The 72,089-nt window shown below is 39.2% G+C and overlaps 1 protein-coding gene and 2 pseudogenes across 1 annotated transcript; 2 read left to right on the top strand and 1 right to left on the bottom strand.

Moving 5' to 3' along the window:
• Nucleotides 1-12,582: 12,582 nt before the first annotated feature.
• Nucleotides 12,583-14,433, top strand: LOC130459196 (uncharacterized). The gene is made up of 3 exons (XM_056826404.1): nt 12,583-13,048; nt 13,152-13,499; nt 13,623-14,433. The coding sequence occupies exons 2-3, from the start codon at nt 13,316-13,318 to the stop codon at nt 14,279-14,281; spliced, it is 843 nt and encodes a 280-aa protein (XP_056682382.1). The 5' UTR covers nt 12,583-13,048; nt 13,152-13,315; the 3' UTR covers nt 14,282-14,433.
• Nucleotides 14,434-22,328: 7,895 nt separating this feature from the next.
• Nucleotides 22,329-38,674, top strand: LOC130471685 (uncharacterized; annotated as a pseudogene).
• On the bottom strand, nt 32,530-38,373 carry LOC130472434 (photosynthetic NDH subunit of subcomplex B 1, chloroplastic-like; annotated as a pseudogene).
• Nucleotides 38,675-72,089: the final 33,415 nt, after the last annotated feature.

Raw genomic sequence — 72,089 nt, 5'->3', positions numbered from 1 at the left:
CTGACAAATGTTTCTTCGTTGGGTATCCAAAAGAAACTATGGGGTATTATTTCTACAACAAGTCAGACAACAAGGTTTTCGTTGCTCGTGATGGTGTCTTTTTGGAAAGAAATCATATTTCCAAATTGACAAGTGGGAGAATAATAGACCTCGAAGAGATTCGAGACGAACAACGAACTCAGAACTCTTTAGAAGCAGTTCAGGTTGATGAACCTCCAAGGTCTTTAGAAGAGCCAGTGGGAGTAGTTCCTCAAAACGTTGTTGCCCCTCGTAGGTCAAATAGAACTATTTTTCAGCCGGACAGATGGACAGGCGTCCTCTTGACTGAAAACTTAGACGTTCTCATATTTGATAGTGATAAACCTATGACTTACAAGCAAGATATGACGAGCCCAAGCTCCACTAAATGGTTAGAGGCCATGCAATCTGAAATAGACTCCATGTCTGAAAATCAAGTCTGGGATTTGGTTGATTTGCCGGATGAGTTCACACCTATCGGATGAAAATGGGTCTTCAAGTTGAAGAAAGACAAAGATGGAATTGTATACATATACAAGGCTAGATTGGTAGCAAAAAGTTACAGGCAAGTTCACGACGTTGACTACGATGAAACCTTTTCTCCAGTCGCGATGCTTAAGTCTATTAGGATAATCCTTGCGATTGCCGCTTTTCATGACTATGAAATATGGAAAATGAATGTCAAAACTGCCTTCTTGAACGATGTTCTTGAAGAGACTGTGTTCATGACACAGCCGGAGGGTTTTCTCGATCAAAAGAACCAAGGAAAGGTGTGCAAGCTTAAGAAGTCCATCTACGGACTAAAGCAGGCATCAAGGAGTTGGAATAAATGATTTGATGAAGCAGTCAATAAGTTTGGCGTCATCAAGAATCAGGACGAATGGAAACGACATTCCTATGTTGGAGTCTGTAAAGACTTGGCTCGGGAAGTGTTTCTCAATGAAGGACTTAGGAGAGGCACAATACATATTGGGCATCAAGATCTATAGGGATAGATCTAAGAGGATGATTGGACTAAGCCAAAGCACTTACATTGACCAAGAGCTAGCTAGGTTCAATATGATGGAATCCAAGAGAGGCCATCTACCCATGTCACATGGCATATATCTAAGAAAGAGTCAGTGTCCCAAAACATCTGATGAGCGTAGAAAGATGAGTGGAATTCCATACGCTTCGGCTATTGGATCCATCATGTATGCTATGATTTGTACAAGGCCGGATGTTTCGTTCGCACTCAGTGCAACGAGCAGGTACCAGTCAGAACCAGGTGAGGCGCATTGGACTGCTGCCAAGAACATCCTAAAGTACCTGAAAAGGACTAAGGATCAGTTTCTGGTTTATGGTGGTACAGATGAGTTGATTGTTAAGGGCTATACGGACGCAAGCTTTCAAACCGACAGAGATGATTTCAGATCACAGTCTGGGTTTGTGTTCTGCCTCAACGGCGGAGCAGTAAGCTGGAAAAGTGCTAAGCAAAGCACTATTGCGGATTCTACAACTGAAGCCGAGTACATTGCTGCTTCAGAAGCAGCAAAGGAAGCTGTTTGGATTCGAAAGTTCATCGAAGAACTTGGTGTTGTCCCCTCCATTAAAGGACCAGTGGCTTTGTATTGCGACAATAGCGGAGCCATTGCCCAGGCAAAGGAGCCTAGGAGCCACCAGAAGTCCAAGCATGTACTGCGGCACCCATGCCTGGGCGTTAAAGATTTCGGCGCCCAGCGCTGGGCGCTGAAAATAATTTGTGGTGAGGTTTCTTGATGACACATTTGGCCTCTTGTTCGTTCGTTTTCTTTTTTTTCTTTTGAACGCGTTCGTAAATTTTCGATACTTAGAAAAGATGATATGTATGTGCGAACGAGCGTTCATAGAATGGCCGTTGTGTGCGGTCCATTAATCAGTTTGTTTGAATCATTTTTTTTTGAGCAATGACTGATTTTGAATAGTTTGCTTAGAAGCTTGATAGGGTTCAGGCCCATTCATGAAGTGGGCTAAAACATCGTACCCTTTCGATTGTTCAAACATTTGCTTCGAGATTTTTTATTTTGCTATGGTTGTTTCGTAGCTTGGAGCCCCCAAGTATGCATGTTGGGATGCTTCCTTTTGGCGTATGATTTTTGTAGGTTCTTTCGAGACAGATGCCCTGGGGTTCCGCTCGTGTAGGTGCGAGCTATCCCTTTCGTGGTAGGTAATATTTTGCTACTTTCAATCCTTAATGTAGAAGTCGTGTGGCTTGCATTTTGAATTTGGGCGATAAGTAGTCTTTGCCTCTTTTACACATGTCCTTGGTCGTGCCCGTATTAGCGCAATATGCCTTATTCTCTTTTTTAGACTTGTACCGTGGGCCGGTTGAACTTATGGTGCGACGTAGGCTTGTGTGGCCTAACGGCGTGTCTTAGAACATTCCTCCAGGTGTTGGGATATCGTCATTATTTTTTGCATTGGAGTACTTCACCGCGCCTCGTTTAGGTGTTTGAGCAAGTGTAGCACCTTCCGCGTGGGTATGCACGGCTTATTACTTCGTTCGATGCGAGGATTCATAGGTGTTTCTTTCTTATTTTTATATCTGGGCAAAACTTGGCTAGCAGAAAGAATCAGCGCCCAGGCTGGGGCGTTAAAGATATCGGCGCCCAGCTCTGGGTGTTGAAAATGATTTCTGGGTATATTTTGACAGTTCTTATCCTTGATTTTTTTTCTTTCGCTTTTGCCTTGGAACGAGGTAGACTGTGTAACGGGCGCTTGTAGGGCGAGCGTTATGTGCAGTAGTTTGATCGGAGTGTTGGTGACTCGCGATTTTCAGTTAACCTTGTTAGTGGGGTGACTTTATATACTCTAAGTAGTGCTTTAGAATTCGGGAGGGGTTGTAGCCATTCTAAGGTTCGTTTTACATGATCAAATCTTAGGATTGTGCCCCTATGACGTATGTATAGCATTAGCATCGAGAATTTGCGATAAAATCTTCATTTCGAGCATTTTTAGAGTGTTTTTCTCAAGCCCCCAATTGTAGCTACGGGATTGGCTTGGTGCTATAATGCTTGGCATACGTTTTTATGCATTCATGGTGACATGGATCATGAATAGTTTGAACCAGACTCGTTTAGTGCGAGGTACGTTCGAGTAGTGATTTTGCTACTTCTCTTGTAAATGTCGTATTGTGCGACATTGCCATGGTCAAGGTAGTCACATGTTTTGAGTATGCCTTGGCCAAAAGCTAGGTGCCTTTCTTTACCCATAATCATATTTAGAAATCTTTTTGACTCACTTGCAACATCGAGATAAACGCATACTTAGCTTGAACCAACGACACTTTATTATGTTCGAAGAAGTCTTTGAAAATTATTTGAAAATTATTTAAAATCCGAGTCCTACTGTGTACAATCCGAGGTGTCCTAAGTAGGTTGACTTATAGAAGGGTTCGTACAGGATTACATGAGTGAATCAAAATACTGTTACGATTTTTGGAATGCTGTCTAAGGATTTGCTGGAAGCCAGGGTGCAGGCGTCAAGATATACTTGTGCCCGTTTGGCTTATGCTTTAGGCTTTTAGGGCCATCTTTTCCAGAATTGCGGGAATATAAACCATTTTCAAATTGACTTAGATTTACTTGGTGTGTGTCCGTACAAAAGGTCAAGGTATATTTAGTTCTTTCCCTAGCTCTTTCATTTCAATTTTTAGCCCCCAGTTGCTGTTATGTCTTCCCATTAATGATGCTTTCAGATTTTGATTTTAGATGCCCATGTCATATGTCTGAGTAGGGTGAGCCTTGGTTAAGTGCCAAGTCCTATTGACAATGTCTGAATTTTTTTTCCAAAGGGGATTAGCAAGCATTTGAATTACCATGAACGGGTGCCCTGAGTTCGAAGGAACGATGGGGCGATGACGTAGAACAATCCTCTTTTTTGCAAGCTTACTGCCTTTACTACTTGTTGGCGATTATGACTGTGCCTAGTGGTGAAAGAAGGTATTTAAGCGAACGACTATGTCTAGTGGTGAAAGAAGGTCTTTAAGTGAGTTAGTTCGCTTTAGGGAGGGTCAAGTTGAGTACTTTAGAGGTCATGGACGCTTGCGCTAGCCCCCATTCAATTGAGGCAAAGCGATCTTTTGAGTCTTGGCTAAGTGCCTAGGAGTGTGAGTGCTCCTTCTGGCAAGGGTGCGTGCCCTTTATTATTTTTCGATGTGTGCTCATTTTGGCATCTTGACGACTTGGATTCTTTCTTTGACTTAAACTTTTCTTTCGACTTGGATTGCATGTAATTAAATTTCAATAAGGGACTCTATTTCTTATTCTTGTTATTCTATAGGCTCTAACATTTTTGCAAATTGGTTGGACCGAATGGATTGCCTACGTATCCGCCTTAAATAGATTTAATTTGGAATCAGGTCTTGCGTAGTTCTTAGCCTAGAAAATGGTTTCTTAGAATGCCGAATTCGATAAGTATGTTCTGAGATGGAAACATATTATTTGAAACGGTAGAATAAGTGAAGTTTATTATTATTTTAATCTGTTGCTTTGCCGTAAGCCAAAAATTTGTTTTATATTTTTTTTGAGTACATGTATTTTTCGGTGGTACGTATATCTGAATACGTGCTGTACCCCTCCAAGTGTTCGTTATTTTTCTGTGCATGTGCGGATAAAATGACGAGCACTTTTGGACAAATTTTTAGCAAGCAGAGAGATTCAGCGCCCGGGCTGGGGCGCTAAAGATTTCGGCGCCCAGATGTGGGCGCTGAAATTGGTTTCTGGGCGGATCTTTTTTGGTGCGCTAAATGCTTCTTTTTCTTTTTAGACTAACTTTAGAGGCGCTTTGCAAAGTTTCTTTTTTTATTATTTATTTTATACTTTTCATTTGTCTTCATTTTTATTATTCGTGACTCAAGACAGCTTGAAAGATGGGTTGAATGAGTTGTATTAGTCAAGCACGAGGATTACATCAACCAAGGCCAATGAATAGCATGGGGACGGCTCAAGGGTATATCAACAGGATGTATTCAAACAAGTTATATGGTCATTATACTAGTGGTGATGTAAGAGCAGGTTTTGGAAATAACGGGTATGACGCACGTGTCAATGGCCGTACGTGGTTTGCAGTTGACAACAAGTTCAAGAACAAGAGTCGAGTTAATGGTTTCTTGGGTTATGGCGATGAGAACATGGATGGGTTAAATGAGCTGAGCAGGGACCCCAGAGCGAAGGCGTCTAAGAACATAAGGATTGGAAAGGGTAGACATCGTAGAATCTTATGTAGTTTTTGTGGCATGATTTGGTTGACTCAATTCTTTTCTTCGTTTTACTTGTGTAAAGTTTGCGCTTTGGGAGGTACGGGCTAAGTATTTCATGGCTCGTTCTTTTCGCTCTCCCTTTTCTCTTTCTCTTTAAGTATTTCATGGCTCTTTTCGCTCTCCCTTTTCTCTTTCTCTTTTTTCTTTTTGCTTGGGATTTTCTCCCCAACATAAATCCTTCAATCAATTTTTTATTTATTTGGGCTAAAAGGTAGATGGTTGTGGTCTTTGAGTCACGAGGCGAGACTGAGTGAGCCTCGTCTGGTAGGCCTATAGTGGACCTTTAATTCTAGCAGGCCTAGGGTGGACCTTTAAATCGTCTTACTTTGCAAGCGTATTTAGTCGTTTCTTAAAATGTGCAAATAGCGTAGATTCGATATCTTGTTTTTACCTTATTGAAATTTAACGAAAGAATTGCATCGAAAATAACATTTTTTTTTGCTTCTTTTCAGATTCCAGTTTCTGGGATTTAATTGGAAGTTGTGATTTAGACTCGAACTTTCATTAATCTTTCTGATTATAACCCATGTATGAATACAAGGAGGTGGCCTAGACTCAAAATAATGACGTGGCGTAAGCCTATAATACTTGACCAAGCGACTCTCAGACTTAGGCTAATTGGACCATAACTTTCGTTGGTTGACACTTTAGATTTTAACCCTTGGGTGTTCATTTGTCATGCGCCATTTTGCTTAATGTTGGCAAGGTAGTTAATTGGGGATATCGAATTTCCATTTTTACAAGGCTAGAATCGTTAGTGCGGCTTCTCTCTTAGTGTGTATTGCTTTACCCCAATGGTAGCCTTATGGTATGCCGATTTGGGTATTTTCATGGTTGGTCATGTTGCATTCATGGAAAATCTTTTAGTCTGTACTTAGGAGTATTTCAAGGAGCGAGTGGCTCGAGAGGACTATGATGGTCGTGACCCAATGTGATCATAAGCCTTGAGGCCATTAATTTTTCTTGCCAATGGTATTGACACCTTAGGTTCACTTTGGGGGTTGTGCGACTATGGGGGCATGATTTTCAGAATGTGACTGTTTCCATTTTGCAAATACTATAATATATTATTTTTATTGGTGAGAGAGAGTATTGAGACCGTAGATTCTTAGCAAGGGATGACAATTACATATGGGTGCTTATTGATTTAAATGTTAGGAAGGGAGACTCAATATGGTTTAACCTTTTAACTTGCAGAACGACACTAAGCATTAGGACCGATTCTATGGATAAGACAACTAAGACTTTAGGATTTACATTGTACTTTGGCATAGCCTAGTCTAGACTCTGATTTACTTTTTATTCGAACATTATTTTTCCTTAAAAACTTCATTTGAACATTATTTTTGAATACTTTGCCCATGTGACATTCATAATTATTAGCATGTTCGGTTTTGATGCCGAGCATTGTCGTCGTAGGAGGCCTAACAACGACGCAAAGAGTTATTCTTTTTTATGAGTCGCTTTTAGAACCGAGTGCTTTTCTTACGCCCTCGCAGCAATTTTTTTTTTTTTTCGAACGGTTTTTTTGCTACGTGTTTTCTTTTTCGCGGGCGCCGAGGTTGCTGCGCCTGACCAGAAGGCCAAGCAGCAACTTCAGCGCCCAACGTCGGGCGTGAGAAATTCTGGCGCCCAGCCAGGGGCGTTGAAAATGCGTCCCTGAGTGGTTCTCGTTTTCTGTTTGCGTCTACTTTTGTTTATGCGACTTCGATTTTGCGTGCTTACCTAATAACGTCCTTTACGCGTTGTGCAGCGTTTGTGGGATTCGTTACAGGCCATCCCGAGCGTCGCTTATTTTTGTGGCGATCGTTCGGGTTTGCTGAACACGTATTTCGGTATAACTCTTTGGCCAATTGATTTATGAATGTTTGGGCAATTTTTTTAAGGTCGTTGGTTTTCTAACATTGTTTGTCACACACAATCATATATTTCGCTACACATAACTAACATTCCATCATGAGGCAATAATAATATGTCATGTAGTTTATGATAGGCTTCTACGGGTAGTTATTTTGCGCCTAGCTTGGTACCGCTTCTATCGCAGATCCAACACATGCCCCGGTCGAGGTAGTGTCTTTAACAGAGGAATTTCGCCCAAGAAGGCCAACCCGCAAGTGCAAGCCAAGGGGGCATGCAGGCGAGAGGGACCTAGTGGGCGAGTGATTGGGTTTGGGACGGGTGTACTACTAGCGAAAGTGCCGAGTGGACAACATTCGAAGCGTATGCACCCCCCGGTTGGCGATGGGTATCCTTAGTCCCAACTCCCGAGATGAAACACCAAGGGAGCCAAGATTCGTTATGCGGTTCTGTCCGTTCACATTAATATGCTGATTTTCAGGTCGTCCCAACTTGATGGGGAAATAAACGCGGGGTAGGATCGTTTCACCCTTCGACTATTTTGATTACCTACAAGCACGAGTATTTCCTTCACTATCCCCAGTGGAGTCGCCACTGTGAGGGGGTCTAAAAAGCACGAGGCTAATGCGTGACCTCGTCCCTCGTGGGTGTGAAGCTTCTTTTTGTCAAATCAAGTGTAATTGGATTTCCTGTGAGTTTACACCCAATTGACTAGTAATATAGGAGTCGCCATTTAGTTTTTAACGACAATGAGAAAAACTGACAAAACCCGGTTATCGTGACATAAAGGGAGTGCAATTATGTTTGACCACGACGGCCGTAGGTTCCCTTGTGATCCCATGTGGTGGGGATCGCTCAACGTACACCCGTAGGGTAGAGATTGAGGGTTCGGGGGACTGTAACTACCGAGAGGAGTACTCGCTCTTCGATAACTCCAGAGGCAGGATATCCTTACTAGCTCAGCATAAATAATTGAAGGGACATGCGTTAACTATTAAACTAATCTGAGTTGATTTTAATAGTATGCAACATATAGTACTAGATCGAGCGCGATTATCTGATTTAGATTGTTTTAAGGGACCTAGCATGATAATCCAATTTCCCAAAAATATCATATTTATTAAGCGTGATCGAACAATCAGATTTTAGTTAGTTTAACAGTTCATAAAAGGGCGAGGAAAGCAATTAAATCATATAAAAGGGACACATTACGACGCACCCTTGAGAGGTACGTCACGGTTCTCAGAAAACTAACCACTTTGACTTTGCTATTTCTCCTTTTATTTAAAGAATCTCAAATTATGGGACGGGATACGTTCTGTTCGATTTATGGATCGATTGCGACAGAACGCGTGATCAGTTTTGCAGCGTGAGGCTTAGGCTTAGGGGTTTAGAGTCAATACTCAGAAATATAATTGTGTGTTGTTGTGTACTTTTCACGTCGAACTTAAGGCCCTATTTATAGAAAAGAGTTCGTGGAAAGATAGAATTGCAGAACTCTAATCCACAAGGAATTAGGAAAAAACACGTACCAGGTATTTTCAGCGCCCAGGCCTGGGCGCCGAAGAATTCGGCGCCCAGAACCAGGCGTTGAAAATAGGGTCTGGGCTGTTTTCTTAGTCAGATGCGGATTCCTAGAATCCAGAGTATTTGAGATTTAATTGAGTCTTTTAGTGCGTATTAACCTTGTGACGGGATGCGTCTGGGCCCGTTACGAACTCTAGGCTCGTTAGGATTTTAATTAATACGTGACTCTTACTTTCGAATCATATTAGGAATAGGATTCTCTCGCAATTTCTATCTCATTCAGGATTTATGTTGGAGTGCAACACCTAGTTCTGACAGGTTTCTATCTTTTATGACTTGCCACTTTTAACAACTACCCATTACGGCAGTTACTATTTTTAGCAGGTTTCCATAAATAGCAGGTTTCTATAAATAGCAGGTTTCGGGTGAAATGAAAAGGGGAATTGAGATTCGTTATTTTATAGGAGATGCGTTGTCAAGTGGAGATTTACGTTTTCATCATCGAACCTTCCCTTTCGGGAATGGGGACAAAAGTAGGTGTCTACAGTGGCAATGGGGTTGACGAATTGGCTAATTCGATGGGCGATCTCAAGCTCATAACCCCACGCAAGTCGTGCCGAGAAATCAAACTTCTGGAGGCACAAAGGCGCATTTACTCTGTCAAGATGGACAAAAACACATCAATTCGGTCTCATGTGGTTATGATGTCTGGATTATTTTTCACAATTGAGAGACTTGGTGGTTCCATCAAAGAGTCAATAGCTATTGCACTAGTGCTGAATTCTCTTCATAAGGATTATGAGGGTTTTAAGATGCACTATCTCTTTCATCAGAAAGAGAGCACATTCTGTGAACTTGTGGAATTACTCGTGAAATGCGAGAAAATCCTTAAGTTCAATCAAGACCCTTTGATTGTGAGGTGCACTAAATTCAAGAAAGTAGGCAAGGGGAAGAAAAGCAAGGCTGCATCTTCGTCCACTCCCGGAAGGCATCTGGCGCCTTCCAAGAGCAAGATGAAGAGGAATGCTTCTCCTTCTACATCGCAATGCTTCAATTGTAATGAAATTGGTCATTACAAGCGAGATTGCCCCAAACTAAAGGAAGAGAAGAAGGACGGAAACGTTGCTTCTCCTTCAGGTATGTATGTTATACATTGTAATCTTGTTAATTCTACTTCTTGGGTATTAGATACTGGTTGTGGCTCACACTTATGTTCCAATACGCAGGGACTAAGGAGAAGTAGAAAGCTTGATAAAGGCGAGATGGATCTACGCGTGGGAAATGGAGCACGGATTGCTGCATTAGCCGTAGGATCTTATTTTATTTCTTTGCCTAGTGGGTTTGTTTTGGAACTAGAAAAGTGTTACTATGTTCCTAGTATCACCAGAAACATTATTTATGTTTCAAGTTTCTATTCTAAAGGTTTTAGTTTTCAATTTAAAGACAATAGTTGTTCTTTTGCTTTGAATGGAATGTTTTATGGTTCAGCACAACAAGAAAACGGTCTTTATGTGCTCGGTTTTTTCATGAAATGCCCCCGAGGTTTTAAAAAACGCACCAAATACCCTCGCCTGTTTCGATTCACATAATATACCCCTATTTATCCGTACTGTTCATGACATGCACCTGTCAGCTAACGCCGTTAGTCTGCCGTTAGTGGTGTTTTATTTATTTGCCCTTAATTTTGGTTTAGCGCCATTGACTTCCTTCACTTTCACAGAAAGACCAAAAAAAAAAAAAAACCGTTCAAATTTTTCTCTTTCTCTCTCCTCTCCCCTGTTCTTCTTCAAGCTCTAATCCTACTCAAACCCTAGAAATTCTGGGTAGATCTTCAATATTTTTGTGAATTTTGCTGCGCACCTTAAAGGCGAGTTCGTGGGTTGTGATTTTGCTTCAATCGCGACAAAAAAGGGAGAAACTTGAGGCGATTTCCAGCTGAGTTAGTGTTGAAGAGGAAACGGGAATTTTAAAGTTGGTTAGTCTACTTCCAGGTAATAATCTCTTCTCCTCTGTTTAATTTTGCTGGTAAACTTGTTTTTTTTTCACGAAATCGATTAGGGTTAGGGTTTGTGAAATTGTCAGTTTTTTTTTTTAAATTGCGCAAATTTCTTGTTGGTTATTGGTCAATTGTGGTTGTTGGAATGAAAATTGATGTTAGTTTCATTATTTTTTCCCTTTAGGATGAGTGCTATTTGGTTGTTACTACGTTATGGGTCACATAGTTTTGATATTAGAGTGGGAGACATGGAAAAATATCGTTTGTTGAAGTTGTTTCTTGATATCTTTGAGGAATCAGTTAAGCAAGATGTTTTTTTGCCTAGTACCTTTAGCTTGTATGTTGAGGGTCCTTGTGGTAAGGTTGAATTGAATGATGATAAGACTTTAAGGCTTCTGTGGGGATGGAATTGGGGTAAAGACACTGCTGAAATTTGGGTTGAGCGAACAGATAAACCAGGATTGGTGTTTAGGAATGCTGTTGCAACAATTGAGAATCATAGAAAGGAAAAAGAGAGACAACTTAAGGAGAGACAAGAGGAACTGTTGAGGGCTCAAAGAGAGGAGGAAGAGGCAATGAGGAAACAACAGGAAAGGGAGGACATTTTGAGGGAAATACAGGAACAAATGGAGTACACTGTGGCTATGGAGGTCCCTGTTGTTGATTGTGAGGACATGAAGGTTGAGTATGTGAGAGTCATTAGCAAAGATGATGCTGATGAGGTGTTTCCAGGTTTCTCTCAACCACAACAAACACAAGAATCCCCAAAGAAACAACCCACCCCACCCAAACACACAAATCATGTTGCTTCTAAGTCAAAAGGCAAGGATAAGCCTTCTTCTAAGAAACTAACCCCCAAAAGGAGGGCATCAGCTAAACAACCCACCCCACAGAAACAACCCACCCCACCTAAACAACCCACCAAACAACCTACACCACCACCCCCACCACCCCCACCACAGAAAGAACCCACCCAACCAAAACAACAACAACACACACCACCACCAGAACATCCCACCTCTCCACCACAACAACAACAACACACACCACCACCAGAACATCCCACCTCTCCACCACAACATCACACCCCTCCACCACCACCACCACAAAATCCCACTCCACCACAGAACAACCAAACTGATGAGCCTAACAATCAAGCACCACCTGATCAAGCTCAGCCAGTGAAAAAGAAGGGGGGCAGAGCTAGACCTGAGGGGTTTAGGGTTAACAAAGTCACTGCTAAGAAGGCTGGAACTTGGGTTTCCAAGGGAAAGGGAAAAGGGAGAAAGGGTACAGGAAGGTCTAAGACACCAGGGGTTTTTGCTGATGTTGGTGAGATATGTTCAGAAGAGGAGAGTGAGGATTCTGATTATGAGGAATCAGATTCTGAACAAGAGGATGTTCTGAATGATTGGATTGATTCTGATGTTGATGATGAGGTGATTCCTGATGATATTCCTGATTTGGGGTTTGAGGATTGTCTAAATGGTTCCTCAAAGATGGATAAGGCCTATAAAAATGGCAAAATATGGACTGATCAACCATATGGGTCCATTAAGTTAGAACCCTGGTTGATCTTTCATGATAAGGCCACATTTCTTGAAGTGTTGAGAAGTTACTGCATACAGGAGGGGTTTGGGCTTAGTGTTGAGAGGGCTGACAATAGGAGGTACACAGCAGTGTGTGCAGTGGAGTCATGTGACTGGAGGATACATGCCAGTAGGTTGTTTGACAATGTTAGCTGGGCCATTAAGGTGATCAGTGGGTCCCACAGAACTTGTGAGAGGCTTGAGGAGAATCCAGTGGTGACCTCTGAGTGGTTGTGTAAGCATATGTTGGGGGAAATAGAGGCAAATCCAGAGATTCCAGTGGAGACATTGAGGAGGTATGCACATGAGAAGTTTCAGTTGAGGGTGAAAAAGAGGCTATTGTACAAGGTCAGGAGTATGGCAAAGGAAAAGCTGCATGGTGGTTGGGCTGAAGCATATGAGCTGTTGCCTAGATATGCTGAGATGATTAAGCAAACAAACCCAGGGAGTCATGCACTTATAACATGGGGGGCCAGTAGTGGGGATGTGAACCCAAAATTCAGAGCTTGCTTCTTCTCATTTGCTGCACAAGTCAGGGGGTTTCTAAGGGGTTGTAGGCCCATAATTGGAATAGATGGGGCTCATTTAAGTGGTTTCTACAAGGGCATTCTACTGACAGCAGTTGGCATAGATGGGAACAATGAAATTTTTGTTCTTGCCTATGGGATAGTAGACACTGAGAGTTGTGACAGTTGGACCTACTTCATGAGATGTTTGAGGCAAATGTTTGAGCAGGAGGGTTGCAACAGAGATGATTGGACCTTCATCAGTGATAGGATGAAGGTATGTGTACTGATCTGATATTTACTCTTTTCTGATCTTTACTTTTTCTTATGTTTATGTTTCTATATTAATGAACCTGTTTTTGTTGTTTGCTGATGTGTAGGGTGTTGAGTTGGCAGTTAGAGAAACTTTTCCTAGAGCAACTAGGAGAGTTTGCTGCCAACACCTATACATGAATTGTAAGAACAATGGCTCAGTGGATCTGCATTCCACAAGCTCTTTTGGATAGCTGCTAATGCATACAATGAGTATGTGTTTGGTAAGGCCATGGAAAAGATCAGTGAGTACAATGCAAATGCCACTGCATACTTGAACAGCTGCATTGAGCAGTGGTCTAGGCATAAGTTTGACTCTACTGTTTGTTGTGATCACAACACAACAAACTTTGTGGAGTCATTCAATGCATGCACAAAGCCCTTCAGAGACATGCCTGTCTTCTCATTATTGGAAGGTATAACTCTTCTAATCATATTCATGCATAATATACCCCTGAACTTGTTGTTTGTTGTTTAATCATATTCATGCATAATATACCCCTGAACTTGTTGTTTGTTGTTTAATGTCTGGTGTACAGCAATCAGAAGTTGGTGTATGCAGAGGGTGGGGGCTAGATTTGACAAGGCAGTTGACATGGAGGAAGGTCAGCTCACTGCATATGCATTGAAAGAGTTAGAGGAGAGGACAGCTGAGTCCAGGTTATGTTATGCCACAGCATGTGGAGGGGGTGAATTTGAGGTTAGGGATGGACATGTCAACTTCCCAATTAGGCTTGCAACAAGAATTTGTGCCTGTGGGAAGTGGCAGATCTGTGGAATCCCCTGCAAGCATGCACTGAGGGTCATATATGACCAAAGGATGAACCCCCATGATTTCATATCCCCATGGTTCAAGGCTGCTGCATACAAGCTAACCTATGCAGAACATATTCATCCTATGGCAGATCCATCTCAGTGGCCTGACTTTGGCCTTCCTTCCATTCAGCCTCCAACCATCAAAAGACCATCTGGCAGACCTGCTAAGAAGAGAAAGAGAGGGGCAAATGAACCAAAGAAAGGGAAGAGGAACACAAATCTGAAATGTGGAAAGTGTAGAGAGTTTGGTCACAACTCAAGAACATGCAAGAGTGGAGGAACAAGTGCCACTGGACCAAGCACTTCAAAGAGTGGTGCAGCAGGAGCAAGTACATCAAATGGGGGACCAAACACAAGGAAGAGGTCAAAGGCAGCTGCATAGTCACCTCAGTTGGCTATATTTTGTGAATTGTAGTGCACAAAGCTAAACTAACTTAGTCAAATCAGTTTAGTCAGAATCAGTTTAGTTAGAATCAGTTTTTGGAAACAGTTGTGCAGAGATCATTTTTTGGAAACAGTGAAATGCTTAGAACACCTCTTTTTGTGCAGTTCAGTGGTGTTTGTCCACTTAAAGTTCAGTTTATGTAAAGCTTATTTGCTTGAACAAGTATTTATGGAACAAAGTGTCTTTATTTCATGAAATTTGTTACAACTTTACTTCATTGATATCCAAATCAGAAATGCAAACATTAATACACCAATTTTTATTGCAAAATTGATTTGCTGTTTCTGTTGTTTGATCTTCTTCTTCAATAGCTTCAACTCTTCATGCATTCCCCTGCTCTGTTATTGCATTCCCCAGCTTTGTTCTTGCATTCCCCTGTTTTCATCATCTCTGTTTCCCTTGCTCTGAACTTCATCACTTGTGTGCTCAAGAAAACCTTTGCACCATTTGAAATTATCACAAGGATCACACTTGTAGTAAAGCTTTTGCGGATTTTTTGCCGTTTCCGAGCTCCTAATTGCAAATCTTCTCCCGCAATAGCAATTTTTATTAGGAACTCTAATGTATGCTAAATTTGGGATGGAAGAAGATTCGGTTTTTGAATGAGAGCTCATGGCTAATTTGGAGAGGGGAAAGTATGCAAGTGAGGTGAACACTAGTAGCATTTATAGGCAGCAAGAACATAACGGCTATATTTTGCTTCCTAGGTTTAAAAACTAGCCGTTAAATTCAAATTCCTGCAATTTGGGTATCTAGTGCAACTTAATTTTAAAATAGGTGTATATTATGCATTAAGTTTATAAAAAGGGGTATACTGTGAATTATAAACACGACTTAACGGAGGACTAACGGAAGGTCAGTTAAGGGGTATTTGGTGCAAACTTGGAAAAAAATAGGGGTATATTATGTGAATCGAAACAGGCGAGGGTATTTGGTGCGTTTTTTAAAACCTCAGGGGCATTTCATGAAAAAACCGTTATGTGCTAGATACGAGCAAACACATTTATAACATAAATATCAAAAAGGCTAAAATTGGTGATTCGGATCTCACATTTCGGTGGCATTGTCTATTAGGCCATATAAACATAAAGCGCATGGAATTACTTCAACGGAAAGGAATTCTAGAATCATTCGACTTAGAGAAGATTGATCAATGCGAATCTTGTTTACTTGGCAAAATGACAAAGCAACCTTTCTCAAAGGTGGGAGAAAGAGCAAGCGAACTACTAGGGCTAATACATACGGACGTATGTGGGCCTATGAGTACGAAAGCTAGAGGTGAGTTCAGCTATTTCATAACGTTTACGGACGACTTCAGTAGATATGGCTATATTTACTTAATGAAGCACAAGTCTGAATCTTTTGAGAAATTCAAAGAATTTCAAAATGAAGTAGAGAATCAACATGGCAAGAAAATCAAAGCTCTAAGATCGGATCGAGGAGGTGAATATCTTAGCCACGAGTTTGATGACCATCTAAAAGAATGCGGTATTCTTTCTGAATTGACTGCTCCGGGGACACCTCAATGGAATGGAGTGTCAGAACGGAGAAACAGGACCTTACTCGATATGGTCAGGTCAATGATGGGTCAGGCCAAACTTCCTTTACAGTTCTGGGGACATGCGTTGCAAACTGCAGCACTCACACTGAATCGTGCTCCGTCAAAAGCTGTTGAAAAGACTCCATACGAATTATGGACTGGGAAACTTCCAAAGTTGTCTTTTCTGAAGATTTGGGGTTGCGAAGCATATGTCAAGCGATTAATTTCGGACAAGCTACAACCTAAATCTGACAAATGTTTCTTCGTTGGGTATCCAAAAGAAACTATGGGGTATTATTTCTACAACAAGTCAGACAACAAGGTTTTCGTTGCTCGTGATGGTGTCTTTTTGGAAAGAAATCATATTTCCAAATTGACAAGTGGGAGAATAATAGACCTCGAAGAGATTCGAGACGAACAACAAACTCAGAACTCTTTAGAAGCAGTTCAGGTTGATGAAACTCCAAGGTCTTTAGAAGAGCCAGTGGGAGTAGTTCCTCAAAACGTTGTTGCCCCTCGTAGGTCAAATAGAACTATTTTTCAGCCGGACAGATGGACAGGCGTCCTCTTGACTGAAAACTTAGACGTTCTCATATTGGATAGTGATGAACCTATGACTTACAAGCAAGATATGACGAGCCCAAGCTCCACTAAATGGTTAGAGGCCATGCAATCTGAAATAGACTCCATGTCTGAAAATCAAGTCTGGGATTTGGTTGATTTGCCGGATGAGTTCACACCTATCGGATGAAAATGGGTCTTCAAGTTGAAGAAAGACAAAGATGGAATTGTATACATATACAAGGCTAGATTGGTAGCAAAAAGTTACAGGCAAGTTCACGACGTTGACTACGATGAAACCTTTTCTCCAGTCGCGATGCTTAAGTCTATTAGGATAATCCTTGCGATTGCCGCTTTTCATGACTATGAAATATGGAAAATGAATGTCAAAACTGCCTTCTTGAACGATGTTCTTGAAGAGACTGTGTTCATGACACAGCCGAAGGGTTTTCTCGATCAAAAGAACCAAGGAAAGGTATGCAAGATTAAGAAGTCCATATACGGACTAAAGCAGGCATCAAGGAGTTGGAATAAACGATTTGATGAAGCAGTCAATAAGTTTGGCTTCATCAAGAATCAGGACGAATCTTGTGTATACAAGAAGGTCAGTGGGGGTAAAATTGCATTCCTAGTCTTGTATGTTGACGACATACTACTTAATGGAAACGACATTCCTATGTTGGAGTCTGTAAAGACTTGGCTCGGGAAGTGTTTCTCAATGAAGGACTTAGGAGAGGCACAGTACATATTGGGCATCAAGATCTATAGGGATAGATCTAAGAGGATGATTTGACTAAGCCAAAGCACTTACATTGACAAAGTGCTAGCTAGGTTCAATATGATGGAAGCCAAGAGAGGCCATCTACCCATGTCACATGGCATATATCTAAGCAAGAGTCAGTGTCCCAAAACATCTGATGAACGTAGAAAGATGAGTGGAATTCCATACGCTTCGGCTATTGGATCCATCATGTATGCTATAATTTGTACAAGGTCGGATGTTTCGTTCGCACTCAGTGAAACGAGCAGGTACCAGTCAGAAGGAGGCGCATTGGACTGCTGCCAAGAACATCCTAAAGTACCTGAAAAGGACTAAGGATCAGTTTCTGGTTTATGGTGGTACAGATGAGTTGATTGTTAAGGGCTATACGGACGCAAGCTTTCAAACCAACAGAGATGATTTCAGATCACAGTCTGGGTTTGTGTTCTGCCTCAACGGCGGAGCAGTAAGCTGGAAAAGTGCTAAGCAAAGCACTATTGCGGATTCTACAACTGAAGCCGAGTACATTGCTGCCTCAGAAGCAGCAAAGGAAGCTGTTTGGATTCGGAAGTTCATCGAAGAACTTGGTGTTGTCCCCTCCATTAAAGGACCAGTGGCTTTGTATTGCGACAATAGCGGAGCCATTGCCCAGGCAAAGGAGCCTAGGAGCCACCAGAAGTCCAAGCACGTAGTGCGGCGATTTCATATACTTCGAGAGATCATTGAAAGAAAGGAAATCGAGATTCGCAAGGTTGGAACTGACGACAACGTCGCGGATCCATTGACTAAACCGTTGCCACAAGTGAAACACAACGCACATGTAGCAACCATGGGAATCAAGCATGTTGGAGAATGGCTTTGATTTTCTAAGTATTGTTTTAGAACATCTGTTAGATCTATGTTTAAAACAATTGGTTTAACCATTTCATATTTATGAAATTTATTTATTTCATATTCATTTAATTGTGGTTTAGAATTAAATGATAAGTCCATGTGATTCAAATCATTCAAATGGGATGTCAAGATCGATTCTTCGACAAAGAAACACCCATAAGTGAACTTGAATATTGAAGTCACAAAGGATCCCTAATCCAGGTCATTGAAAGGTGGACGACCAATGACTAATGAAGATTAGATTGCAAGTAGATTACTTAATTCTGTTTCTTGAACTAGAGTGACTGGATGTCAGAATCTTTTGCATAGATACTTATTGGATCTTGTATCGGATTGACCATGAGAACACTTTAAGAGATTAAAGTCATGTCATAGGTAGTTCTCATTAATGGTGATTAGAAACCGTTCCTCAGAACATGACCGATTATGTCTGCTCGTTTGAGAATTAGTTCGCTTTGATACTAGCTAAACGTCGCACCGTAAAAGGAGGCTATAAAAGCAGTTATTGGGCGTACTATGAATCAAAGTGAGTGTTCATAGATTGCAAGAATGGATTGTCCTCCTATCTTTGATAGGATATGGTGTTGTTGTGTAACAAGGCCTCTCGGAGAGTTAGATACTGTAAAATGCATGGCCGTGCTCAGAATGGTTAGGCTTAACCTTCTGCAAAAGTTTGATAGTTGAACTCTGTAATCCGAGAAACACTTCTGGACCTAATAAGGATGGCTTGGATCTTACCTTATGTTCAGTAAGTAACACTAAGTGACAAAGGAATGTGGATGCACACTTGTCTGAATGACAAGTGGGAGATTGAAGGAAATATGTCCTTCACCCAAGGTGCATTGAGTCTAATACCAAGGTTCAGATTAATTGCGAACAATTAATTCAGTGAGATCAAGTGATCGGAACAGCTAGCTGGAGCAATGCTTCCGATCAGTGAGTTCTAATGGATATTGAACTCACAGCTTACTCTTGACTGAACCTAGAAGGTCACACCAATGACACGTAACAGATCAACGGATTAAATGAATCAAAAATTCATTTAATAGCTTTTCGGGAATTAGTTGGAAACGTATTATACGATACGACCTTCATCGGAATCGTATATCGTATCGCGAATATTTGTAAGCTGGGCGACACGCATAAATCGTATCGTACGACGGTGATTCGTCATATACGAAACGATAAATAATATATCGGAAATATATTAATTCGCGAATACGAAGGGCATCGGAGTTGCCGGCCCGTCGAGCCAAGCACGTAAGCGTGCAAGGCCCAACGAGCCAGCAAGCTCGCGAGCAAAGGCGAGCAAGGCCAGCCCATTGGGAGAGCACGCAACAACACGCACAACAAGCAACGCAGCGCGAGCGAGCAGGCCCACGGCCCAGCTGCTCGGGGCGCGCGCTGTGGGCTTCGGCCTGCAGTGTGTCGTTGGGCGCGGGCTGTGGTCCGTGTGCTTGCGTGATGTGGCCGGTCAAGGCCTTTGGTTCTTGGCCGGTTACATCATTTAATACAATAGGTCAATTTTATTATTCCAACATACAATTCATACTACTCAAACCCTAGACACAGAGAACCCTAATTCTCTTTGTGCCTCCAAAGTGAGTTCTTCCCAAAAGCAAAGTATCTTGATCGATTGTCTAAGCTACGATAATCAAGGCGGATCTGAACGTGTTGGTGAACCAAGTAGAGGAACGACAAGTGAAGTTCTTTGCTCGTGTTCCTTGACATATTATTGTGGAAAACACGCTTCGAATGTAAGTTTGCTTAATCTGTGCTTTATACATGTTTCCTGGCTTTGGGGATTGTTCCGCACATGTTATTATGTTTAACTATATTCCCCTACAAATAGTGGTTCTACGCATTTTGCAATGAAGAACCATTAAGTCAAAAGACATGTGATCTACCCAAGTTCAATGAAGAACTCTTAACGTAAACAACTCTGTTTTATTGCTTTTTAGGCAATAAGTACTTTTACTTCAACTGTTTAGGTTGCTAATGATGCTTTGTTTGGATTTACTTATCCAAGCAGTTCAAAGATATGTGGAAGACTTTCCAACTGTATCTTAGAACATTAATATTTAATTTCCCACGTAATAACTCATGGTCTTTACTCCATGTTGCCATTTCAAAACACGATGCTCTATAGCTCGTCCTTGCCAATGGTTAACTCCGATCCAAAGGGATCTTGCTTGATCCTTTGTCAGTGTTTATGCGTGTGGCATCAATTATTTAGCATATCTTTAATCCCTTGAATCAAGAACTATTCTTATGTACCTTTTCAAGTACCATAAGTTTTTCTTGATCTCAATCTAGTTGATCTTTACTTAGATCAATAGAGATTGGTATATGTTCGTCATGCCTAAAGTCATACGATACGTTTTCCTTATATTATATCATACATGATAAATTCTTTTGCAGAATAATTCCCAATTGAATTCTATTCATGTAACTTTTAGCTCGTCTAGTTTCAGTAGATACTAAATCCAGCTAAATTCTTTGACATATAATATAGGTTAAGAACCTCATTTAGACTCTTTGATGTTTAACTTAGTAAATGCTTATACATAGTTCAAACATTCTTTACTTAAATTTATTCATATGGGCCGAATATCTCCAATGGAGTCTTTCGTGTTTGATTTAGTAAATGCCATTACTTAATCTAAAATAATATTATAACATCTTTGTAATTAGATCATAATACCCAGTATGTACTAAGTTTCGCCTTGGTCCATCATTGATGAATAATTTCAAATCTAAGTCATTAGCATTTGAATGTTGTTTCACAATAGAGAGATATGTGTGTGATACACATAGGACCAATTAAGTTTTACGTACTCCCACTAAACTTCTTATATATCTATAAGAATCATGTATATTTTATGAAACTAAAATACTTATTAGCTTCACTAAAATACAGTTCCAATTCTCAATTGCTTGCTTAAATCTGTACTTAGATTCATAAGCTAGCATTCATTTCAAGCATTATTTGGATCCACAAATCCTATGACATACCATGTACATAGTTTCTTCCAACATTTGATTGAGGAAGATGTCTTGTCATCCAATTGCCATATGTACCAATATGCAATCATTGCTTGATTTATAGACTTGAGCATTATTATTTTGCATGAGGTTTCAACACAATCCACGCCGTGAATTTGCTTGTAACCTTTAGCAACTAATCTAGCTTTGTGTGTGAACACAATTCCATGTTTGATGGTTTTTATCCTTAAAACCTATTTGCAACCAATAGGTGTAAACCATTCTTGCAAATCAACAAAATTTCAATTTGTTATCAAAACTTTGATTATGTTTTATGGCCTTTAACCATTTAAAACATTTGAGTCTATATATGGCCTCTAACCATTTTAGGGAATCTGAGTTTCGTCATAGCTTTCTTACAAGTCACAAACTCATTAATCTACATGATAATAGTTTGACTGCAAGGTGTAGGTTTCTTCATTATCTAATAGAAGAATCTCATAGTTTCATTGACCTGAACTCTATGTTTCTTCACTATCTAATAGATGAATCTCATAGTTCCAGTAACTTGAACTCTATGCCTACATGGGTATAGAACATCAAACAATAGAATATCTATAGCCACTTGAAAGTCCTTTGAATATTCTGTTTTCCTTGAAGCACTTGTAAAATCTTCTAAGAGATGTCTATTCTTTAAAGCTACTTCTAAAGTCCTTAAAGAATAAGTGTTCGGATTTTCTGAAGAACTTCTAAAAGCCTCCGGAATGTCCGTTTATGTTTGTTGTTCGCCTCGAAGACTTTCAAGGTCTATTTTCTCCCACTTGTCATTTTGGAAACGAATCTCCAAAAGGACATTATTTCGAGCAAACAAACATTATGTTCTCAAAAATTCGTGGTAGAAACAATACCCGTGTGTCTCATTTGAATAAATCACAATGAAACATATATCTATACTTGGGCCTTAGTTTGTCGAATAACAAACGCTAAGCTCCCACTGAGTTTAGCAACTCTTTATATATATATATATATATATATATATATATATATATATATATATATATATATATATATATATATATATATATATATATATATATATATATATATATATAGAATCAGGATCCGGTGAGAACCACCCCTTAAGATGACAACTGAGAACCAATATGAGCCGTCTATCTCGTCTAATCTGACGGATGAGATTTTACCCGACCATTTAAGGGTATTTTGGTAAAATTAACGCATGAATGACCTCCTCATTTCGTGATTCACTCTCACAACCCTTTCTCTCTCTTCCTTCGATTTTCTCTCACCTCTTCAAATCCTCTGCGGCTTCTCTCATCTTTGCCCAGATTTTCACGGTCTTTCGCATATCAACCTTGAATCTTCTCCCTTCATCAAGTAAGTATCTGATTTAGTTTATCTATTATTTTTTTGATTCAATTATTTTCAATTTCGATTGTTGTAAACTAGGGTTTCATAAAATATTTGTTCCATAAATTTTCGATCTTAGGTTGCTAAAATTAGAGCTTTTAAAATTGCGATTTTGTTTTGCAATTCTGATTTTCTTTAATTAGATTTTTAATGGTAACTGTTTGAACTTTTCACTACAAGAACAATAAAACTTCAATAACATACCTGATTATCCAAATGCTTCTTGTTATAATTAGACAAAAAAACAACCAATTCAAGACAAAACGGTTAAATTTGGTATTGGAGGATTTAGTACGAGTGTTGTTGTTGGGCTCACTCAGCATCCTGTTTCGCTGTTGGGAAATACGCTAATGGAAACTTCTACCCGATTAATTTGAGGGAAATAGTTGGACTTAGTGGTTGGCTTCCAAGTGCAAATTATTAATGATTTCCTAGTTATAAAATATGCAGTAAATTACATTCTCATGTACATTATAGAACATGTCATTAGGATGAATTTTTTCTTCTTAATGCTAATAATACTTTATGTTCATTGTTGCAGGAACTTGAGGAACAAGATGGGAGGTTCATATGGTGCTGCAAGGAGGGCCGCGTCCTTGCCTATTTTCATCTGTCATGGAAAATGTAACTCCTTCTGTATCTTTTTGTTAGGTTATGATACATATGACAATTCATAAGTCATGCGGAAAAACCATAAAGCCAGGAAAGCATATTATTTACACATAATCATTTAGCATAGTTTAGATGCATACACTTTGTTGCGTGCCTTCCCTAGCTGCGCCCGAACCGAACAAGAATAAGTCTTTAGGACTCCAAGTGTCGTCCCTCCGTAGATAGTCCACAGCACGTCCGGATCCGCCTTAAGCTTGACCAACTAGGATCGCCCTTAAGGTACTTAGAATTTTCGGCTAGTGTAGGCAATTGTATGACTGAATTTTTGCTCTCAAAAATCACTTTGAATACTTGAAATCTCTATGCAAAATAATGACCCTAGGCCTTTATTTATAGAGGTATGGAAAGGGAATTATAATCCTATTAGGATACGAATTAATTAAACTAGAATCCTAATAGAATTCTTATTTTAATTAATTCATCCTTTTAGGTTTAGGAATTTAATCATCTGTCGAAACCTGATAGCTTTAGGATTCGTATAGCACACAAACACACACACACACGCACAGCAGCCCACGGAGGGCACCATTGCCCCCGTGAGCTCGCAGCCCATTGCCACGAGGCCCACACGCTGCCGCAGCCTTGGCGCGCTGGGCCTGCCTTGCGGTGGGCCTGGCGCAGCCTTGGCTGGTGCGTTGTGGCGCGCTGGCTTGCTGGGCGATGGCCCGGCTTCGTGCTGGGCCTTCGTCTGGCAGGCCTCGTCCGATGCTAATTCGTACGATACGCTTCCGATTAATTTTCCGATTCCGGAATTCATTTCCGATACGAACAATATTTAATATTTCCGATTCCGGAATTAATTTCCGTTTCGAACAAATATTTAATATTTCCGTTTCCGGAATTATTTTCCGATTCCGATAAAATTTCCGATTCTGACAATATTTCTGTTTCCGGCAATATTTCCGATTTCGGCAATATTTCCATTTCCGATAATATTTTCCGATACGTACCATGTTTCCGTTTCCGGCAACATCTACGACTTGGATAATATTTATATTTCCGATACGATCCATATTTCCGTTTCCGGCAATATCATCGTTTCCGGAGCATTCATTTCTTGCCTGTGACGATCTCAGCTCCCACTGAAACCCAGATCCGTCGATTCCGAATATCCATAGATGGAGTATTTAATGCCATTAAATACTTGATCCGTTTACGTACTATTTGTGTGACCGTACGGGTTCAGTCAAGAGTAAGCTGTGGATTAATATCATTAATTCCACTTGAACTGAAGCGGCCTCTAGCTAGGCATTCAGCTCACTTGGTCTCACTGAATTATTAACTTGTTAATTAATACTGAACCGCACTTATTAGACTTAACATAGAATGCATACTTGGACCAAGGGCATTATTTCCTTCAGTCTCCCACTTGGTGTGCATTTCCTAATTCCTTTGTCGCTCGATGCTTGCTCTTGAACATAAGGTAAGAGTTGTCATCCTTATTATGTCCAGAGGTGTTCCTCGGTTTCAGAGTTCAACTGATCAAATAAACAGATAATCATAGCCTATGATTCATCCGAGCACGACCATGCATTTGACAGTCTCTAGCTCTCCGAGTGGCCTTGTACAACTTTTAATCATCTCATCCCGATTTATGGGAGGACAATCCCAATCTTGCGATCTTGAGATTAGACTTCGTTTGATAGGTGATTACCTGAGCGTTGCCTTTATAGCCTCCTTTTACGGTGCGACGGTTGGTCAACGTCAAAGCAACCAGTTCTCAAACAAGTAATCTCAAATCACTCAGGTATTGAGGATTTAGTGTCTAATAATTTTAATGAAATTTACTTATGACAGATTTTCATCTCTTACAGTAAAGTTTCATAGGTCTTGTCCGATACTAGTCTTCCCAAAGTAAGTATCTATGCAAATGATTATGACATTGCCATGTCCACATAGTTCAAGAAACAGAACTACTAGTCATCTTGCATTCTAATCGTCTCACGTTTTCTATGCGTCCAATTTTATAGAAAACTCCGACTAGGGACCATTTTCAACCTTTGACATTCAAGTTCACTTGATAGACATTTCTTAGTCACAGGACTGGTCCTGACAGTCTATCTTGAATATATCGTCAAATTGAAGGGACTCATCATTTAATAAACCACAAATTAAATGGAAAAATGAATTCTTTTCATTTGTTGTGAATGATTAACCAATAACGTTTTACAAAGATTTAAACTCTAAAACTTTAAAACATTAAACAGGGATATCAAAGCCATTCTCCAATATGCTTGATTCCCATAGCTGCAGTGTGCGAGTTGTGCTTCGCCTGCGGCAGAGGTTTAGTCAATGGATCTGATATGTTGTCATCAGTTCCAATCTTGTTTATCTCGACTTCTTTTCTTTCAACGAACTCTCGTAGAAGGTGAAATCTATGAAGTACATGCTTGACTCTCTGGTGGTGTCTAGGATCCTTTGCCTGTGCAATAGCTCCGTTATTATCACAATACAGGGCTATTGGTCCTTTAATGGAGGGGACTACACCAAGTTCACCTATGAACTTCCTTAGCCATATAGCTTCCTTTGCTGCTTCATGTGCAGCAATGTACTCCGCTTCAGTTGTAGAATCCGCAATGGTGCTTTGCTTAGCACTTTTCCAGCTTACTGCACCTCCGTTGAGGCAGAAGACAAACCCAGACTATGATCTGAAATCATCTTTGTCGGTTTGGAAACTTGCGTCCGTATAGCCTTTAACAATTAATTCATCATCTCCACCATAGACCAGGAAGTCATCTTTGTGCCTTTTCAGGTACTTCATAATATTCTTGGCAGCAGTCCAATGCACCTCTCCTGGGTCTGACTGGTATCTTCTCGTAGCACTGAGTGCGTACGCAACATCCGGGCGTGTACATATCATAGCATACATTATTGAACCAATCAATGATGCATATGGAATCCCATTCATTCGTCTACGCTCATCAAGTGTTTTTGGGCACTGAGTCTTGCTTAGAGTTATTCCATGAGACATGGGTAGGTAGCCTCGCTTGGAGTCTGCCATCTTGAACCTATCAAGCACCTTATTGATATAAGTGCTTTGACTAAGTCCAATCATCCTTTTAGATCTATCTCTGTAAATCTTGATGCCCAATATGTACTGTGCTTCTCCTAGATCTTTCATCGAAAAACATTTCCCAAGCCAAATCTTGACAGAGTTCAACATAGGAATGTCATTTCCGATAAGTAATATGTCGTCGACATATAATACCAGGAAAGCAATTTTGCTCCCACTCACCTTCTTGTATACACAAGATTTGTCTGCGTTCTTGATGAAACCAAAGTCACTGACTGCTTCATCAAAACGTATATTCCAGCTCCTGGATGCCTGCTTCAATCCGTAGATTGACTTCTTTAGCTTGCATACCTTTTTAGCATTCTTTGGATCCTGAAAACCTTCAGGCTGTGTCATAAACACAGTTTCTGTTAAAACGCCGTTTAAGAAAGCAGTTTTGACATCCATCTGCCATGTTTCGTAATCGTAATATGCAGCGATTGCTAACATTATCCGAATAGACTTTAGCATTGCAACTGGTGAAAAGGTTTCATCGTAATCCACACCGTGGACTTGCCTGTAACCTTTTGCAACCAATCTAGCTTTGAAAACTTCAAGTTTCCCATCCTTGTCCTTTTTCAGTTTGAAAACCCATTTGCTTCCAATGGCTTGGTAGCCATCTGGCAAATCGACCAAATCCCATACTTGGTTTTCAGACATGGAGTCTAATTCAGATTGCATGGCTTCTTGCCATTGCTTGGAGCTAGGGCTCGTCATAACTTGTTTGTAAGTCGCAAGTTCATCACTTTCAAGTAATAGAACGTCATAGCTCTCGTTCGTCAAAATACCTAAGTACCTTTCCGGTTGAGATCTATATCTTTGCGATCTACCCGGGGTAACATTTCTAGATTGACCATGATTCTCACCAGATTCTTCTAAAGATCTCTGAGTTTCATCCTGAATGTCATCTTGAGCATTCTCTAGAGTTTGTTGTTCGACTCGAATTTCTTCGAGGTCTACTTTTCTCCCACTTGTCATTTTGGAAATGTGATCTTTCTCCAAAAAGACACCATCTCGAGCAACAAACACCTTGTTCTCAGATGTATTGTAGAAGTAATACCCCTTTGTTTCCTTTGGATAGCCCACAAGGATACATTTGTCAGATTTTGGATGAAGTTTGTCTGAAATTAATCGTTTGACGTATACTTCACATCCCCAAATCTTAAGAAAAGACACATTTGGAGGCTTTCCAAACTATAACTCATATGGAGTCTTTTCGACAGCTTTAGACGGAGCTCTATTTATAGTGAGTGCAGCTGTATTTAGTGCATGTCCCCAAAATTCTAATGGAAGTTTGGCCTGACCCATCATTGACCTGACCATGTCTAGCAAGGTTCTGTTCCTCCGTTCCGACACACCATTCCATTGTGGTGTTCCAGGAGGAGTCAATTCTGATAGAATTCCACATTCTTTCAGATGGTCATCAAATTCATAGCTCAGATATTCACCGCCTCTGTCAGACCGCAATGCCTTAATCTTCTTGCCTAATTGATTCTCTACTTCACTCTGAAATTCCTTGAATTTGTCAAAGGGTTCAGACTTATGCTTCATTAGGTAGACATAACCATATCTACTGAAGTCATCAGTGAAAGTGATAAAGTAGCTGAAACCACCTCTAGCATTTGTACTCATTGGTCCACATACATCTGTATGGATTAAACCCAATAGTTCATTTTCTCTTTCTCCAACTTTAGAGAAAGGTTGCTTTGTCATTTTGCCAAGTAAACATGATTCGCATTTACCATAATCCTCTAAGTCAAATGGTTCTAGAATTCCTTCCTTTTGAAGTCTTTCTAAGCGTTTCAAGTTTATATGGCCTAATCGACAATGCCACAGATAGGTGAGATCTGAATCATCCTTTTTGGCCTTTTTGGTATTTATGTTATATACTTGTTTGTCGTGATCTAATAAATAAAGTCCATTGACTAATCTAGCAGATCCATAAAACATCTCTTTAAAATAAAACGAACAACTATTGTCTTTTATTAAAAAGGAAAATCCCTTAGCATCTAAGCAAGAAACTGAAATGATGTTTTTAGTAAGACTTGGAACATGGAAACACTCTTCCAGTTCCAAAACTAGCCCGGAGGGCAACGACAAATAATAAGTTCCTACAGCTAATGCAGCAATCCGTGCTCCATTTCCCACTCGTAGGTCGACTTCACCCTTGCTTAACTTTCTACTTCTTCTTAGTCCCTGTGGATTGGAACATAAGTGTGAGCCACAACCTGTATCTAATACCCAAGAAGTTGAATTAGCAAGTATACAGTCTATAACGAAAATACCTGAAGATGGAACGACTGTTCCGTTCTTCTGATCTTCCTTTAGCTTCAAGCAATCTCTCTTCCAATGCCCCTTCTTCTTGCAGTAGAAGCATTCGGATTCAGAAGTGGGTTGACTGACCTTCCTCTTTACAGATTTGGCGCCAGTTTGCTTAGTTGGGCTGGCCTTGTTGCCACCTTTCTTAGCATTCCTCTTCTTTCCAGATTTCTTGAACTTGCCCTCACGCACCATAAGCACATCCTGCTTATCACTTTTGAGCGTCTTTTCAGCGGTCTTCAGCATACCGTGAAGCTCAGTGAGCGTTTTGTCCAGACTATTCATACTGTAGTTCAGTTTGAACTGATCATACCCGCTATGAAGAGAATGGAGGATGGTGTCTATAGCCAATTCCTGAGAAAATTGCTGATCCAGCCGACTCATATTCTCAATGAGTCCAATCATTTTGAGAACATGTGGACTTACGGGCTCGCCTTTCTTAAGCTTGGTCTCAAGAATTTTCCTATGAGTCTCGAATCTTTCGACTCGAGCCAGATCTTGGAACATGTTCTTCAACTCACTGATGATTGTGAAAGCATCTGAGTTGATGAACGTTTTCTGCAGATCTGCACTCATGGTGGCGAGCATTAGACATTTCACATCCTTGTTGGCATCAATCCAACGATTGAGGGCTGCCTGAGTGACCCTGCCGCCTGCGGCTTCGGGCATCGCCTCTTCTAGGACATACTCCTTTTCTTCCTGCATAAGAACTATTTGCAAGTTCCTTTGCCAGTCAAGGAAGTTTTTCCCGTTCAACTTCTCCTTTTCGAGAATTGATCGTATGTTGAATGAATTGTTGTTTGCCATATTTAAAACTACAATTGAAAAGAATAAACAAATAAATAACCATTCACAGTTTCTCTTAATAAACTTAAATTCTAGCATACATGCATAATTCAACGTTCATTAAGAATTTTATTCAAGTTATGTGTTCCGGCAGGTGTGAATAAAATGATTCCAAGATCCTAAAATCATTGAAGAACTAAGCACAGTTTGTCGACTTAGTCCTAAAACATCTTAAGTAAGCAAAACCTTTTGCTAATAGTCTAGAAACTATTCTTGGTTGATAGGTACGTCTAAGAACTTATTAGGTAAACCTATCAATTTTGCCACGACATAAAAGGACTCCTTACTTATATCGTTGAGTTTCACCAAAACTAACATGTACTCACAATTATTTGTGTACCTTGCCCCTTTAGGACCAATAAGTAACACCTCGCTGAGCGAAAACTATTACTAGATTGATGTAAAGGATATCAAAGCAAGTGTATATTTTGGCATGGCATCTTTTAACTCAATTTTTAAGTTTGGAACTTAAGGCTCTTACTATGTTGGTTAGATTTTAAGTGAACTAAAATCCTTAATCATGCAACATAATCAAGCTTTTGTTCTCATGCATTTTAAGACATATTTAAAAGCAATAAATAACTTAAAACATGCATAAGATAAATGTGATCTATTATGGCCCCACTTCATCTTGAAGCTTTAACTTCAAAGTCCGTCTTGAAAATCTCCGTGGGAGGCACCATTTTCTTCAAATAGGATAAGCTATAATTAAAACTAATTACAACTATTTGATGGTACGCAGACCATATTTGAATTGAAAAACAACTTTGGTACTTTAGACCAATTACATTCAAATTAATGGTACGCAGACCATATTTTCTATCCTATTTGGGCCATACTAGTCACTTCATAACCTGCAAAATAGTACATATACAATATATACCATTCACCCATTTATTATCATGAATGGCCCACATAGCTGGTTAGTAAAACACATTATGCATCACATAAACATTTGCAGCAATTAATCAAGGGCACCAATAATCTACAAATTATTCAGTCCTTATTAATTCTAATCAAGTTGTTTTAACCTTAAGGATTTGTAGACCTAATCAAGAGTTTATGACTAAAAAGGGCTCCCACTTAAACCAATAAATTCATATGCTTTACTAATTTTAAACATAAAAATGTATTTCTAGTCTAACCGGAAACATACAAATTTAATTAAAATTTAAAGCTCATATAAATTTATTATTGAATCCAAAAAGTTTAATTTAATTTCAGTCGTATTTAAATTAATTCATGATTTTAATTTTAGTAAAATAATTAGAATAAATAAAATTTATTATAATTACAATATTCAAAATTAAAATCCAAGAAAATAATTTAAATTATTAATTTTAAAATTAATTAAAATTACGTAAACTGAAAATTTCAAATTAAAATTTCAAAACGATCTAATCGCAACGCAACAACCCCACGCAACGCACACCCATGGGCCACACGCACACAACCATCGCTGGCCATGTGCGCGCAGCCCATGCGCTGCCTCGCATCGCTGCTGCTCACCATCGCAAGGCATCACGCGAGCTGGTGCTCGTTGCGCGCGCCAGCGCTCGACGCAACAAGCATGCTGCCGCAGCCCATCGCTGGGCGCAGCGCTCGTCGCACGTCGCAACAAGCAAGCTGCTCGCCATCGCTGGGCGCAGCGCTCGTCGCACGTCGCAACAAGCACGCTGCACGCCATCGCTGGGCGCAGCGCTCGTTGCACGCACACTAGCGCTCGCTGCGCGCGAGGCTCCGCCTACTTGCGCGAGGCAGTGCGCGCTGTGGCGCAGCTCGCTTGCTGCCCACACGCGACTGCTCGTGCCTTGCTCTCGCCCTCGCCCATTCGCCCATCGCACACAGCCCACGACACAAGGCAGGGCTGCTGCCTTGTGCTCGTGCACCATGGCGTTGCTCATTGCATTCGTACCGCATGGGCGACGAGCTCCCTTGCTCGTCTTCACATGCCCGCACTATACAACACCCCTTAAGGGTAACACGCACTAGTGGAAAAAACCCCTATTGTAGCCCCCTTGTTGAGGGGGGCATACATAAGCGCGCCTCAATAACCACTTAATCAACGCGGGTCAAACCTTTTACTAACAGGTTGAAGGGGGCTTTTTGGGTGTTCGCTTCTATAGAGGTTGTTGAAGGGGGCTTTTAATAGCCCCCCTCAATAAACACTATCTAAAAGGGCGGGCTTATGTTTGTTCGCTTCAACAGGGATTCACAACATTTAATTTAATTAAAACTTCTCAACGCCAAACCTTCTCACCCTAAACCTTCTATCCAACGCAACGCATCTGAAGGCGATCGACTTCTCAGCTCTCCTCACCCCGCGATTCCACCACCACCATCACCACCACCACCTTCCTCACCGCGCGGCTCCACCACCACCATCTGAAGGCGAGTTACCCCCGACCGTCGTGTTTCCTACCTCCGTGCGACTCTGTTTCACACAATCTGTCAAGGTTAGTTTCTATTCGATTCAGTTTCTAAGACCATGAATTCCAGTATTTACTGCTTGAGTGCGACCTACAAATTGGGGTTTTGGCCGAGTCTAATGGAATGAATTGAAGTTGAAGATGAAATGATGATGAGTACATAAATCTTAGGTCTATGTTGTTTTTTCAATCTTCTTTTTGTAGATTTGGATTGTGGGGTTCGTTTGCCCCTTAGATACCCTTAAGTTGAATGTGTGTGCAGATGTGCTAGATCTAGTTCACCTTCGAATTGGTTCTCCTAAAAAGGCAGAATGTTGTAGTCTTGTTAGTAACCTAGTGGTCATGTGTGTGGTCAAAATTTGTTGTATACATGTGTGTGGTCAGAATATATACACTTAGACTGCATTCTTACAGTGTTATCTTTCAAAACAACTGCTCAGATGCAACTGTGACGAAGATTCAATGTTTCGGAATTGCTAGATTTGCATAGTTTTTACACGGAAGTGTGCTATAAGTTAACTTTTGCTTGTACTGGGATTCTGAGAATGAAGGTTCACTATCTGTGGCTTTGTATGAGTAAAAAGGGGGGGGGGGTGATTGAAGTGATAGTGATAGTGAGAATCGGTCTTGATTGCTTTCTGATTTCTAAGAACTAAAACTAGAGGTTGATGTCTGTTGTTTTCTGATTTCTAACAACTAATAAGAATCAAATGATTCCTGACCAGGTGTTGTTATAAACACGATGCTTGTTTCTTCCCCAACAATTTCCTCCACATCTTCCCTTAGTTTCTCATGTGGCTTTAGTTTAAGTAAAAACAAACTTACATTGTCTGAGCTAGTAAAAATTGCTTCCAAAAAACTACATATTTTCCCTTTTCTGCTCCTGCTTCTTTATATTTAGCTTCCACAGCTTCTTTCAGCTTCCTTGAAATTGAAACCTTTAAGGGGGAAGCTAGATGTTGTGGTATGTCCTTAACTGGCCGGCCTAACCATTCAATCATCTGATGGTACCTAGTGTAACATTAAAATCCCATAAGAAAAATAAGGAATTGAGTTTTGCTTATGTATTAGTTGTATTCTGTCAAACTAAAATCTCTCACATGTTATATCCTCCTCCTGAAAGGTTCATACTGTCTGGTGTAAATGTTTCAGACAGAAGGAGTCCAGCTCCTGCTGCATTTACATTGGGATAAACATAGCTAACTCCATCTCTGGCTGTTGTCATGAACAAAAATGCTGCATGCCCTAATCCTGCTAGTTTTGTAGACAGTACCATGTCATAATATCTATTCTGCAAGAAAATCCAAAAAGAAATAAGCTATTTCAGTTTGTATAATGTCTACTCTCTTTCTATGAGTATGTAGTTCTGATTTTCAAGATTTTCTATTGCTTGATCTTTTGAATCCTGTTCTGTGATCCATTTTAACTGTGATGGTAATCCCAATATGCTACAAGATATTAACAGTTGGAAGGTATGATGCTTAAGGGAAAAAAATGGGTGACCAACCTTAAGAAGTCCAAGCATGTCAGTGTACTCAGGATCAGGAAAGTTATCATCAAGATCATAAACAGTTGCCCACCTCACATTTTTATTCATTTATAAGTCTGTTTACTCCTAGCTGATGTAATTATATCAATCTGAACACCAGGGTACCTATCCTTGATCAACTGAATTGCTGGGAAGAAAAGCAAGTTATCATAAACACCACCAGAAACTACACAGCACCATCTCCTGACATCTCCTCTCACCTTTGATCCCAATGATGCAACCTCAACTACATATCCCTGTGGGAACTTGAGGAACCCGTATGGGTTTTCGGGATTATCCCGTGGATACGAGTCCTCATCTTTCTGGCAGTCTCATTGGCTTTCTGGCATTTGTTTTCATGATCCTGCTTAACTTTCTAACATGGAAGATAATTTATTTTTTATAGATGGTTGCTTTTATAGAGATGTTAACCTGTCTCCCTTAGAGGAATACACTACCTATTTTGTGTTTGCACTTTGCAAGGATCTTCTGCCTCGAGGTGGTAGATTTCACTTGATAACTACTAAAGAATTTTCATATGAGAAATGTACAGTTGTGTTCTTGTTTTGGGATTATTAGAAAATTGTCTCTTACTATAGAAAAATATTATCTGAATTATTGTGTGATTTTGACCTACTAGTCTATTACCATTTTATCCTCAACTTGGATCAAGGCAACCTAATTATCATACATCTAGACTTTGTGCATTTGTTTCTTAATATGCTGTGAAATATAAATTAAAGCCGGAAAATGTCAGCATGATTTCCAGAGCTTTTTATATTGTCCTGGTAATTAGAGGGGGAGTTTTATAGTATGTTTGGAAACTCGAAGGTAATGGGGTAAACTATATTACAAAGAAAACAACTATAGATGTCTGAATTAATTTGCTTATTTTCTTGGAGGGAAACTTTGCAGAAAAATATGTGCATATCTTCTACCCTAATATGGTCAAATTAGTTTTTCACGGTTTGCTTTCAATATTTATGGAAAAATTGAGTATTTTACCAATCAAATAATGGAAAAATTATTGATTTTGACAGCCTTACTTTTCTAGTGTAATCCCCAATGTCACACTTCCATATATTTCAACATTGCTGGTTCCCAAATACAGTGTTGGTGAAAACTGAAAAGAGCATGAAATCACCATACTTTTGCAGGTTTGTGAAGTTGATCCAGGTTTATATCGATAATGCAATTGGTTGGTGAGAGACTTACAGGGGACGCTGGAACTGGTAGCACCTTCTGTTCATGCAGGGGAAGCTGCTTGTATATGAACCATCCATTCTTGTGAATAGCACTTTTCAGGTATTGAATTGTATGTGCTATTAGTGTTATTAGTTTATTACCATTTCTTATAGTAACCTGGTTAAAACCAACAAAAAAAAATATGTTGGGACCTCTGCAGAATAAGGTAACCTAGTGACCAATAATCTGTGCTTATTTTAATTAGTAAGCAGTGAAGACAACCAAACTCCAAGAAGATATAACTTGCCTGTGGTCCTGTGATTTTTAAGAGATCAAGGTTAATGTAATACGAGGAACTTGGTGATTCTGTGAATCTGAATTTTTTTTCAAGATTCAATTACCCCAGAAAACGAGGAAATAAAACCATTTAATGATACTCCGTACTAATATTTTGGCAACTTTAAGATTATCGTATGTTTCTACTGGTAGTTATGCTTTCGAGGTGAATATATTTTCACACAGTGGGTTGCAAACTTGCAATCAATAGTATAGCTTGTACTGTCTCATAACAATTTATTTTAAGTAGCTTTGTTAGGAACTTCTATGAACAAAACTTACCTTTAGAGAAGTGAAAATAACAAACCCTCATAAGTTATGAACATTAACACCCGTGCAAGAGTTTAAACTCATAACTTACTTGGAAGAATCAAAGCATTACATAAACGATACAGTGAACTGTGATTTATAACACCTAATTAGGACGGTAGTAAGCCACATAAAGATTATCTTTTTATGCTTCAATGGAATGTAAAGATAATATCGTGAGTGTGAACTTTGGTACTCTATAGCTCATATATTTTCCTTCCATCTTGCAGGGATCGAGTCGATTGGAATTAGAAAGTCAACACGGACGTAATTAAGGTTTGTAATGCATGATCTAAAGGGAGCTAAGTGGCCGGATTAGAGAAATTTGTTAGACTAGCTCTCTAGACTTTTGTCTTTATTTGTTAATATTAGTTTTAATTTGTTAGACTAGCTAGCTAGGTGTTTAAAAATTGTAAACGTACGTACTATACGCTTTTCTCTATTGGGTTAATATAAATGAAGTTAATTTAATGATTTATTAATAAAAAATAAGCAGATTCATACCTTTGCTATTCTGGTGTTGATTGGTGCGTGTACAGGTTTCAATGCTCAATGGTGTATATATATATATTTGGTTATTGCCACCTATTTTATATTTTAAAAGAATTTGGAAAAAAAAAATAATGTTGTTGAAGGGGGCTTTTAATGTACCCCTCGACAACATATGAATTTATGGCGCCAATGTACAGGTATTGGCGCAAAAATAAAGGTCTGTTGAGGGGGGCATTTAAGAAGTGAGCCTCAACAGAGGTGTCTGTTGAGGCGGGCTTTTGTAAAGCCCCCCACAACAGGTCCTTATTTTTCGCTTTGGTTTTGGCCTGTTGAGGCGGGCTTTTGAAAGCCCCCCACAACAGACTACCTGTTGAGGCGAACAAAGCCCGCCTCAACAGCTATGTGAGCTGTTGAAGCCACGTCTGTCGAAGCGGGCCTTGTTCGCCTCAATAAGCCCAAAATGCCCCCCTCAACAGGTATTTTTTCCACTAGTGACGTAGCGTCCATTGCTTTGTGCGTGCAAGTTATATGAGCGAATCGCATAAAAATTTAAAATTTATATTCAAAATTAATGACAAATTAATAAATGATATTAATTTCATAATTTTAGGGCGAAAAATCGAAAATTTATTATTTAATTGATTTCCGATTAACATGGATTCAAGTCTAGGTCATAAAAATTTAAAATTTAACATAAATTTACAATTTTTATGGTGGTTTTTAATCATAGGTGTCTAATTAAATTATAACTAATTATGAAAATCAAATTAATTCTAAATTATTCCAATTTTCAACAAATTAATCATAATTACAAATTAGATTGCATAGTTAACAAGGCTAGGCATTCAAACTTGTTAAACATATACAGTAGGTCAATCAAAAATTCAAGATTTATCAACAAGAATCGCAAATATTTAATTTAACATCTTAAATTTACGAAATTTTGCATTTGAAAAACTAAAACCTCCGAAAAGTCATAGTTAGGCTTCGAATTTGAGAATTCTGGGTTCGGCCAAAAAACTGCGTACGTATAATTAAATAAACGCAATTTGCAATTAATTAACAATTACGAAAATTAATCACCCCTTTTAATTCTTGCAAATTTGTAATATTTAACCATGTTCATGCAATTTAGATTATGAAAATAATAAGAGGCTCGTGATACCACTGTTAGGTTATGATACATATGACAATTCATAAATCATGCGGAAAAACCATAAAGCCATGAAAGCATATTATTTACACATAATCATTTAGCAAAGTTTAGATGCATACACTTTGTTGCGTGCCTTCCCTAGCTGCGCCCGAACCGAACAAGAACAAGTCTTTAGGACTCCAAGTGTCGTCCCTCCGTAGATAGTCCACAACACGTCCGGATCCGCCTTAAGCTTGACCAACTAGGATCGCCCTTAAGGTACTTAGAATTTTCGGCTAGTGTAGGCAATTGTATGACTGAATTTTTGCTCTCAAAAATCACTTTGAATACTTGAAATCTCTATGCAAAATAATGACCCTAGGCCTTTATTTATAGAGGTATGGAAAGGGAATTGTAATCCTATTAGGATACGAATTAATTAAACTAGAATCCTAATAGAATTCTTATTTTAATTAATTCATCCTTTTAGGTTTAGGAATTTAATCATCTGTCGAAACCTGATAGCTTTAGGATTCGTATAGCACACAAACACACACACGCACGCACAGCAGCCCACGAGGGGCGCCATGCGCGCGCGCGCAGCCTGTGAGCTCGCAGCCCATTGCCACGAGGCCCACACGCTGCCGCAGCCTTGGCGCGCGCTGGGCCTGCCTTGCGGTGGGCCTGGCGCAGCCTTGGCTGGTGCGTTGTGCCGCGCTGGCTTGCTGGGCGATGGCCCGGCTTCGTGCTGGGCCTTCGTTTGGCAGGCCTCGTCCGATGCTAATTCGTACGATACGCTTCCGATTAATTTCCCGATTCCGGATTTCATTTCCGATACGAACAATATTTAATATTTCCGATTCCGGAATTAATTTCCGTTTCGAACAAATATTTAATATTTCCGTTTCCGGAATTATTTTCCGATTCCGATAATATTTCCGATTCTGACAATATTTCCGTTTCCGGCAATATTTCCGATTCCGGCAATATTTCCATTTCCGATAATATTTTCCGATACGTACCATGTTTCCGGCAACATCTACGACTTGGATAATGTTTATATTTCCGATACGATCCATATTTCCGTTTCCGGCAATATCATCGTTTCCGGAGCATTCATTTCTTGCCTGTGACGATCTCAGTTCCCACTGAAACCAAGATCCGTCGATTCCGAATATCCATAGATGGAGTATTTAATTCCATTAAATACTTGATCCGTTTACGTACTATTTGTGTGCCCCTACGGGTTCAGTCAAGAGTAAGCTGTGGATTAATATCATTAATTCCACTTGAACTGAAGCGGCCTCTAGCTAGGCATTCAGCTCACTTGATCTCACTTAATTATTAACTTGTTAATTAATACTGAACCGCACTTATTAGACTTAACATAGAATGCATACTTGGACCAAGGGCATTATTTTCTTCACTTTTCTCCTATATTCATGTTGTTGTCAAAGAACATCAGAACAATTCAGAGAATACTAAAAACTTGGTTTAAAACATCAAATACTCAACTAACTCTGACGATGTTGAGGGATAATTCTAACATCACCATTTGTTCTTGCAACTGATGAAGTAGTTGCATATAAATTTGGGGAGAAATACGCACAAGCCTTGACTTCAGGTGGATTTTGAAATCTCACATTCAAAAGCCATGATGGGTATAATTTAGCATCTGTTTCTTTTGTAGTAACATCTAGTTTTTTTGGGTTTTGCCAACTGCAATCTTTTCAACTAAGACTAATTATGTGTGGAAAAAATACAATCTTGGACATTACACAATACCCATGGAGATGGATGAAGTCTGTAATTTCTTGGTATCCAGGTTGGGACTTGAATGTGTATTATGGTTCTAGATTGTTTATAAGTTTTACTTCAACTTTCCTGATTCATGGTTATTTACTTTTAAATGGGTTCTATTTAATCATTCGGTTGGCGGGAGAAGGGTTGTTCACGGTGGGTGGGTGCAGCAGCAGAAGATACTGGCACACCCATCGTTAGGATGCTTTGTGGTCCATTGTGGGTCTTCGTCAATGTGGGAGGGGTTATTGAGTGAAAGTCAGCTGGTACTACATTCTCTCCTTTGCTGAGCTTGATGAGCCAACAGGAAATAGATTCACCCCAACTTCTGACTCGATTTTGCAGATTTGAAGCAACTTTTACAAGCCTCTACTTTTGAACTATTTTGATTTTTTTTGGGTACTTTCTTTACTTTCATTTATTCTATTTTAAAAAACTAGCCTACTAGCTCAATGGGTAGAGAATTGTGCAAATGCAAAAAAATGCGGGTTCGAATCCCACATAGGTTATCTATGTAAGTGTTGGATTTTTTATTTACTTCTGAATTGAACAAAAGGAAATTATGTCGAACCTGATAAACATTTTGTACCTTTGAATCAAATTGATGAAAATGAAAGTGGAAAATAGTTTCAATTTACTTTTGGAACAATTCAATCTACTTTTGGAGCAATTCCATTTATTTATATACTATCATTTTCTTTACTTTTGTATTACATGTTTTCCTTTTGAATAAGTTTAGTAACTCTTTTCTTTTTTAGTTTAATGTACACTAATTGTACATGTACTTTAAAAATATTATGATTTACTTTTTAAGTTATTTATCTACTTTTTATTTAGTTTGATTTACTTTTTATTTACTTTTATTTACTTTTATTTACTTTTTATTTATTTTGATTTACTTTGAGTTGCTTTTATTTACTTAGGAGTATCACTTTTGAGGTTTTGTTAATTCACTTTAGAAGACAACCTATGTAGGAATCGAACCCACATCTCATATGCATATGTATAGTGCTCTACCATTTGAGCTAATAGGTTTTCATATAACATTTAAGAGAAAATTATTATTGATGTTTCATTGTTATTTAGTTTACTTTTAGAGAAATTTTGTTTACTTTTACAGAGATTTAGTTTACTTTCGGAGTAACTGCTAGCCAAACCTGAAGATCAAATGCACAAACTGCATCAACTTATATTTCAGTATCCCATTTTCAGCAACCTGAAGATCAACTGCATTTGAGAAATGTCTCATATAAAACAGAAAATTTACATGTATGTCTTCATTCAATGACAGTAAATACATGTTTATAAAGGATTCAGACTTGCCTGATAACCCAACTCCTGCAATCTTTTTACCATTTCCGAGAAAGAGAGTAGCAGGGTAACTTTTGTCCATGCTGGAAGCAGTGACTCCAACAACAAACCAAGGACTGAAGGATACCATGGAGACTGAAGGATACCATGGAGCTAGGGTCAAGCCCTTTGTTCCCTGTTGCTTTTAACACAAAACCCCATGCTCTTCTTGCGACTAGTGTGAAGATTTTAAATTAGTTCCACTATCTACTTTTGACAATTCTCTTTTCACTCTACTGTGGTTGTATAGGTCTGACATTTTGTGCCAAGCATACCTTTGAAAAAAGTAGATAATGAACTATGAAAAGTAAATGGAACTAATTTAAAAGTAAATGGAACTAATTTAAAAGTAAATGAAATACTTTTCTTAGAACCTGGCCATATTTTGTTTACTTTGGATCATTTCTATTTACTTTTTTCAGTTATAAAAGTAAATGGAACTAATTTAAAAGTAGATAAATAACTAAGAAAAGTAAATGAAACTAATTTAAAAGAGCCACATGAATATCAACCAAAAATACAGAGAGGCAAACTCAAAGACTAATAAACGAAACCATATAAGTTGAGCGACAAGAAACCCAGTCAATCGGGGCATGAAACGTCTGCATATAAATGCAGAAGCATGAAACGTATGTATACAACACATTTAGCCAGTTAGCTAAGAATAAAACAGGCTGCATCAACTACAAGTAAAGGACGGTCAAGGTTCAGTGTTTACTGTAATTTAATAGAATTATTCATATGTATTTTTGTTGACCTTTTCCTTCCTCTTGCAGGCTGCAGTAGTTGCCTACATGTCTGAAGTTAATTTTCTGAATTTAAAATCACAGCAAAACACTTAACCTTAATTAGTAGCACCCTCGTACGTTGAACCATTATTCAGATCATCAACATATTCCATTACTTATAAATACCCTCCATTAATCCCTTTACTCCTAAAACAAAAACATAACCCAATTTTCTCAAAACCCTGAAAAAAACAAAACAGACAAAAATGGCAAGAACCTTGAATTTGTTTCTGATATCAGTTATGCTCCTAGGTTTGGCGTTCCCTCACGCAAGCGCGAATGCATATGAAACGCAAAAGAAGTCGTACCCAAAACCATATGCACCACCACCGAAGATGGAAACAGATGTAGTTGAAGGGATGGTCTACTGTCAGAGCTGCAAGTACTCAGGATCATGGTCTTTCAAAGAGGCTAAGCCTATTGATGGTGCTATAATCAGTCTTATTAGCAGGAATCACAGGGACAGAGTAAGCTACTACAAGGCCTTCAATACGTCTAAAAAAGGCCTACATTAAGAAATTTTAACAACATCTCTAAACATTGCACGTTTTTTTTATCTACGCAGCCTAGGCTTAGAACATATGCAAAAAAGACCGGCAGAAACAAAGGCCGAACAGAAGCAGTCTCAAGCAGATCTGCAGCAGCACAATAGCACAGAATAACACAGAACACCATCTATTAATCAACCATTGCATTTCTATAATAGTTGTCATAAGAATTCAGAACCAGAAACCAGCCTCACGAGTTTACTTTTGAGAATAATTGATTTACTATTACCAAGTTTTGATCTACTTTTTAAAATACTTCATGAGAGATTTTTGTGTTTACTTTTAGAGGGATTGAGTTTACTATTAGAGAGATTAAGTTTACTTTTAGTTAATTTGGTTACTTTCATTATGTAACTAACACACCCTCAATTAAGAGCATGACATCTGACTTTCATTTTGTAACAAACAACAAAATCAACAACAGGCTACAGAAGTAACAACAAAATCATTAGGTCATCTGTAAAGAGGTTTGTGAGGGGGTCGAAAAAGCGCGAGGCTAATGCGTGACCTTGTCCCTCGTGGGTGTGACGATTATTTTTATTCAATCAAGTGTAATTGGATTTCCTGTGAGTATACACCCAATTGACTAGTAATATAGGATTCGCCATTCAGTTTTTAACGACAATGAGAAAAACTGACAAAACCCGGTTATCGTGACATAAAGGGAGTGCAATTATGTTTGACCACGACGGCCGTAGGTTCCCTTGTGATCCCTGGTGTGGGGATCTCTCAATATACACCTGCAAGGTAGAGATTGAGGGTTCGGGGGACTGTAACTACCGAGAGGAGTAATTCGCTCGTCGATACCTCCAGAGGCAGGATATCCTTACTAGCTCAGCATAAATAATTGAAGGGACATGCGTTAACTATTAAACTAATCTGAGTTGATTTTAGCAATATGCAACATATAATACTAATTCGATCGTGATTATCTGATTTAAATAACATTGAAGGACCTAGCATGATAATCCGATTTCCCAAAAATATTATATTTGTTAGGCGTGATAGAACATTCAAATTAGGTTAGTTTAACAGTTCATAAAAAGGGCGAGGAAAGCGGTTAAATCATCGAAAAGGGACACATTATGACGCACCCTTGAGAGGTGCGTCACAGTTCTCAGAAAACTAACCACTTTGACTTTGCTATTTCTCCTTTTTATTTAACGAATCTCGATTATGGGACAGGATACGTTATGTTCGATTTATGGATCGATTGCGACAGAACGCGTGAACAGTTTCGCAGCGAGAGGCTTAGGCTAAGGGGTTTAGAGTCAATACTCAGAATATATTATGTGTTGTTGTGTGTTGTTTCACGTCGAAACTAGGGGCCTATTTATAGGGAAGAGTTCGTGAAAAGATAGAATTGCAGAGTTCTAATCCGCAAAGAATTAGGAAAAGAGACGTACCCAGGTACTTTCAGCGCCCAGGCCTGGGCGCCGAAGATTTCGGCGCCCAGAGCCAGGCGTTGAAAATAGGATCTGGGCAGTTTTGTTTAGTCAGATTCGGATTCCTAAAATCCGTAGAGTTTGAGATTAATTCGAGTCTTTTAGCGCGTATCAATTTCATGACGGAATGCGTCTGGGCCCGTTACGAACTCTAGGCTTGTTAGGATTTTAATTAATACGTAACTCTTATTTCCGAATCCTATTAAGAATAGGATTCTCGCGGTTTTCTATCTCATTTAGGATTTATGTTGGAATGCAACACCTAATTCTGACAGGTTTCTATCTTTTATGATTTGCCACTTTTAGAAGCTACCTTTTACGGCAGTTACTATTTTTAGCGGGTTTCCATAAATAGCAGGTTTCGGGTGAAATGGGGAATCGAGATTCGTTTATTTTATAGGAGATGCGTTGTCAAGTGGAGTTTTTATGCTTTCATCATCGAACCTTTCCCTTGCGGGAACGGGGACAAAAGTAGGTGTCTACAGTTAGCCCCCACTTTGACTGAGTCTTGGAGTAAGACGATGGTCAAAGTATTAGACGAAGTGCGTCACACAAGCCATGGTGTATGTGACCTGTTTTGCGAGGGTCTCACGAGCCCCCGAGTGATAACATTTGACTTAAGGGTCATCACTTGAAGTGTCGACATATCCCTCACGTGTCATTGGGATTTGTCAACTGATAGTATAGAAACTTCCTCACTTTGTCATTGGAAGAATCTAAGGGTGCGTAGAAGCTCCCTCACTTTGTCATTGGGAGTAGCTACAAATGTTTTCGAAATTAAAGCTGTAAAGTGTAATTGGGCCTGGCCAAGCCCAATCACGAGGTAAAACGTTTTTAAAGATTCTCATTTTCAGGGCTAGCTAAACGAGAAAACCCCCTTGTTTTTATAGGACGTAAAGCGAAGGAAAATCCAGCACATCGCTCTTTTTTGGAAAAACGAAAAACCAATCCTTTAATTTTTGGAAAAAGGGAAAACCAATCCTTTAATTTTCGGAAAAAGGGAAAACCGATCCTTTGATTTTCGGAAAAAGGGAAAACCGATCCTTTGATTTTCGGAAAAAGGGAAAACCGATCCTTTGATTTTCGGAAAAAGGGAAAACCGATAAAAGTTATCGCTGCAGCGACTAAGGACCTGCGCTGTTAGTGACGCAGACCCCGCCCGCTGTAGGTGGGCGAGCCTGTCCGCTGAGGGGGACCCCCCCGTCCGATAGAAGTGGACGAATCTGTTTTGATGTTTTTGAAAATAAGGACCTACGCGGTTTGTGACGTAGACCCCGCCGGCTGAAGATGGCGAGCCTGTCCGCTGAGGGTGGACCCTCCGTCCGATAGAAGTGGACGAATCTGTTTTGAAATTTTTTTTTTTTTTTTTTTTGTTTTTTTTTTTTTTTTTTTTTGAAAATAAGGACCTACGTGGTTTGCGCCGTAGACCCCGCCGGCTGAAGATGGCGAGCCTATTTTAAATTTGAAGACTTTATTTATTCGAAAACTGAGGACCTGCGCGGCTAATGACGCAGACCCCGCCCGCTGAGGGTGGGCGGGCCCATTTTGAATTTCTTATTTTGCCTATGTAGAAGGGCTTTTGTCATTACAACCTGTTGGTGGGTCGTAATATTTCCTGATTAGATGTGTCCTATAAGTGGGTCCACACTGTGTATATTTTTGTTTAACAATATTGTTTATTATTTTTTTTTCAAAATACCGTTTTTTTTTCTTTGGGAAAGAAATATCAAGATAACGGATATCTTACACAAATAGGGGATTGCGCGTGCCCGACAGCGAATATTCGCTGTCTGGGAAGCATTTTCAGCGCCCAGCTCTGGGCGCGAGAATTTCTAACGCCCAGAGCTGGGCGTTGAAAATACGAAGGGGGAGGCTGGTCTTTAAATACGCGGACCGTCTGCTTCCTTTCCCATTTCCACCATTTTCGCTCAAACTCTACACTTTTTTCTACTGATTTTTGCTCGTTTTCTTCACTTTCCTTCACGAATTCTACTCCAAATCACTTCCTAATCTTTCCAATGTAAGTAATTTTCAGTAATTTTGAGCTTTTTTGTCAATTTCAGTATTTTTGTCAAGTATTTTTGTGCATGAAATTGATTTGGGGGTTTTTGATTTTGTGCCCCTTTCCTTCAATTAGATAGTTGGAAATGTTCCACATAACATGTTAATTAGTTTCTGCATGTTAATTTTTGCAAGTATGTTGATTTTTGTTGAATTTGGGCATTTTCATGCTAGCCCCCAAGTATACCTACGAATCTAGTATTTTCTTATAATGTAGGTGTTCTTGGTATATTGCTTGCGTTCCTGATAATTCATGAATGACAAATTATGGGAGAATTTTGATTTTGCTAGAGTTAATTTTTACTTAGGGAATTTTGCTAAGTATGAACTTAGTATCATGTTTTTAGGGAACAAAAATTGTATGACTCCATTTCATGAGTGAAATGCACTCTTTTTAGGGATCGGTATGAGTGCCGATTTTGTCAAAGGTATAATGCCTTGTTGTATTGTTGATCAGCATGTCTGACGAGTCGTTACCCCCTCCTGGTGGCCACGAGGTGCGTGGCATGACGCGTCAGTCGACTGGCCCGGGTCCCCTATGGGTGGGCCCTGAGCTTTACGATGGTCGTGATCTGCACTACGACCTAGAGCACCATGTGACTTCCCGCCTTCACGCGAGGAGAGAGACTACGGTTCGCGGCTATGGCGCCGCGACGAGTGAGACCGTTTTTAGCTATCTGAGCTCGGACGCCCAGGCCTTGGTGAGGGCGAGCTCACTGTTTCCGGTGGTTGAGACCTTCTGGGAGATACTGCGGCTCAACATCTCCCTGTCCTTCCTGCGGTCGTTCATGAGGTGGTGGTGGGATACCACCAACACCTTCCATTTTCCTTGGGGCGAGATGACGATCACTCCTGAGGACTACACAGCTTTGACGGGTTTGACCTTTACAGGGAACCCCGTTCGTCTGAGGTCGGACGGCCCATCGCCGACTGTTGCTGAGGGTACCAGGCTCCTGGGCTCGTGGATGGGTAGTAGGTTACCTTCGTACCAGCCCCGTGGGATACCTTTCGCTGACCTGATGTGGGCTTTGGAGCACGGGGTAGAGGAGTCGCCTTCGAGACAGGCTCGGCTGTTCTACCTCCATTTTATTACTTCCACTTTTCTATCGGGTCCGACTGACACCTTTGACCCGAGGTGGATAGGCATGGTGGAGGACGTGTCTATCGCTGGGGCGATTTGGGCTATGCGACGCTTGTCGGCCAGATGAGTTGGTCGGTGCGCGTCTCGGACCCGAGTATACGTCACTTTGTGATTACATTAGCGGGAGTGCCGCGTTTGATCGAGGTATGTGCCTAGACTTTCTTTTGTTTTTCTCGCTTTTACCCGGCCTCTTTTTTTTAACGTTTTATTAGCCTTTTCTTTTTGCAGCTGTGGGCCTTTGAGCACTTTCCCTGGCTGGCTCCCCGAAAGGGGCAGAGGCCTTTGGAGTTCCCTGCCGGTCGCCGTTGGGGTTGGAAGAAGAAGCTGACAGTGCGTCCACCGCCCGATACCGTGTGGGATCTTATCCGGGACGGGAACCCTGAGCATGTACAGAATCTTATCCTCTATCTCGTATTTCGTCATTCTTTTCATGTGCGAGATCTGACTGCGTTTTGTACGAAAACAGGTGGTTTGGACCCCATGGCTCTCTTTTAGGGGTACCCATGCTTCGGTCAGGGAGAGTTATGCCCTGAGCCAGATGCGGGTCTTGTTCGTTGGCCGCCGGGACCCTGTCTGGTACCTGGGAGAGCGGGTACGTATGCAGACGGTCGGGGTTTTTTCGGTTCCCAGGCCTCCGCCTGCGACCATGCTGTCTACTCGCTCGATAGGCGAGTCGTGGAGGGTCCACTCGAGGACTGGTGTGCCGGCGACAGAGTTGGTGATAGAGGGAGCTAGCTATTACCAGTTTATCCAGGATTCTCTTCATCTCCCGGAGCCTGGCGCTGTAAGTTGCCTCCTCTCTTTGTATTGATTTTAGTGTTTTCATGTTCGCGCCCATGTGTTTATGCCTACTGTGTTTTGTGCAGGAGGGTCCTGACCCTTTGTTGGGGGGATGGGTGCTTCCCGATGCTCGGATCTCGTATACCGAAGAGAGTGGATCCGAGATTGTGGAGACTTTCCCGGAAGACCGGGTTTTCCATGCTCCGCTCCCTGAGGGAGTAGAGGCGGTATGCACCTTTCATTTGTGTACTCTTCTTTATATTTTTTCTTTCTTTTTTACTGACGTTCTTGTTTTAGGTTCCGGCCCGTACGGCCAATGCGATGGTGGGGGTGATCAACCGGTTGAAGTCCGCGTTGGTTCGAGCTCGGTCTGCACTTTCTTGCAGGAGCCCCCACTCTACTCGGGTAATGTGCCCTCTCTTTTTTTCTTTTGATCTGTACCTTTGGTTTGGCTTTCGGTTATTCACTCTCTTTTTTTGTCCCTTTTTGCAGACGGCTACTGGGCGTGCTGGGGCCGACGACGCGGGTCCCTCGGGCGGGGGACACGGTCGTCGCGAGAGAGAGAGAGCACAGCACTCGCCCCTACGGCATCTCCGTTCTGACGCGGGGGTGAGTTCTTCCAGGGAGAGGTATGAGCCGGAGTGTAGGCGGCGTTCCGTGTCGGTGGCCCGAGAGCCTAGCCCCGAGTTGCAGTCGCAACCTCATTTTTGGGGTGACTCTAGCTGGGGTCCCTCATACCACGGGGAGTGGAGTGGATGGACCGGCGAGGCTTGGAGACATGGAGCCGATGACGAGCCTTAGGCTTACCTCTTGTTTTATACATATTCATTCTTGTGTTCCGCATGTATATATATTTTTTGCGATTTTTGGTGCAAGAATGTTTTGAGCCTTCCGTGGGCTTTGTTTTAACATATTATAGCAATATTAGCTTCCTAAACCAACGACGAATTTCGAAAAGGAAAAGACTTTCGTAAAAATAATGAGTTCATATAAAAGTGCACATATATTTTTAGACTAACCGACTACTTGGGGTATTACATATGCATGTTCACTATTTTTTGTTTTTTGCCGACTCGTGTCATACTCCTTTGTTGGGCTTGTTCCTGGAAACTCTTGTGGCTTTTTCATTTTATTTGGTCTTGCCCGTGCATGGGTTAGGGTAGAGTGCCCTTTGCGATATCTTTTCTTCTTGATGTGTTGCATGACTTTATTATGTTATAATTTTTTATTGGACCGAATCCTTGAGAAGGATTGCCTACGTATCTTGTCAGAATCAGGTCGCGCGTAGTTCTAGCTTTTTTGAAAAAAACTTTTTGAAAGGGTGTTCATTACTCGTCTGCTTCCCCCCCAAGTGTTCGTGGTTCTTTTGAGGGTTAGAAAAAGGAGTACGAACACTTTGTAGAAGCGGGAGGGTAGGTGGCAAGAGAGAACGACGCCCGATTTAGGGCGAAGGAATTATCGGCGCCCAGGCCTGGGCGTTAGAAATAACAGCGCCCAGTCTTGGGCGTTGAAGTTTTGTCCTTCGCTTTTTCTACTTTATCGAGTTTTATGCCGTTTGTTTAGAGTAATGCGCAGAATGTTTGCTTATGAGTTTTAATGTGTTTTATTAGATGCCTTAACTCCGGACTGAATTTTATTAATATAGTACTTTTTCAATTGGTCTAAGTTCGTGAGGTTAGCGAATTCCGCTCCATCTATGTCGGCTAGTTGGACTGCTCCACCAGGTAGGATGGTCTTTACAAAATATGGTCCGATCCAGTTAGGCCGGAATTTTCCTCGAGGGTCCGTAGTAGGTGCGCGGACTTCTTTTAATACAAAATCGCCTTCTTTGATGTTTCGAGGTTTGACTCTTTTGTTGAATTGCCTTGCGATGCGCTTTTGATACACTTGCACGTGATGTAGAGCTCTCAACCTCCGTTCGTCTAAAAGGACGAGTTCGTCGTACCTAACTTGAACCCAACCAGCTTCGGGTAGCTTGCTTTCTAGGACAATCCGGAGGGAGGGAATCTCCAACTCGACCGGTTGGACTGCTTCCATTCCGTATACCAAGGAGTAGGGTGTTACTCCAATGGAGGTGCGGATTGAGGTTCGATAGCCTTATAATGCGAAGTGTAATTTATTGGGCCAATCCTTATAATTTTCGGCCATTTTTTCGATTATGACTTTAATATTTTTGTTGGCCGCCTCTACCGCGCCGTTCATTTGCGGCCTGTAGGGAGAGGATTTATGGTGTTTGACATGATATATTTTGAGCAGGTCTTGGACTTCGGCCCTGAAGTGGGAACCTTGGTCACTTATGATTTCATGTGGAACCCCGTATCGACAGAATATGTTCTTTTCTAGGAATCGAGCGACATGTTTGGCTGTTAACTTTGCATAGGAGATTGCCTCTACCCATTTAGTGAAGTAATCAATTGCAACTAAAACGTACTCGTGTCCCCCTACGCCTGTTGGTGTTACCTTGCCAATTATATCTATACCCCAGGTGGAAAAGGGCCATGGAGAAGTGAAGGTGTATAGTTCTGAGGGAGGCAAATGGTTAAGGTTACTGAAGATTTGGCATTTTGGGCAAGTTTTTACAAAGTGATGGCAATCGGTTTCCATAGTGGTCCAATAGTACCCTGAGCGGGATATTTTTCGGGATAGCATTTCTCCGTTCATATGGGGTCCGCACACGCCGTTATGGTATTCTTCCATTAGTCTTTGGGCTTGGTTTTGATGGACACAAAGTAACTTGATTTTATTCGGCGTGTATTTGTACAGTTAACCCAGAATTATGCTATATTGTGAAGCGAAGAGGCGTAGGGCCTTTTGTTCTCGCGAGGAAGTGTTTGGGGGGAATTCCCCACTTGTTTTGTAACGAAGGATGTCCGTGTACCATGGTTCTTCTTCGGTGTTTTCAGGTTCGGAGTCTATGGCACAACAATAAGCCGGCTCTTTCCTTCGCTCGACCCGAAGGGTCATTCCGTCCCATTCATTCGGGATGTTGAGCATTGAAGCTAGCTTCTCTAGTGCATCCGCGAATTGGTTGTCGTCTCTTGGCAAGTACGTATACTCGATTTTTTCAAATTGCTCGACTATTTGGTCCAAGTGAACTTGATATTTTGAGAGACTAGTGCTTCGGACCTTCCATCTTTTGGATATATGGTTGATTATTAGGGAAGAATCCCCGAAGACTTGTAGGTATTTGACTCCGAGGCTAACTGTGGCCTCTAGCCCAACTATGCAGGTCTCGTATTCGGCGGCATTGTTTGTGGCCTCGAAGTCAAGTTTGACGGAAATTGGTATATGGGCTCCTTCGGGACTGACTAGGAGAACTCCGACGCCGCATCCTTTTTGGTTGGATGCGCCATCGAAGTATAGTGTCCAATAGTCGTCTTGTATCATCAGAAGTTCCTCGTCGGGGAGGAGGTAAGCTTCCAGGGTTTCCTCATTCGTGGCATGTTCGGCCAGGAATTCGGCTACCGCTCTTCCTTTGATTATTTTTTCCGGCCTGAATTTTAGGTCGAATTCTGAGAGCATGACTAGCCACCTGGAAAGGCGACCACTCAGGGCGGGCTTTTCGAACACGTATTTTAAGGGATCTAGTTGTGACACTATATGAACAGTGTGGGCCAATAGGTAATGTCTGAGTTTTTTGGATGCCCAGACGAGGGCGAGACAGGTTTTCTCAAGTTCTGTGTATCTCGTCTCGTACTGTATGAACTTCTTGCTCAAGTAGTAAATGGCTCGCTCGGATCCATGTACACACTGTGAGAGCATAGCTCCTGCTGCAGTATCCGTGACGGTTAGGTATAGGCGTAAAGGGATTCCAGGCAAAGGTGGGGAGAGGACGGGTGGCTTGCTTAGGTATTCTTTGATTTTATCGAAGGCAGTTTGGCATTGTTCATCCCATTCGGCCTTTTCTTCTTTTCTTAATTTTTTTAATATTGGCTCACAAGTCATAGTAAGCTTGGAAATGAACCTACTAATGTATTGCAGCTTTCCTAGCAAGCCCCTTATCTGTTTTTCAGTTTTTGGTGGGGGCATTTCGGTAATGGCTTTGATCTTAGATGGGTCAATCTCGACTCCTCGCGTACTAACAACATATCCTAGCAATTTTCCCGAGGTTACCCCGAAGACACATTTTTGTGGATTTAGTCTCATGTTATATTTCAAGATTCGGGTGAAGAACTTTTTAAGTGCCGGGAGGTGACCGCGCCGGTCTTTAGATTTGACGATCATGTCGTCCACGTAGACCTCGATTTCTTTATGTATCATGTCATGGAGTAACGTGGTGGCTGTTCTTTGATAGGTGGCCCCCGCGTTTTTCAAACCAAAGGGCATTACAGTGTAACAATATGTTCCCCAAGGGGTAATGAAAGTTGTTTTTTCCATGTCTTCTTCTGCCATGAGTATTTGGTTATATCCGGCGTACCCGTCCATAAAGGAGAGGAGCGCGTGCTCTGCGGTGTTGTCTACTAGTATGTCAATGTGAGGTAGAGGGAAGTCATCTTTAGGACTGGCTTTATTGAGGTCTCGAAAGTCTACGCACATTCGCACTCGTCCATCTTTTTTAGCTACGGGGACAATATTGGCCACCCATTCTGGGTAGTTGGAGACTTTTATAAAGCCGGCGTCTAATTGTTTAATGACTTCTTCTTTTATTTTCAAGGCTATCTCTGGTTTGAGCCGCCGTAGCTTTTGTTTTACTGGCGTTATTTTGGGATCTAGAGGAATTTTATGCTCAGCGATTTCTCGATCTATTCCCGACATGTCTTTGTAGGACCAAGCAAAGACACCCTCGAATTCCCGCAAAGTGGAGATTAGATCGGCCTTTTCAGTGGGAGTTAAGGTGAGGCCAATTTTAATAATTTTAGGATTTTCTTCTGTTCCAATATTTACCGATTCTGTGTCTTCAATTATAGGAGTTTTGAGTTCTTGTTCATTCACAGCTTTTATTAGTTCGGTATATTCCTCTTCTGGCTCTTTTTCGTGCTCATTAGTGGCGAGACATTCTGCATTATTACTCTGATTTTTAAGCGGCACATACTCAAAAGTTTTGTTTATCTTATTAAATTCATGAAGCATTACATCAAAAAGATCTCCCGGAGTAGAGATTTCCGGGTCTAAACTATTTTTGGGAGGGGTTACAATTTTGCTAGGTTCGGACTCGGAGTCAGACTCGGATTCAGACTCTAATTCTTCGTACATCGGACCCTCTCCCGCAGATATCTTGAACTTTATCCCACGAGCATTAGTCCATTTGAAAGTCTTGCGCCACCCTCGTTGGATTTGGTCATCTTTTGAGGGTGATGGAGCGATCAACTTAGTAGGATCGAACACTTCATCTTGGAGAGCTAGTGCCATAATTTCGGTTTCTTTCTTCGCTCTTTTCTTTTCTAACCCAAACAATAGCCCGAAAGCATGTGAGTTGGGGAGTGTTTTTGGCATAGCATGGTTCTTTGGGGCGAGTGGCCTTTGAGAACGTAAAGGGTCGTGTCCCAGAGCATGCATCTCTTGGGTTTGTGCGACCTCTAGGTACAGATGTTCGGGATATGCTTCTTCCATCGTGTTTCTTGATGGCTATCATGGGCAAGTACTCAGGGGCCCTGCATTGTGGAGTAGGAGACACATTAGTTTGTTTCGTGAGTCGGTTTTTTTAGGCATTCTATGACTACCCTTAAGTCGGACTAGTATATTTAGACTGTTATGTGTGCACTTTGAACCCTTCATGTTTTTGAAAATCTCTGCCAGTGTGACATTCATGTTTATTTGCATGATCGACTTTTAGTGTCGAGCATTGCCGTCGTAGGAGGCCTAACAATGACGCAAAGAGTTATTAATTTTTCACAAGTCGCTTTTGAAATCGAGTGCTTTTCTTACGCCCTCGTAGCAATTCTTTTTATGAACATTCTTTTGCTACGTATTTTCCTTTCGTGCGGGCACCGAAGCTGCTGCGCCTGACCAGAAGGCCAAGCAGCAACTTCAGCGCCCAGCTAGGGGCGTGAGAAATTCTGGCGCCCAGCCAGGGGCGTTGAAAATGCGTCCCTCGTACGTTGAACCATTATTCAGATCATCAACATATTCCATTACTTATAAATACCCTCCATTAATCCCTTTACTCCTAAAACAAAAACATAACCCAATTTTCTCAAAACCCTGAAAAAAACAAAACAGACAAAAATGGCAAGAACCCTGAATTTGTTTCTGTTATCAGTTATGCTCCTAGGTTTGGCGTTCCCTCACGCAAGCGCGAATGCATATGAAACGCAAAAGAAGTCGTACCCAAAACCATATGCACCACCACCAAAGATGGAAACAGATTTAGTTGAAGGGATGGTCTACTGTCGGAGCTGCAAGTACTCAGGATCATGGTCTTTCAAAGAGGCTAAGCCTATTGATGGTGCTATAATCAGTCTTATTAGCAGGAATCACATGGACAGAGTAAGCTACTACAAGGCCTTCAATACGTCTAAAAAAGGCCTACATTAAGAAATTTTAACAACATCTCTAAACATTGCACGTTTTTTTTTATCTACGCAGCCTAGGCTTAGAACATATGCAAAAAAGACCGGCAGAAACAAAGGCCGAACAGAAGCAGTCTCAAGCAGATCTGCAGCAGCACAATAGCACAGAATAACACAGAACACCATCTATTAATCAACCATTGCATTTCTATAATAGTTGTCATAAGAATTCAGAACCAGAAACCAGCCTCACGAGTTTACTTCTGAGAATAATTGATTTACTATTACCAAGTTTTGATCTACTTTTTAAAATAAGAGTAAAGAATACTTCATGAGAGATTTTTGTGTTTACTTTTAGAGGGATTGAGTTTACTATTAGAGAGATTAAGTTTACTTTTAGTTAATTTGGTTACTTTCATTATGTAACTAACACACCCTCAATTAAGAGCATGACATCTGACTTTCATTTTGTAACAAACAACAACATCACCAACAACAGGCTACAGAAGTAACAAAAAAATCATTAGGTCATCTGTAAAGAGGTTTGTGAGGGGGTCGAAAAAGCGCGAGGCTAATGCGTGACCTTGTCCCTCGTGGGTGTGACGATTATTTTTATTCAATCAAGTGTAATTGGATTTCTTGTGAGTATACACCCAATTGACTAGTAATATAGGAGTCGCCATTCAGTTTTTAACGACAATGAGAAAAACTGACAAAACCCGGTTATCGTGACATAAAGGGAGTGCAATTATGTTTGACCACGACGGCCGTATGTTCACTTGTGATCCCTGGTGTGGGGATCTATCAATATACACCCGCAAGGTAGAGATTGAGGGTTCGGGGGACTGTAACTACCGAGAGGAGTAATTCGCTCGTCGATAACTCCAGAGGCAGGATATCCTTACTAGCTCAGCATAAATAATTGAAGGGACATGCGTTAACTATTAAACTAATCTGAGTTGATTTTAGCAATATGCAACATATAATACTAATTCGATCGTGATTATCTGATTTAAATAACATTGAGGGACCTAGCATGATAATCCGATTTCCCAAAAATATTATATTTGTTAGGCGTGATAGAACATTCAAATTAGGTTAGTTTAACAGTTCATAAAAAGGGCGAGGAAAGCGGTTAAATCATCGAAAAGGGACACATTACGACGCACCCTTGAGAGGTGCGTCACGGTTCTCAGAAAACTAACCACTTTGACTTTGCTATTTCTCCTTTTTATTTAACGAATCTCAATTATGGGACAGGATACGTTCTGTTCGATTTATGAATCGATTGCGACAGAACGCGTGAACAGTTTCGCAGCGAGAGGCTTAGGCTAAGGGGTTTAGAGTCAATACTCAGAATATATTATGTGTTGTTGTGTGTTGTTTCGCGTCGAAACTAGGGGCCTATTTATAGGGAAGAGTTCGTAAAAATATAGAATTGCAGAGTTCTAATCCGCAAAGAATTAGGAAAAGAGACGTACCCAGGTACTTTCAGCGCCCAGGCCTGGGCGCCAAAGATTTCGGCACCCAGAGCCAGGCATTGAAAATAGGATCTGGGCCGTTTTGTTTAGTCAGATTCGGATTTCTAAAATCCGTAGAGTTTGAGATTAACTCGAGTCTTTTAGCGCTTATCAATTTCATGACGGAATGCGTCTGGGCCCGTTACGAACTCTAGGCTCGTTAGGATTTTAATTAATACGTAACTCTTATTTCCGAATCCTATTAGGAATAGGATTCTCGCGGTTTTCTATCTCATTTAGGATTTATGTTGGAATGCAACACCTAATTCTGACAGGTTTCTATCTTTTATGATTTGCCACTTTTAGAAGCTACCTTTTACGGCAGTTACTATTTTTAGCGGGTTTCCATAAATAGCAGGTTTCGGGTGAAATGGGGAATGGAGCTTCGTTTATTTTATAGGAGATGCGTTGTCAAGTGGAGTTTTTATGCTTTCATCATCGAACCTTTCCCTTGCGGGAACGGGGACAAAAGTAGGTGTCTACAAGGTTTAGTTTACTTTTATAGAGATTTAGTTTACTTTTATAGAGATTTAGTTTACTTTTGATCGAGCAGTTTTAAAGATCTGAAATTCACTTAAAAAATCGTTTTAATTATTCAATATAACCAGACACGATTAGTTCACAGACATGGCTAAATACTCCATAGCATTGAAATAAGAATGTCTTTGAGCTCTAATAATTCATAAACAACTAAAACAGCTAATAATTCATACATAACTAAAACAGCTAATAATTCATACACAACCGAAACAGCTAAATAATTCCAACTTTGATACAAATATATCTCGCAAGAACTCGTCCAATTTGACTTAAACGCAGTATTTCACAATCTCACACCAAAATTCAGCGCAAAAAACACTTGACAAAATTGACTAAAAATCACAAAATTCGGAATCATAATAACAAAGCAATTCGAATTTAAGCATATTCTAATAATACCTGATTTATTTTGAGCTCGATTTTAGCATTATCCAGTGAATAGTTGAGTATCGCAGACGAAATTTGAAGTAATTTTGCCAAATCAAACAAGTACTCTTCGACGCATAATAACGAACTCAAAAATTGAAGCTGGAAATTGCTACAATACTTTGAGATTTCGTGAATCATTAAAGTGTGATTGCAATTTAGATTGAACACCTTGATTTTGGGCTGAATTTTCTAGAATTGAGATTAATCGCAGGTCGAGATTTTCAGGAGGTAAAGAGAGAGAGTTTTTGGGAGTAGAGGGAGAAAAATGTCACTGAATTTCGATTAATTAGAGGCTTGTGTGAGATTAGATCTCGTCCATTCATTTCATTCAAATCGAACGGTTATTAGAGGTTCTCATTATAAGGAGGTTCTCATTTTAAGAGGGGTTCTCACCAGAACCTGGTTATATATATATAGGGGAGGGATCCGGTAAGAACACCTCCTTATGTAAGAACACTTCTTACGGTAAGAACACTTTTACACTCTCCATGTTCTAAATTTGTTCAACCATGTTCAAAATTTATTCAACCATGTTCAAAATTTGTTCAACCATGTTCAAAAATTTCAAGCTCATGTTCTAAATTTATTCAACCGTGTTCTAAATTTATTCAACCACGTTCTAAATTTGTTTAACCATGTTCTAAATTTATTCAACCATGTTCCAAATTTTCAAGCTCATGTTCTAAATTTATTCAACAATGTTCTAAATTTGTTCAACCATGTTCTAAATTTATTCAACCATGTTCTAAATTTTCAAGCTCATGTTCAAAATTTATCGAACTATGTTCTAAATTTATTCAACGATGTTCTAAATTTGTTCAACAATGTTCTAAATTTATTCAAGTATGTTTTCAGTTTATTCAACCATGTTCTAAATTTTTAAGCTCATGTTCTAAATTAATTCAAGCATGTTCTAAAATTATTCAACCATGTTCTAATTTTCAAGCTCATGTTCTAAATTTATTCAAGCATGTTCTAAATTTATTAAACGGTGTTCTAAATTTGTTCAACCATGTTCTAAATTTATTCAACAATGTTCTAAATTTAAAACATGAGAACCTAGTCAACACATATACATATATACGTGTTCTAAAATTTCAAGCTCGTGTTCTAAATTAATTCAAGCACGTTCTAAAATTATTAAACATTTTATAAATTTATTCAACCATGTTCTAAATTTATTCAAGCATGTTCTAAATCCAATCAAGCATGTTCTAAATTAATTCAAGCATGTTCTAAAATTATTAAACATGTTATAAATTTATTCAACCATGTTCTAACTTTATTCAAAAGTGTTCAAAATTTATTCAAGTATTTCTAAATCCATTCAACATGTTATAAATTAATTCAAGCATGTTCTAAAATTATTAAACATGTTATAAATTTATTTAAGCATGTTCTAACTTTATTCAAGCATGTTCTAACTTTATTCAAGCATGTTCTAACTTTATTAAAAAATGTTCTAACTTTAATCAAATATGTTCTAAATTTATTCAAGCCTGTACTAACTTTATAACTTTATTAAACTATGTTCAATTTTTATTCAAACATGTTCTAACTTCAACAGACAGTGTTCCAAATCCCGTTATACGCTCAAACGAGATCTGATTAACTTTATTCAACCGTGTTCAAATTTTATTCAAACATGTTCTAACTTCATCAAAAAGTGTTCCAAATACCGATATACGCTCAAACGAGATCTAATTCGCAGCCACCAAAATTGAAATGGATTTTAATTTTTGAATTGAGAAATCGATTGATTTAAGAATCGAAGAATCGATTGATTTTAGAATCGAATAAATCAATTGATTTTAGAATCGAAGAAATCAATTGATTTTAGAATCTCAGAAAATATAATCCACTGATTTTAGAATCGAAGAAATCGAAAAAATCAGACAGAATATGAAATCGAAATCGAATTACCAGCAGTTAAATCGATTGATAAATCGATTTCGATTTTTTGTTTGGTGACTGCGATTAGAATTGCAATGAGTGGAGATCGGAGAGAGGCGGCGAGCGGAGATCAAAGAGCGGCGGAGGGCGGCGACCAAAGAGAGGCGGTGAGCCAATGTTGGTGGTGGTACGAGCCTTTCGACCACCAGCGATTTCAATTTCAAACAACAGCGCTGCGATCGGCGGCGATTTAATTGTTGTGACCGGCGGCGGCGAAAGGAGAACAGCAGCGGTGGAGAGAGGTTTGACCAAAACCACCACCAAGAGCAGCGAACGGCGAGCAGAACCGCGATAACAACCGCCGCCACAACCGCGAGATACGAGCGACGACTGGCGACTGGCGACAGGCGAGCGGCGAGCGGCAAGCAGTGACCGGCGACCGACGAGAGGCAATCGCTGGATGTTGGTGGTCAGATTCGAAAAGAGAGAAAGAGGAATTGGAGAGAGAGAATCTGAAATGAATTACCGTGAATTATAAGAAAATAAGGGTATTTGTTTTTAAATATTACGAAAATGCCATTACCAGAAAGTGTTCTTACCGTAAGGAAGTGTTCTCACCGTAAGGAAGTGTTCTTACGGGAGCCTTTCTCTCTCTCTCTCTCTCTCTCTCTCTCTCTCTCTCTCTCTCTCTCTCTCTCTCTCTCTCTATATATATATATATATATATATATATATATATATATATATATATATATATATATATATATATATATATATATATATATATATTTATATATATTTATTATTGAAAAGATATTCTGAAATTACTTTTCAATATATAGCTTTGACGAATTTGGTTTAGTTTGGTGGTAGTTGAGCATTTTGTTTTAGAAATTATAGGAAAATTCTTTATGATTCATCATTGATCGAATCAAGTACTAATTGACTTCGATCATTCCAATGTAGATATGCCATATCTTATGGAGCTAGATCGTGAAATTACAACACACAATCATTGATGATCATTTTTTATCTCAATTAATCATCAACATGATCTAACCTAGATCTTTATGATTTCTTGCCAAGTGGACGTTTTTATACTTTTCTATGAATCTTTGAACTAGCCAAACAGATTCCAATTTATATCACTTTGAGTAAATAAATCCATATTCACTCAAAACCATGTGAAGTAATAAAGTCATAAAATCTTTCTTTAGCTTTGAACTCTATTGTCTAGGGGTTCTAACAATAGTTCATATCTTTTGTTACTTTCAACGAGTAAGACTAGCTTGTCTTGGATGATCTAGAAATCAATCAACTTTCAAAATTCCATCAAAATAGAGCTTTAGAACGTTAACTTCTTGATATGGTCTAAGCAACAATGCCAAAGATTATTGGAACTCAAATCAAGGGATTGATTTGAACCTAGTAAAGTTCTTCTTGTTAAAGAGTTGTTTGTTTTAATCAAGCATATTGACTCAACCCGTAAATGACCATTTCATCCAAATAAACAAACAAACATTGTTTTTGTTTTTCTTGAATGTGAGTCTTTCTGTGTTTGAAGAAGAAATTTAGGTATGCTGATTTTGGAACAAAATAACCATTAAGTTCCAGCCTTGAAAGGACTTAAAACAAACTAGATGACCCTACAACTAATGTAGCAAAGCCATGCTTCATTTTCCACTTGTAGGTCATTAGTGTAGCCTAGCTTCCATTGTTTGAGTTATTACCGAAGTAAGAACCTCAAGCGGTATATGATACCAAGGAAGTTTGATTTCTAGGTCACTTCTCTTTAAACATAAACTTATAGGTAGAAACGGAATCGCAAATTCCTTTCATTTGTTCCTTGTTTTCCTATTTCTTGTACTCTTCCTTATAGTCTTAAGAATTGACTTCTCTAGTGTTGACTTTTATACTTTGTTAGACATGTCCAATGTCACTCCAACAAAGTTCTTACCATTTAATTTATGTTGAATGTTTTGCTTCAACTAGATGATCTTACCAGAAACTTCTAAAGTTCTCTAAGCGTCGATCTATTCGAATGTCTAGGGACTAGACTCATTCAAGAATTTAAATGGACAAAGATATTAGGTTGTTAACCATTGGTAAAGCTGAGCGTTTAAACTCAATGCTTTATGATCTCAAAACTACATTGTATTTTGAATTCACAAGCAGCAATCGGTTTGCCATTCGCTTTGACATTCGAAAACAACCATAAAAGTCGCTACAAGAAACGTACATTTTGAATTGCTCATTTTATCTCATTTCCGTGAATCGTTCTTGGATTCACTACCAATCGAGGAAATTTACTGTTACCTTTCTAAAAGGATTTACTGCAGTGCAAGATATTTAATTATAAACAATAATTAAAACATACATTGAAGCATGCAAAGTCTAAACATTTATCATGAGTAATAACTTGGAAATTAAAGCAATCATGCAATTTAAACAAGTCATTGGCATTTTATTCGAATTTATTGTTCCGGCAGGTGTGAATAAAATGATTCCAAGATCCTTAAATCATTGAATAATTAAGCACATTATGTATTTAGACTCAATTCTAAAATATTTTAGGTAAGAAAATCCTTTGCTAATAGTCTAGAAACTACTCTTGGTTGATAGGTACGTCTAAGAGCTTATTAGGTAAACCTATCTCATTTGCCACGACATAAAAGGACTCCTTACTTATATCGTTGAGTTTCACCAAAACTAACATGTACTCACAATTATTTGTGTACCTTACCCCTTTAGGATCAATAAGAACACCTTGCTATGGCGGAAAACTATTACTAAGATTGATGTAAAGGTTATCCAAGTGTTATTTTGGCATGGCACCTTTTAACTCAATTTTTAAAGTTTGGAACTTAAGGCTCTTACTATGTTGGTTAGATTTTAAGTGAACTAAAATCCTTAATCATGCAACATAATCAAGCCACAATCTCATGCATAATTATGACATATTTAAAGCAATAAATAACTTAAAGCATGCATAAGATATTAATGTGATCTAGTATGGCCCGACTTCATTTTGAAGCTTCAACTTCAAACTCCGTCTTGAAAATGGATTGGAAACTCCGTCTTGAATTTCACCATGGGAGGCACCATTTTCTTCAAATAGGATAAGCTATAATTTAAACTAATTACAACTATTTGATGGTACGCATACCATATTTAAATTAAAAACTTTGGTGCATTAGACCAATTTTACATTCAAATTAATGGTACGCAGACCATATTTTCTATCCTATTTGGGCCATACTAGTCACTTTCCATAACCTGCAAAACAGTACATTTATAATATACCATTCACCCATTCATTTATCAATGAATGGCCCACATAGCTGGTTAGTTGAACATATTATGCATCACATAAATATTTGCAGCAATTAATCAAGGCTTCCAATAATCTACAAATTATTCAATCCTTATTAATTCTAATCGAGTTGTTTTAACCTTAAAGGAATGTAGACCTAATCAAGAGTTTATGACTAAAACGCTCCCACTAAAACCAAGAAATTTACATGCTTTAAACATAAAATTGTATTTCCTAGTTCAACCGGAAACATACAAATTTAATTAAAATTTAAAGCTCATATAAATTATTATTTAAATCTTTTAATTTATTTTCTGTTTATTAAATTAATTAATTAATTTAAATTTAATCAAGGTTTTAATTTTAGTAAAATAATTAGTATAAATAAAATTTATAATAATTAAATTATTCAAAATTAAATTATGAATTTTAAATTTTATTAAAATCGTTTTTCAAACTGAAAATTAAAATTAAATTAAAACGAACCAATCGGGCCCATGCCCCGTCGAGTCCACGTAGCAGCAACGCCCCACTCGACTGATCGCATAGAAAGGCACGAGCAGCCAGCGCGTAGACGCAGCAAGCCGAGGCAGCCACGCCTACGCGCAGCAGCAGCTCGCTCGCTGTGGCGAGGCAGCGCTCGCTGGGCGAAGCATCCCTGCAGCCCGCGCGCGCAGCCTGCTTGCTTCGCTTGCCTTGCTTCTTCGCCCCACCCACCCACTACTCGCAGCACTCGACGCAAGGCAGGCTGCTGCCTTGCACTCTCGTGCCACGCCCTTGCTCGCTGCATACAAACCGCATGGGCGACGAGCTCCCTTGCTCGTCGTCGCATGCCCGCACTATACAACACCCCTTAAGGGTAACACTTAGCGTCCATTGCTTCGTGCGTGCAAGATTCGTGAACGGATTTTATAAAAATCTAAACTTTATAATTTAAATTTATAGACGAAAAATCATATTAATTTCATAAATTTATGGCGAAAAATCGAAAATTTATTATTCAAATTAATTTCCGATCAAGTTTATTTTCATGGATTCAAATCTAGGTCATAAAATTTTAAAATTTTCCAAATTTAACAAATTTTATGGTGGTTTTTAATCATGGATTCCTAATTAAATTGCTAATTAATTATGAAAATCAAATCAAATTCTAAATTATTCGAATTTCAACAAATTAATTACAATTACAAATTAGGTTGTATAATTAACAAGCTTAGGAATTAAAATTGTTAAACATATACATTAGGTCAATCATAGATTCAAGATTTACAAACAAGAATTGCAAATATTTAATTTAACATCTTAAAAATTACAAATTTTGCGTTTGAAAAACTAAAACCTCCGATAAGTCATAGTTAGGCTTCGAATTTGGGAATTCTGGGTTCGACATCAAATCTAAGATTTTAGTCAAAATTTTAAAATGCCGATTACATGCGAAATTCACTATAAAATTATACGATTCCGACCATTATTGACTAAACTGCCGAAAATTCTGCGAACATATAATTAAATAATCGCACGAATTTGCAATTAATTACAAACATCGAAATTAATCACCCCTTTAATTCATTACAAATTTATAAAATTTAACCATGTTAACTATAATTGATTATGGAATTAATTAGAGGCTCTAATACCACTGTTAGGTTATGACAAATATAAAACATATATTTCATGCGGAAAAACCATAAAGCCATGAATCCAAATTAATAGCCACATAACAATTAGCATAGTTTAGGATGCATACATTTGTAGCGTGCCCTCCCTAGCTGCTCCCGAACCGAACAAGAACTAGTTTAGGACTCCAAGTGTAGTCCCTCCGTAGATAGTCCACAGCACGTTCAGATCCGCCTTAGATTCAATTAACTAGAATTTAGCCTAAGGTTTTATGTTTATTCGATTATAATTTGTGGCAAATTATTAACTTTAGTTTTTAACTTAAAACTATATGAATACTTGAATTGGTGTATCATAAATTGTGATTGCCATCACCTATTTATAGGGTAGGATCATCGGAACTAGAAACCTACTAGGATTCAATTTACCTAATCTTATTAGAATTAGATATTAATTAAATCTATTAAGTTAGTGTTTATTTCAACAACTAACTCTAGCTAGTAGTTTTAGGAAAATAATCTTTAATCGAACTAATCCTAAACGTTTAAGGATTCGATGCATGCACGAACTCAACGCACACACATGCACAGCCCACGAAGGGCGTTGGGCGCGCGCGCGCGGAGCTCGGCCCAGCAGCGCTGCAGCCCATTGCTTGGGCGCGCCAGCCTGCTGGCCATCACTGCTCGCTGGGCCTGGCCTTGCGTGTTGCTTGGCTGGGCCTGCGTGCCTTGGCGGGCTGCTGGCTTGCCTTGCTGTGTGCGGGTTTCGCTAGGCGCAGGCCTGGCTTCGTGTTGGGCCTTGCGTCTAACAAGCTCGTCCGATGTTTATTTCGTACGACGCGCTTCCTATTAATTTTCCGATTCCGAAATTCATTTCCGATTCGAACAATATTTAATATTTCCGATTCCGAAATTAATTTCCGTTTCGAACAAATATTTAATATTTCCGATTCCGATAATATTTCCGATTCCGACAATATTTCCGTTTCCGACAATATTTCCGATTCCGGCAATATTTCCATTTCCGATAATATTTTCCGATAGGTACCATGTTTTCGTTTCCAGCAACATCTACGACTTGGATAATATTTATATTTCCGATACGATCCATATTTCCGTTTCCGGCAATATCATCGTTTCCAGAATATTCATAATTTGCCTTTTGACGATTTCAGTTCCCACTGGAACCGCGATCCGTCGATTCCGAATATCCATAAATGGAGTATTTAATTCACTTAAATACTTGATCCGTTCACGTACTATTTGTGTGACCTTACTGGTTCAGTCAAGAGTAAGCTGTGGATTAATATTATTAATTCCACTTGAACTGAAGTGGCCTCTAGCTAGGCATACAGTTCACTTGATCTCACTGAATTATTAACTTGTATAATTAATTAATACTGAACCGCATTTATTAGACTTATCATTGAATGCATACTTGGACCAAGGGCATTATTTCCTTCATCTTGGGGTTCCAAGAAACAAAACAATGTTTCTCTATCCACAGCTGAAGCTGAGTACGTATCTGTTGCAGCTTGTTGCTCACAAATACTATGGATAAAACATCAGTTAAGGGATTTTGGTATTATCTATGATTGTGTTCCTATCTATTGTGATAACACCAGTGCCATTTTCATTTCAAAGGACCCGGTTCATCATTCTCGGGTCAAACATATCCATATTAGACATCATTTCCTTAAGGATAATGTTGAGAAAGGCTTAATTAAATTAGATTTTTGCCAAACTGACAATCAAATTGCTAATATCTTGACTAAGCCTTTAAACAGGGAGAAACATGAGAAAATGAGGATGGAACTCGGGATGATCAAGCTAAGATAATTGCAATTGAAGTTCCTCCAAGGTAAAGACAAAAGTTATTGTACATATAGACTATTACAAACACAATTTTACGTGTGCAAACATAGTTGAAGTTTACCATTGTAGAGGATCATCTTACTCAACAAATATGCTCGGTAAGCAGAGTTCCTAAAATTAGTAAATACAAGATACAAAAATTAAGCAAGTCTTATTATTTACCTTAATTGTTCTTATTTAATTCCATTTTTATTTTTTATTTTTTCGTATTTAAAAATTTAAAACTAATTTTCTAAATTCACAATACTGTCATGCAATTCAAAGCATACATCTTTTTGGTTCCCATTGGCAATAAATAAGAGAAACTCCTCCTCTCCCTCATTCACTCCCCATTTCCATTTTCTCCACCACTCCCACACGCTTTCTCCACTGACACCACCACTTCACCCACCTATAAAATCGCCTCCACCATGGTCCTCACCAGCCGCAATACCGATCTCTCCAACCTCAAACGAAAAGGAAACCCATCCTCTCCAGTTCCCATGGATACCTCACCAATGCAATCCCCAATTCCTCTTCAAATGCAAAACCTTGTGCTCGCTCTCACTCAAGGGGAACCCATTAATTCCTATGAGGAAATGGTAACTCCAAACTCTAAACCTCGATCATCCACTAAAACCAAGAAATGCCGCATTGAAGGTGTCGGCGACCTGCTCGAGGAAACTGAAGAGACGGTGGAGAGTCCTCGATCTCAGGGGGAAGATAAAAGCGGGACGAAACTCACGGCAAAAGAAAACAATTTGGTGGAAGGATTCGCAATCAACTCAACTTGGTGTGAGGCCTCACAATTTAACGAATTGATGAAGATGTTAGGTTATGATACATATGACAATTCATAAATCATGCGGAAAAACCATAAAGCCAGGAAAGCATATTATTTACACATAATCATTTAGCATAGTTTAGATGCATACACTTTGTTGCGTGCCTTCCCTAGCTGCGCCCGAACCGAACAAGAACAAGTCTTTAGGACTCCAAATGTCGTCCCTCCGTAGATAGTCCACAGCACGTCCGGATCCGCCTTAAGCTTGACCAACTAGAATCGCCCTTAAGGTACTTAGAATTTTTGGCTATTGTAGGCAATTATATGACTGAATTTTTGCTCTCAAAAATCACTTTGAATACTTGAATCGTGTATACAAATAATGACCCTAGGCCCTTATTTATAGAGGTATGGAAAAGGAATTGTAATCCTACTAGGATGTGGATTTGTTAATTAGAACTTTATTAGGACTCTAAATAACAAAGCAAATCTAATAGGATTAGGATTTTAATCTTCGCACGAATCCTAACAGGATTAGGATTTCCCGCACACGCATCGTACAAGCCGTGCACCCGCGCAGGCCTTGCGGCCCACGACAAGCGCACAGCCCATGTGCGGTGCTGCGCGCGCGCGCCCTTGGCTGGGCCTGGCCTTGCGCTGGGCCTGGTCGAGGCGTGCGTTGCTGTGTGCGGCTTGCTGGGCGATGGCCTGGCTTCGTGCTGGGCCTTCGTCTAGCGGGCCTCGTCCGATGCTAATTCGTACGATACGCTTCCGATTAAATTCCCGATTCCGGAATTCATTTCCGATACGAACAACATTTAATATTTCCGATTCCGGAATTAATTTCCGTTTCGAACAAATATTTAATATTTCCGTTTCCGGAATTATTTTCCGATTCCGATAATATTTCCGATTCTGACAATATTTCCGTTTCCGGCAATATTTCCGATTCCGGCAATATTTCCATTTCCGATAATATTTTCCGATACGTACCATGTTTCCGTTTCCGGCAACATCTACGACTTGGATAATATTTATATTTCCGATACGATCCATATTTCCGTTTCCGGCAATATCATCGTTTCCGGAGTATTCATTTCTTGCCTGTGACGATCTCAGCTCCCACTGAAACCAAGATCCGTCGATTCCGAATATCCATAGATGGAGTATTTAATGCCATTAAATACTTGATCCGTTTACGTACTATTTGTGTGACCCTACGGGTTCAGTCAAGAGTAAGTTGTGGATTAATATCATTAATTCCACTTGAACTGAAGCGGCCTCTAGCTAGGCATTCAGCTCACTTGATCTCACTGAATTATTAACTTGTTAATTAATACTGAACCGCATTTATTAGACTTAACATAGAATGCATACTTGGACCAAGGGCATTATTTCCTTCAGTCTCCCACTTGTCCTTAGGGACAAGTGTGCATTTCCTAATTCCTTTGTCGCTCGATGCTTGCTCTTGAACATAAGGTAAGAGTTGTCATCCTTATTATGTCCAGAGGTGTTCCTCGGTTTCAGAGTTCAACTGATCAAATAAACAGATAATCATAGCCTATGATTCATCCGAGCACGGCCATGCATTTCACAGTTTCTAGCTCTCCGAGTGGCCTTGTACAACTTTTAAGCATCTCATCCCGATTTATGGGAGGACAGTCCCAATCTTGCGATCTTGAGATTAGACTTCGTTTGATAGGTGATTACCTGAGCGTTGCCTTTATAGCCTCCTTTTACGGTGCGGCGGTTGGTCAACGTCAAAGCAACCAGTTCTCTAACAAGTAATCTCAAATCACTCAGGTATTGAGGATTTAGTGTCTAATAATTTTAATGAAATTTACTTATGACAGATTTTCATCTCTTACAGTAAAGTTTCATAGGTCTTGTCCGATACTAGTCTTCCCAAAGTAAGTATCTATGCAAATGATTATGACATTGCCATGTCCACATAGTTCAAGAAACAGAACTACTAGTCATCTTGCATTCTAATCGTCTAACGTTTTCTATGCGTCCAATTTTATAGAAAACTCCGACTAGGGACCATTTTCAACCTTTGACATTCAAGTTCACTTGATAGACATTTCTTAGTCACAGGACTGGTCCTGACAGTCTATCTTGAATATTTTGTCAAATTGAAGGGACTCATCATTTAATACTAAACCAAGATTAAATGGAATATGAAAAATACATTTCATATATGATAAATGTTCAACCCCTAATGTTTTACAACCATGGGCCTCGAACCCATTTTTAAAACATTTCATGGAATTCAAAGCTATGCTTGATTTCCAGTGCTACAATGTGAGTGTTGCTTCTCACTTGTTGCATAGGTTTAGTTATCATGCTTTTCCAATCTTAATATCTTTTTCATCGAATGATATTCGAGATAGGATGATAAGATCTTTTGAGTTTGTTTATTATGTGATCTAGTCTTTCTTACTTCGATAGTGGTTCTACGCATTTTTCAATGAAGAGCCATCAAGTTAGCAGACATGTGATCCACCCAAGTTCAATGAAGAACTCATTAATATAAACAACTCTGTTTTATTGCTTCTTAGGCAATAAGTACTTTTACTTCAACTGTTTAGGTTGCTAGTGATGCTTTGTTTGGATTTACTTATCCAAGCAGTTCACAGACATGTGGAAGACTTTCCAGCTGTATCTTAGAACATAGAAATTAATATTTTAATTTCCCACGCAACAACTCATGGTCTCCAACCCATGTTGCCATTTTCAAAACACGATGCTTTATAGCTCGTCCTTGCCAATGGTTAACTCCAAGGGAATCTTGCTTGATCCTTTGCCAGTGTTTTATGCGTGTAGCATCAATATTTAGCATATCTATATTTCCTTGAATCAATAACTATTCCTATGTACCTTTTTAAGTACCATAAGTATTCTTGATCTCAATCTAGTTGATCTTTACTTAGATCAATAGAGATTGGTATATGTTCGTCATGCCTAAAGTCATACGATACATATTTGGCGATCCTCATATTATCTCATACATGATAAATTCTTTTGCAGAATTATTCTCAATTGAATTCTATTCATGTAACTTTAGCTCATTTAATTTCAGCAGATACTGAATCCAGCTAAATTCTTTGACATATAATATAGGTTAAGAATCTCATCTAGATTCTTTGATGTTTAACTTAGTAAATGCTTATACATAGTTCAAACATCTTTTACTTAGATTTATTCATATGGGTCGAATATCTCCAATGGAGTCTTTCGTGTTTGATTTAGTAAATGCTATTACTTAATCCAGAACAATATTATAAGATCTTTGTGAATGGATCTTAATACCCAGTATGCACTAAGTTTCGCCTTGGTCCATCATTGATGAATAATTTCAAATCTAAGTCATTAGCATTTGAATGTTATTTCACAATACAGAGATATGTGTGTGATACACATAGGACCAATTAAGTTTTACGTACTCCCACTAAACTTCTTATATATCTATAAGAATCATGTACATTTTACGAAACTAAAATACTTATTAGCTTCACTAAAATACAATTCCAATTCCCAATTGCTCGCTTAAATCTGTACTTAGATTTCACAAGCTAGCATTCATTTCAAGCATTATTTGGATCCACAAATCCTATGACATACCATGTACATAGTTTCTTCCAACATTTGATTGAGGAATACGTTTTGTCATCCAATTGCCATATGTATCAATATGCAATCATTGCTTGAATTATAGACTTAAGCATTACGATTTTGCATGAGGTTTCAACACAATCCACATCGTGAATTTGCTTGTAACCTTTAGCAACTAATCTAGCTTTGTGTGTGAATACAATTTCATGTTTGATGGTTTTTATCCTTAAAACAAACTTGCAACCAATAGGTGTGAAACTATTCTTGCAAATCAACAAAATTTTAATTTTGTCATCAAAACATTGAGTATGTTTTATGGCCTCTAACCATTTAAAACATTTGAGTCTATATATGGCCTCTAACCATTTTAGGAAATCTGGGTTTCGTCATAGCTTTCTTACAGGTCACAAACTCATTAATCTACATGATAATAGTTTGACTGCGAGTTGTAGGTTTCTTCACTATCTAATAGAAGAATTGCATAGTTTCAGTGACCTGAACTCCATGTTTCTTCACTATCTAATAGAAGAATCTCATAGTTTCAGTGATTTGAACTCTATGCCTACTTGGGTATCAAACAATAGAATATCAATAGCCACTTGAAAGTCCTTTGAATATTCTGTTCTCCTTGAAGCACTTGTAAAGTCTTCTAAGAGATGTCTATTCTTTAAATCCACTTCTAAAGTCCTTAAAGAATAAGTTCGGATTTTCTGAAGCACTTCGAAAAGCCTCCGGAATGTCCGTTTATGTTTGTTGTTCGCCTCGAAAACTTTCGAGGTCTATTTTCTCCCACTTGTCATTTTGGAAACGAATCTCCAAAAGGACATTATTTCGAGCAAACAAACGTTATGTTCTCAAAATTCGTGGTAGAAGCAATACCCTTGTGTCTCATTTGAATAAATCACAATGAAACATATATCTATACTTGGGCCTTAGTTTGTTGAATAACAAACACTAAGCTCCCACTGAGTTTAGTAACTCTCTAGATATATTTTATGAAAAATTATTTTGAAATTACTTTTCAATAGCTTTGACGAATTTGGTTTAGTTTGGTGGTAGTTGAGCATTTTGTTTTAGAAATTATAGGAAAAGTCTTTATGATTCATCATTGATCGAATCAAGTACTAATTGACTTCGATCATTCCAACGTAGATATGCCATATCTTATGGACCTAGATTGTGAAATTACAACACACAATCATTGATGATCATATTTGGTCTCAAGTAATCATCAACATGATCTAACCTAGATCTTTATGATTTCTTGCCAAGTGGATTTTATACTTCTGAATCTTTGAACAGGCCAAACAGATTCAACTTATATCACATTTGAGTAAACAAACCTATATTCACTCAAATCCATGTGAAATAATAAAGTCATAAAATCTTTCTTTAGCTTTGAACTCTATTGTCTAGGCGTTCTAACAATAGTTCATATCTTTTGTTACTTTCAACATGTAAGACTAGTTGTCTTAAAATGATCTAGAAATCAATCAACTTTCAAAAGTCCATCAAAATAGAGCTTTTGAATGTTAACTTGTTGATATGGTCTAAGCAACAATGCCAAAGATTAGTGGAACTCAAATCAAGGGGTTGATTTGAACCTAGTAAAGTTCTTTAAAGAGTTGTTTGTTTTAATCAAGCATATTGACTCAACCTGTAATTGACCATTTCATTCAAATAAACAAACAAACATTGTTTTTGTTTTTCTTGAATGTGAGTCTTTCTGTGTTTGAAAACAGAAATTTAGGTATGTTGATTATGGAACAAAATAGCCATTAAGTTCCAGCCTTTGAAAGGACTTAAAACAAACTAGATGACCCTACAACTAATGTAGCATTGCCATGCTTCATTTCCCACTTGTAGGTCATTAGTGTATCCTAGCTTCCATTGTTTGAGTTATTACCGAAGTAAGAACCTCAAGCGGTATATGATACCAAGGAAGTTTGATTGCTAGGTCACTTCTCTTTAAACATAAACTTATAGGTAGAAACGGAATCGTAAATTCCTTTTATTTGTTCCTCGTTTTCCTATTTCTTGTACCCTTTCTTATAGTCTTAAGAATTGAATTCTTTAGTGTTGACTTTTATACTTTGTTAGACATGTCCAATGTCACCCCAACAAGGTTCTTACCATTTAATTTATGTTGAATATTAAGTTTCAACTAGATGATCTTACCAGAAGCTTCTAAAGTTCTCTAAGCATCGATCTATTCGAATGTCTAGGGACTAGACTCATTCGAGAATTAAATGGACAAAGATATTAGGTTGTTAACCATTGGTAAAGCTGAGCGTATTAAACTCAATGCTTTATGATCTCAAAACTACAGTGTATTTTGAATTCACAAGCACCAATTGGTTTGCCATTCGACTTTGATGTTCGAAAACAACCATAAAAGTCGCTATAAGAAACGTACATTTTAAATTGCTCACATTCTCTCATTTTCGTGAATCGTTCTTGGATTCACTACCAATCGAGGAAATTTACTGTTACCTTTCTAAAAGGATTTATTGCAGTGCAAGATATTTAATTATAAACAATAATTAAAACATACATTGAAGCATGCAAAGTCTAAACATTTATCATGAATAATAACTTGAAAATGAAAGCAATCATGCAATTTGAACAAGTCATTAGCATTTTATTCGAATTATGTGTTCCGGCAGGTGTGAATAAAATGATTCCAAGACCCTAAAATCATTGAAGAACTAAGCACAGTTTGTCGACTTAATCCTAAAACATCTTAGGTAAGCAAAAGTCTTTTGCTAATAGTCTAGAAACTATTCTTGGTTGATAGGTACGTCTAAGAACTTATTAGGTAAACCTATCGATTTTGCCACGACATAAAAGGACTCCTTACTTATATCGTTGAGTTTCACCAAAACTAACATGTACTCACAATTATTTGTGTACCTTGCCCCTTTAGGACCAATAAGTAACACCTCGCTGAGCGAAAACTATTACTAGATTGATGTAAAGGATATCCAAGCAAGTGTATATTTTGGCATGGCACCTTTTAACTCAATTTTTAAGTTTGGAACTTAAGGCTCTTACTATGTTGGTTAGATTTTAAGTGAACTAAAATCCTTAATCATGCAACATAATCAAGCTTTGATCTCATGCATATTTAAGACATATTTAAAGCAATAAATAACTTAAAGCATGCATAAGATAAATGTGATCTAGTATGGCCCGACTTCATCTTAAAGTTTTAACTTCAAAGTCCGTCTTGAAAATCTCCGTGGGAGGCACCATTTTCTTCAAATAGGATAAGCAATAATTAAAACTAATTACAACTATTTGATGGTACGCAGACCATATTTGAATTGAAAAACAACTTTAGTA

Source organism: Spinacia oleracea, chromosome 4, assembly GCF_020520425.1.
Source record: "Spinacia oleracea cultivar Varoflay chromosome 4, BTI_SOV_V1, whole genome shotgun sequence".
NCBI lineage: Eukaryota > Viridiplantae > Streptophyta > Magnoliopsida > Caryophyllales > Amaranthaceae > Spinacia > Spinacia oleracea.
The sequence above is the reverse complement of the archived record's forward strand: the minus strand, read 5'-3'. Positions and strand labels throughout refer to the sequence as shown.

Coding starts and splice junctions, on each gene's coding strand:
- LOC130459196 (XM_056826404.1), top strand. CDS start 13,316: ATGGAAAAGATCAGTGAGTACAATGCAAATGCCACTGCATACTTGAAC. Junction 13,500..13,622: donor TGTCTTCTCATTATTGGAAG/GTATAACTCTTC, acceptor TCTGGTGTACAG/CAATCAGAAGTTGGTGTATG.